This window comes from Lutjanus erythropterus, chromosome 21 (genome assembly GCF_056507025.1).
Source record: "Lutjanus erythropterus isolate fLutEry1 chromosome 21, fLutEry1.hap2, whole genome shotgun sequence".
In the NCBI taxonomy this organism is placed as follows: Eukaryota; Metazoa; Chordata; class Actinopteri; order Lutjaniformes; family Lutjanidae; genus Lutjanus; species Lutjanus erythropterus.
In genome coordinates this window covers 23,551,518-23,612,465 of record NC_139337.1, presented here as the reverse complement: position 1 = coordinate 23,612,465, position 60,948 = coordinate 23,551,518, and the positions used below count along the sequence as shown (strand labels likewise).

The 60,948-nt window shown below is 40.8% G+C and overlaps 1 protein-coding gene across 1 annotated transcript; it reads left to right on the top strand.

Annotated features, from left to right (window-relative positions):
• The first annotated feature begins 2,130 nt into the window (after nucleotides 1-2,130).
• cyribb (CYFIP related Rac1 interactor Bb) lies at nucleotides 2,131-42,374 on the top strand. Its single transcript, XM_084747072.1, has 12 exons — nucleotides 2,131-2,285; nucleotides 13,817-13,904; nucleotides 25,136-25,218; nucleotides 26,381-26,502; nucleotides 29,381-29,486; nucleotides 34,145-34,284; nucleotides 35,731-35,808; nucleotides 39,742-39,858; nucleotides 39,946-40,025; nucleotides 40,111-40,237; nucleotides 40,317-40,387; nucleotides 41,548-42,374. Exons 3-12 carry the CDS (start codon nucleotides 25,146-25,148, stop codon nucleotides 41,609-41,611), a joined length of 978 nt encoding a protein of 325 aa, XP_084603198.1. The 5' UTR covers nucleotides 2,131-2,285; nucleotides 13,817-13,904; nucleotides 25,136-25,145; the 3' UTR covers nucleotides 41,612-42,374.
• Nucleotides 42,375-60,948: the final 18,574 nt, after the last annotated feature.

Sequence of the window (60,948 nt, the reverse complement as noted above, 5' to 3'; positions counted from 1 at the left end):
AAATAGTAAAATGAGGAGCTAAATAAAGATAAGCCCTGTCATCGCTGACAGAGAAAACTTTATTTTTTAACTTTCTAAATTTAGAAAGCTTGCTTGTGGTTTAGTTAATGTTTACATGAGTTAAACAATGCTCTTGTTAAGTCTAATGATAAGATGCATATGAAGCTGGGTTACTTATTAATTTATGTGCCCATGCACTGCATGAAATTTTAATTGTGACATGACCATGAATTGATCTTAAGCCTTTTCTGATGTAAAGAAAAATTAGTTTATAAAAAATATTGCTTTTAGCATTGAAAGTTCACTTTGTATAAGGGCCACTACCCTTAAATAAATACACCATTTATCTTTTTACAACATCAGAAACTACAAAGGTATTAGATAAACTTTAAGTCCAACTTTAAGTGAACAGTTGTGGGTCAGTTCAAAGAGACATGGCTGCAAACTGCGCCAAAACATGCAAACTGTTTCCTTGTTTCATAGAATAGGTTTCTTGTGGCCTGGTGGCTCGGTTGGTGGAGTATGTGCCTCACATGCTGAGGCTGTGGGTTTGACTCCTGCTTGCTGCCCTTTGCTGTGTGTTATTCCCCCGCTCTGCCGCCCCCTTTCCTGCCCTCGCTTCAGCTGTTCTATCAAAATAAAAGCATAACACCCCACAAACATTAGAAGAATGCAGTTCTTTTGCCACGTTTTTAAAACTTTTGTTCTTATCATACGTGCAATAAGCCCATCGTCACCAGAAAAATGTGCAAATTTATCCAAGAGCAAACAACCTGAATAATGACTTGCATAACAAACTCTGCTGCTGTAGCAAAAGTATGTATGTTTTTGAGCCCTGCTAGTTTGCTTTGAAAACTCATGTATCAAAGTGCTGACTGCAAGGAATCATTCTCTGAACTGGCATTCAATCTAGTATAACCAGTGTTTGTGTTTCTGCTAGACTAGTGCCAGTAATACCCTGACATAATCAATTAAAGTGATCAGGCTAAAGTACCATATTCATTAAGATTTTTCCAAAGTCATGTACATTCAGTGGTGGAATCCAACTAAGTCAATTTACTCAAGTACTGTACTTAAGTACAAGTGTAAGGCACTTGTACTTTTAGTACTTTTTACTTCACTACATTTATTTGACAGTTTTCATTACTAGGTATTTACATTTAATTTTTTGCACACAAAACATGCTAAAATACAAGTCCAAGTCACAAGTCCAATGTAAATTATTAACACAATTAATTGTTCTTAAATGTCTTGTTTTGTCCCCAACTCAAAAATTGTCAGTTTACTGTCAGAGAGGAATTAAGAAACCAGACCTCATTTTTTTAAATAAAAAAATGACTCAATTAATTGATTATAAAATTAGATGCAGATTAATTTACTAGATTAATAGTTGCATCTCTAAGTGTTTTATGTTTGTGGTTTGTGCGCAATTCACTGATTGATTTAAAGACAAAAAATGGTGAAGTTTCCTCACAGTGAAACATTTTTTCTCTAGAGGCCATGATAATGAATATTCCTTTGTGTATCCAGATTACATAATCCCATTACATGTAATTAGTTACTCCCCAAGCCTGGATGCAAGACCGTGCATAGGATTTATTTTACAATAATGACCTGTACATTATGCCTCACCACAAGTACTTTTTACTTTTAGTCCAAGTGCACTTTCCCAATTATACTTACATACTTTTACTTGCATTTTCAATGCAGGAAATTTTACTTGCAACGGAGTGTTTTTACAGTGGCACAAGGACCTTTACCTGAGTAAAATACATTTCCTCCACCACTGTGTAAACTGAGTAGTTAAAAGTGACTCTGGGGTCAAAGTAGAGGGTCAAACAGCACATTAGCGCCACCTAGAGGTGCTTGTTTGGGGTTTCTACTAACTCCTTCCTCGAAGACACTTCGGTATAATTTTCAGAACTGTACAAATGATCTACCTAACGGTTATAAATCCTAATTAAAGCCGCGGTGAGACATATTAATAGTCCAGGTCAGCGGTAGTAATCCGGTGGAAGTGACCGTTGAAACTCGCCAGCGGGTCTGTGCTAACCGGGCGGGGTCTATGCTCAGTCGCACGAGGAAGGTGTGCAACTCCCCTTTCCGCGCTCAGAGGAGGGTCAAACCGAGCTCCCCCTCTCCGTTTGACGGTCACAATGACGCTCAATAACTAACCCGGAAACAGCAACAGCAGCAAATCGCTTTTCTTCTCCTTTCAGCCCGGACCGCTGGCTTCTAGCGTGGTATCCAGACGTCGACTCCCGTGTTTCTCAACGAGCATCAAGGTAAAAGACAGAAAATCGCTACTTTATCTCGCCTTTTAATGTCCTCTCAACTAACCGCCTCAACCGTCCACCGGTTGCCATTCAGTCTGGCTTGTTTTAAGTGTTTAATTTTGTTCCATTGTGGCAAAAAAAAATAAAAAATAAATAATGATGAATCATAAACGTGTCCGGCGACATCAAACCCACGTATCGTGAAGTTAGTGAAAATTTTTAATAGTGTGAAATACGTGTTTGTGCTTTGAGGTTAACACACTCGATGCACCGTTAACTTCCCCTTTTCAGAGGAACAACGGTAGGTTCCTCAAGGTAGACGTTAGGCTACACTGCGAGCTACATTTTTCCTTTATTTGGCCACAGGCAGTGAATGTTGCACGCTTGACCCATATATCACTACAGCCAGGTTTATCAGCCGTGTTTGGCCTCATCTACACCACAGGGAGAGCCAGGTAATCTACACAGTTAGAAACTAACTGACCGTGTGGCTTTTTGGATTAAGACTGCTCGCTTACAGGCAGTAAATGATGCATCATTAAAGCTGCATTAAAGGAAATGCACACACTGACAGCTGGGACATGGTGAGAGCTGGTTTGTCTTTGACTAATTTCATTCTGCAGAAGGCGTGATAGAAGATTTTGTCACTTGTTTCCACACTGAAGTTACCATAATGTAAAAACACAGAAATAAAAAGCTTACATTAGCAAAAGTATAGAGGAACTATCAGCAGAATATATCACTGTTATATTGATTATGTTTATTGATGCACAAAGATCCAAGTAGCAACATGTTGTTGCACATCCTGTCTGAGGTCATTTTAAATTTTGATATAGTTACTGGGTAGCTTCAGAAACTGTATAATAATGCATCAGGGTTTATATGCTTGTTATAGTGGTAAAACAAAATGTAGTGGCACAAAAATTGCAATATTTCCCTCTGAAATGTAGCATAAAGTTGCATGATTTGGAGTTACTCAAGACCATTTACTTCAGAATTCTTTTTAGCACAGCACTTGAGGAAATGTACTTAGTTACGTTTCACCACAGGTTGACTGACAAACTTGTCACTTTTATTTCTTTTGAAAAAAAACCTCAACGGGTGGAGTTGCTTTTCTTAAGGTGTTCTCTTTGCACCAGTTGTCTGCACAGCTCAAGCGTAGCGTGGAAGATAATGTGCTCTCCTTTCCGCCCAGTCTCTGAGTCGGTCCTGAAAGTGGAAGTGAAACGTCCAGAAATCCGGATTTGATGGCAAGTGCAACTCTATTGTGGTTGTGATGCAACGTCTGTTAAATTTGTCTCAAAGGTCCCACGGTCTTTGCGTGTGCAAAGTGTGCCAGTGTTTATTTAAATGATTCCTTGAGAGGAGAACGTTCAGGTGTAATTCAAGTTCAGAAGTGTACACCCAGACTTTCACCTTCTTTTAGTGATATGCTGCACTTTTTTGTGTCAGTAAACAATTTACTACAAGCAAGTGCAAAAAGGTCTCAGTCCTTCATGACAAACCCAGTTCTGCTGTGCAAAATAACATGCCTCCAGGTTATTTGACTTATCCTCTTTTGCAATTTTTCTTCCTCATATCTGCCTTTCTCATTTTCAGAAACAGAAGTATCACCTTTCTCTCTATGTTCAGTCACTTTCTTCAATAGATGGACACAACTTTCTGTTCTCACAGCTCCAGTCAGTGTAGATGTGTACATATTAGCTGGAAAAGACATGACAAATACCTGACTACTTGTGCCACAGTTGTATGACTGTGAGACATGGTGCAACTTGTTGTGCCATGTCTCATACTCTCGCTGCAGTGGTGTGGACAGATGGGATAGAAGATGAGTGACTTTTGAAGCAGTTCAGAACTTCTAGTTTAGAGCTTATTCTTTCTTATATTGATTTGTGCTGCATGTAGAAGTTGCAGCAACAGTTACAAAGATTGCAGAAGTGAGGGGAACGAATACTTGCGACAAGAAAGTGAAATCTGTTGTTGAGCATAACCAGTGGGAAAATTATCTCACAACAACCTTGGCTTGTGAAACAAGCATGAAATGAGAATATGGCTCATTTGGCACAATGTATTACCTTATAAATCCCAGCCAGATGCAGGCAGAGGCATGCAGGTGCATGTAGGCATGGCCTTGCTTACAAATTTAACATTTATTGGATGCTGTGCAGCAGCATTGTCATACAAAGCAAACACTGGAAGCTACCCAGAGCAAGTTTTATAATAATAAACTTTATTTATACAATGATTAAGTTACAAAGTGTGTTACATGATTGAACCAGGATTAAAACATTTAAGGAGTGAGGCAAATGATGTTACGCAATTAAACTAGTACATAGATAAAATGGAATAAAATCCTCCAGCAATCAAGATGAATACTATTAATAAAACAGATAATTTGCATGTTATTTAGTCATAATCTCTCTGTGTCCTTGTCATAAAGTCATACAGCTTTAGTTTTTTCTCTGAGAGGATATTGTTGACATTAGACAGGACTTTTGTCAGTGCTGTGCATCAGTTTTTACATTATGGGTGCTCAAATAACAACAGAGACAGAGATGCGTGGGATATGATCAAAATGGTCTCAGTTTTGCTAATATATCACAGATAAATTCAGCCAAATTTTCAATTAAACTATCTCTCATGTTGACCCACTGGGACATTTAGTAGGAGCCACTGAACCTGTTAACCCTTTGAGGAAGCCCATGTGGGAAGATTTTCCACATACCTTCTCAAGCAAATGTATTTTCTAGTTGGGACAACTGCAGACAGTTTAGCTGCGGTGATAACACGGGGGTAGAGTGAGTGTAATGGTAGTTAATTTTAATTATTAATCATTGTTCCAGGAGTCCTCCCGCTCCCAAGGACCGTCTCGGCAGAGCTGCTCAGATGTTTTCATGTCACAGACTTGCAAACAGGCCTTCATTTATCATTTCAGCGGAAAGATTTGGGTTATTTTTCTGAGACTAAATGAGAGTAAAACAATTTTTGGACATTATCTCAGACAGTTTCTTGTGAATCAATCGCTGACTTCACTGGAATGCCACAAAGTCGGCAAGGGGTCCAGACGACACCTCTTGGCGACCCACTCCCCTTCAACACGCCCAGTGTCACTGAGCTGCTGGCCTCAGGTTGGGTTACAGCAGTTATTCTTGGTATGAGGTTCATGCAGGAAGTCGATCCACTCACACATAAACGTCCCATCTTCTTGAGCCATTGTTGTAACATGTTCAGTTAATGTATCATTGTGTGGTTTTACTGTATTGTTGTGACACTTAAGGCAGCCAACATGTGTTTATTTACTATACAGTGAGTGCCACTAAGACTTTAATACTCTACTAGAAACATATTGACTAGAGTGAGAATGGATGAGTGACCCAGTTATATTCCTCAAGCTTTGACTATGTTTTTATTGCTTTTATCTAGTGTTCCTGTCAGTTGTTTTTGTGGTTTTTGTGATCTGTGCTGGGTGGACACAATAACATGAGCGCTTGTGAAATGTAATGCAATGCAATCCACAGAAGTTTCCGAAAATAACAGCGACCAACACCTCTCTGACACGGCCCCCACCAAAACTATATTTAAAAGATTTACACATCCTTTCACAGGGCTGTTTGCACCATTTTGTCAGTGTTTACATTATTGTGTCCACCCCCTACATGCTGCGTGTTCAGTCAGGTGCTGCTGCTGTCTTAGTTTTCATGCAGAATGGAGCTGTATTGATTCCTGTCTCTGGCATAATGTTGTTTGGTCAGTTATTTGGATTAACTTCCTCTAAGTGATTTGGCCTGTTCAGCATTCTGCTTTAACACCATCATCATGAGACGACTTAATCTGGCAGAGTTGGTGACTTCAGCATCATTCGGCGTCCACATCACTTTCTCTTGTTGTTTAAAAATCTGGTTTTATAAGCACTTGACTTACAGCTACACTGCTTTGTTTAGTGTGGTGGGAATTGTGCCATTTGAGAGCCACTACTGAGTACACATAAATCTCCTCCTTCCATCACTACTGCATGTCTGCTCTTGTCCAGAAGCAGATCATAGTTGAAATGATGACACACTTGAGTCACTCAGTAGGAAAGACTGACTGTCTTTGCCCCCTTCTGAGTAGCATTCCCTGTTTCTGCACACAGCTGAATTATTAGAGAGCTGATCTCACCATGTCTTGCTTTAATTACCTACAGTTTGCTTGAAAGGTTTTACATGTTTAAAAGCACAGTATGTTGTTTCTGTTGCTAGGGGTCTCTTACTCAAACAAAATAAACAAACAAACAAACAAACAAACAAAAAGACATAGTTTGATGTTGTAAAATATATTTTTTTACATTAAATTATGGAAAGTAGTATTGATAACTGTGTCACTATCAATAAGCCTGTCTGTGTCTGATACTTTTAATTTCAAAAATCTAAATCAAAGCCAGAATCAGTGGTGTTTTTTTCCCTTTCCACTCCTTGTGATGTCCAGCGTGTCCAAAGAAAACACAAAACTTAGAAGACAGCACAACGTAGCTTACAGGCCACTGAATCGTACTTGATACCTGTAAACCGTCCTTTTAAAGAAGAAAGTGAAAATGTAAATGAAAGTTACCAGAACAGGAAACCAGTGAATGGTTGAGCTTTACAAATCAGGACTCAGTAGTCTAAAAATGGCACAACTGTCGATGCAAAAAATGTTTAACTTGAAGTTGAATTCTAATCCAGACCTTTTAAAATATGAAGTCAAATCATATTGTAGAGAATCATGACACCTCTACATAAGCAGTATTGATAAAGTCCTAACAACACCTGCCTGACTACAGGTGGCAAAGGGGATATGACACCATTGACAGGTGACCAAATGAGATGCACCATCTGCACCACCACCTTTATTATTAAATATAATAAAGGTAATAAAATGTGCATATTTCTCTGGGTTTGAGCAATGTTGAAAACATTTTGGATAATGTAAGTACACAGCTCACCAAAATATATAACATAGATCTAGTTCTTTTTACATTTTTAATGTGGAAATGTTACATATTATACCTTTCATGGCTGCCTGTGTTTATTGAGTCTGGATATGAAGAGGCATCGAGTGCTTTTGCATCGTTCCTGCTGTTAGGTCCACAAACAGATTTCTATCAGAGTTTGTTGATTATCACACACCGACTGTTTTGCTGTTAACTGAGCAGAGAAATATGTTCTGGAGCTGTGGAGGTCCTAGCTGTGGTGGTTTGTGTGTGTAGCCTTTGGCGGCAGCGAGTAATGTACTTTTGATGTGCGCCTCTGATGTGTCTGAGTCAGTATGTGTGCCACTTTCTGATGTGCAGCTCTGGCTGTGCTGCTAGACTCGAGCATTCCTCTCAACTTTCTCACATCCGTCCTGTGATGTTGGCTTATCTGAAGCCCTGAGCGTGCACATAATGAGAAGAGAGAGCAATCTCATATCTGTTTTTCTCTCCTGAAGGCAGGCCAATCCGAGGGCCTCCAACAGGATGCTTTCATTTGTTGCTCTCTGTGTGCAGCAGCAGTGTCTTTAGAGTAATGCGGCAAAAAAGGCAAAGTGGACTTTGCATTGAATCTCTCAACATAATGCTATAAATAACATGGCCCACTCAAAAGGAAAAAAAGCTGTCACTGTGTGTGCCCCTGCCCCCACACCTTTCACACATGCACAGAAAAGAAAACCCCTCCAGGCTCAGTTTTGAGAAAATCTACAGTAGAGATGGCAGAGATTGCTGCAGGATTTTCTCCTCCAACAGCCACTGAAATACTTTGATTGCCCTGCTGTATTACAAAAAAAATTCTCATCATATCAAACCATAAAAAGAAAAAAAATCTTTTCTTCTCTGGTGGTGGTGACAGTGATTTTATTACCGAATGTTAAAGCAGGCAGGCATGAGATCCTCATGTGGCCGCCTACATGTCAGTGGACACACAGAGCAGGGGAGTTGCCACAGATGGCAGATCAGCATGCTAGAAATTCAGTTTTTGCATGAAACCATTGCCGTGCTGCCCCCGCACCAATCCTTCATGCTCACATAGTGTTAAAACTGTTAAACAAAGCTGTCCTACTTTTTATCCAAACTGCCTGCCTGAGCATTAATTAAACGTCCACAGATTTTGAAAAAACTGCTCACATGATCCCATCCTGATAAGTCACATAGGCCCTTTTTTTTTTACCTAGTTCCTTATATTGTGATATTTATTTTGATGATGCTTTTTGTTTTGTCATGGTAACATTGCTCTTTTGGTCAAAGCTTTAGAAATCTGTAGCAAAGGAGGAGATATACACTTTTACATTGTTTGACTGACATTGCAGTTGCAATATTAGAGGTAATGATGAATTTTTACATCATTATTCTTATCTGTACCAAATGAAGGTGTTTTTTTTTTTTTGTCTGTTGAATCTGATGTGTTGGACAGGACATCTCTGCCTCATGACATTCATTTAAAAATTTTTTTTTTACACATTTTGCCTTTAACAAATATTGCACCTCCTGTAATCTGAAAATTGCAAAAAGCCATATTGCAAGATTGATAACATTTCAATCAATTGTGCAGCCCTGTTGTGTCTATACTGTATAATAGACGTGTAAGAAAATATCAGTATTTTCTTATACAACATTATAGTTTATGATACTGTATCGATTCTCAGAAACACTGTATTGTGATGAAAATGGCTGGTAGATTTGTTAGACGCAAAATAATAATTTACTATAGAGTGGCTAGTGAATATCTATCTGTCAGTGGCTGGTAGAAATAGTTAATTTCCCACCCTGTTCGTGATACATGCAAAGATTTATGGCAGGCATTAATTTTGTGTTGGGTTTAAAACCCTGATCATCTCTAGTGGTGACATCATTTGGTCAAAACTGTCCAGGACTTTGGTTTATGATGAAATAATTACATTTCTTTCAGCCACAGCTGTTCTCTGTGTTCAATTCTGATAAGAACACATTAGCATGCTAATGTTACAATAAGAAGGTGAACATATCAAACATATCTCCCTCACCTGCTTCTTACAGGATGTAAAAGGATAAAGATGGCTGTAATACTTGAGTCAAACTTGTGTGCTGCAGGGTTTGCTTGCATGATTGATTGTAATTGCTCGCCACCGTTTCTGAATCTAGCTGAGATGAATGAGCTCTCAACAAGACATTTGTTTTGACATTTCAATTTGAGGATTTCCAGTTCATGTAACCGATCTGTGGAGGTTTTCTTAATGAAATGAGGCTCGGCTCGACTCTGTGGGCTTCAGTAAATTCAGCAGCAGTCGATATCCCTCCTCAGCCCTCGTCGCTCACTCACCAGTAGGAAATGGGGAATGCAAGTTGTCATGGTAACTTAAGCATTAATCAAAGTTTTATTCAGTGATGTTGAAATTTTTTTTGTCAGTTGGTAGATTTACCAGACATACAGTAAGCTTCTCTACTGTATAGTCTACACTGAGAACAACACAGGATATTTTTTAAACACTTTTGTCTTTTCATCTATTAGTTTTGTCTTCAGTAGTTTTCGAGAAACATAAATGATACTTAATTATATCAAGACACAAGCATGTATTAATAATAACACATTTTAAAAAACAAGCAAGACAAAATAAATATAAAGGCATCAATATTGCAACAAGCAGAAATATACAATATTTATGAAACAAGTTGTACTATTACAAATAAAGATACAATAAAAAAATCAGTATATAGAAATCGTTATAAAAAATAAAAATGTTTCTACTGCAACAAGTAATCAGCAACATCCAACTTCATTGCACCATACAGTCAACATAAACAAAACTGAATAATTAACCAATGGAAAATGGAAAAACAAACTAGTCTTTTTGGCTAGTTGAGGAAACTGGCAGCACACGTGGCAGTACATTTCATCCTTAGATGTGTTCTAACCACCTAAATGCCTGTTTTCATTCACTCCCTCCCTCATTACTGTTATGTTTTTTTAATGGGCTGCTTTTTGTGTTACATCAGCAGTTTGAGGAGGCTTAGTAAACCCATACGTCAGTAGCCCACGCATATCAGTAGCTAGCCACAGACGAGTCCTGTTTATGTTGAATGTTGAACTAAAAGGCATAAAGGAATTGGATGTTTGTGTAACTGCACAGAGATAAAACTTGGTAGCCACAGGGGGCCACCCACATGAAATTTGGTGGCCACGGAGTAACTTTTTGTGGCCATGGAACCCTGTGTATTTAATTTAACTCTCAGGTGTGTCTATGATTTTGTCCACCCCATTTATGCCAAAGAAGATGGACCAAATAAGCTGACAATTGAGCATATATTATGTATGTGCGTGACAAATGGACATGCTCCACATATAGATCCTATTGATTACCTCAGTGGCCTGCAGTCTGCAGTCAGACTCAGTACATGTTTTGCTGTCTGTGGCACACGCCGTTTACAGCAGGCCCACACATGTTGTTAGTCCACATGTATTGACTCCTTCATGTGGTGGAGGAAATTAAAACCAAAGAAAAATTTCCTTGGTACGTTGCAAACGTTGATTGCTGCTACAAACTGAAGATGTGAAAGCACAGCCCTCTTAATAAGATAATTGTAGAAAATGTTGCAGCCTCATAAAACAGTTCTTGTACACAAAACATTTAAATCCATTTCTGGTATGTAGCTACTGTACACTTCACTGGAAGTGACAAATCAAAACAAGGAAATATTTGTTTGAAACAGCAGGAAGTGAGAGTTCGGTTGAGAGAGAAGTACATGGAGTTTGTTTTATTGCCTCTTATCCAGAGGGAATGAAGCAATATCAGACCAGCGACGTTGGTAAATATGAGCAGGCTGCTGTGTAGTTTACTCAAGTTTTTTTTTTATGTGACTTTAAGGGTATTGAATTTCTCAAAACTTAACTTACTGCCATTACTCATCTCATCCCATGACTCCATCCTTATTTGAATGACTTCTTTCAAGTTTTTGTTAGGACAGACAGCTCCTCACGTGACGAGTGGATGCCTCCGAGCTAATTAAAACACAAAACACTGATCCCCCACAGTGGCACTTACTGGGCTGGAGTTCCCCCCCCCCCCCCCTCAGTTAAATTGTTTGCTTGAAGGGATGAGTAAATCACTACATGCACAGAATGATCTCATCATGTGGGTCTTTTCCCACAGAGCACTGAGGTGAATGACGGTATCCCTATATACAGCATGAGCCACAGATCTGACCAGCACAATAATGGCTTGAATAGCACAGACTGATGTTTGTCATTGACCACAGGCTTGTTAATAAGAAATATTTATAGGAGATTCTGGAAAGCTATAAAGATGTAGGGCTCAGGTAGCCTCAGATTTACTATCTCAGTTACAAAACTAGCCACGTTGTGTCTAGAAGGGAACTCGAGATCTGCACAAGTGTGAGTGATCATTTTAACTCAAATCATGAGCTTTCCCCAACCCTAACCAAGTTGTATCTGTCCCTAAACTTACCGTAGTTAAAATCTAACTACAGCATTGTCAAATATTATAAAACGTAATTAGTTCATATAAGGTGTACAGTGAAGAAAAGATTCCCCTCTAGACGCTACCCAGTGGTAGTGGGTCAGTTAGTTATAGGGCCAACTATCAAGAACTAATCACAAATAAGAATTTATTCCAAACTTCCTGCACAAATTGCACGCACACGGGTTTCAAATTCAACTCTATACTGCAAGCACCTACTGTATATCGATTTGGCTATATGTGCACCTGTAAACAAGCGAGGTGAATGCATGCATGTCTTCCATCTCTAAATTGTGTCTAACATTACTCCCAGTTAACCCACTCAGCTGTTACTAAGACTAGACTAGCAAGTAATGGCACAAATTGTGTGAGTCTTTTAACTGTGTTACAAAACATTTTACAAGGATGGGATGCTCTATCATTATAGTAAAGCAGCCTAAGTAAACCCCCAAAATAAAAAAGAAAAACGGGACATGTTTGTTATTTTAATGCTCATGAATAATCTTGGTTGACTTTGTGGAGATATTTTCATACAGAAACACACCATAGTTTGTTCTGCTTCCTCAAATGCTAATGCACTGCTCCACATACTTTAGGCCTGATTGTAACCCCTGTAACCTCATGTGCTCATTCAAGGGATAATTTAGCCTTATGTCGTGGCCCCCAGCTGTAGGCATGATGCATAGCTGACTCCCGTGATGCCCTGCCACAGATGTCACCCAGAATGTCCCCTGTGACATGTCAGCTCTACTGGATTAGATCTCGCGGTCAGTTAGCATGAAGGAAAGCCTCGGTTGAATGAGAAGAGAGACATCTACACCGCTGGTTTTCAGGTTCACAAGAATGTTCCTTTTTTCAGCATCTAGTCGACCTCTTGCTTTTATTTTCGTACTTTGCCCTTTTCACAGTGTCTTATTCGATCACCTATCGCTCCCACAGCTCTAGCACTCTTGCGGGTTTGAAGTTTCAGGGTTTGAAGTCTGATCACATTCATGCATGACCAACACGGCCACTATTGCCGTGCATTTGTATGCAGGCTGGCGAATAGAGGAGTGCCTTGGTCCTAATGGTCTCACAGTCTACTGAGCTTGTGCTGCACAACTTGTGAAACGAGCTTGTGGCTTTCAGAAACTGTGTCAAAGCCTTAAACTGAGGAGACTCGTTTTACTTCATCCAGAAACTAGATGTGTGTTTGTGGATAAATGTATGTTTTTCTTTTTGTAGATTAAATGTTTGGATGACAAACTGATCACTTTTGATTTGCCTTTTCAAGCTCTTAAGACTTCACTGAATGAATAGATGTAAATGTGGGCTAGACTGAGTTAATTGTGTTGTAGAGCTCTTACAGGAGGTGGCAGGGAGCCTTGAGGTGAATCAGAGGAAGTGTTGCACAATAGGAAGTGGTGTGTTTTTCATGTGTGTCTATTTGTTCCAGGTTTTATAAGGACTCTGCAATTACCTCATATTTCACAAGGAACATGGAACATGAGAACAACCCTTTTATTGCATTATTAACATGTTATCTACTCATAATGTTCTCTATTTGAGTCATTTCTAGGTAATCACCTCATTTAAAAAGGAACTTCACAGTAAGATTAAATGAATGCTATTACAGAGAGTCTTTTGTAAAGAGGTGTGACCAGTATATCTGACAATTCTTAAAATAGGAAATGGTAGTTTTCAGTGATTTTTCTTTTTAATAGAATTTGTGTGTTTTTTGTGTTTTGGGGCTTTTATGGCTTTAATTTAATAGGACAGCTGAAGTGAGGACAGGAAAGGGGGGAGAGTACGGGGTTGATGTGTGGCAAAGGGCTGCAGGTGGGAGTTGAACTCCTCCTGAGGACTCAGCCTCGGTACATGGGGTGCATGCACCACCAGCGGAGCTACCAGGGTGCCCCAGAATTTGTGTGTTTTTAAGAAATGTTTAATTTTATTTAAAGAAGGCTTCATTTTGCATTATGATACTGCAGGTTGTTTCATGCTGTCAGTGTTTGCATTAGACCCTGAAGTCATCTCTTTGTCACACTACAGATTTTTAAATTTTTTCTTGAGTTATGTTTGATATTTTGTGGCTGACCTGTTGACCTGTGTTTCAGAGGCTGACCTCTGCTGGAGGACTGTAACCCGGGGCCACCTGCCAGGCCGGGCCTCCCTGCTCCTGACAGTCACACAGCTCCACTGCTGGTGAGTCCTCGTACCAGGTCACACGTGTATGAGTGGAGAAAGCTTTTTTTTTTTTCAAGGACTGGTTTGGGACTGGGTTATTTTCTCAGTTAATTGCTGCCAATCAGTTAATTGATAAGAGAATGTGTTAATGCTGCACCAGACTGTGGCAACATCTGCAGCGATATTACATAGTTATATTATTATTTGTATTTTCTTTTGTAAAAGGATGGCTACTTATTGCTGCATTGTTTTGCAACTGTACAAACATAATTCAAACATTGATTGCATTGAAAAAGTGTGAACCTATCCTATTAAACTGCCTGTGTGCGACATATTCATCAATGCAAAGTTTGACCGTTTGGCTATTTTCATACTGTAAACTTTTGTTCTCTGCTTCAGATTACCATCTGCATATCTGCTGATATTTATTTACATGTCTATTTATACCTGTTCAAGGACGTACCGCATGTCTGATCCTAATTTGAATTGGCCCAAAAGCTTGAAAAGCAGGTTGTTGAGAACGATGGAGAAAAACGCTCTGCATCAAAGCTTGTTTGTGCGCCCGTGTTTCTCCCATTGTCTCGGAGCAGTTAAGGTCATAGATGTTGCACACTGAATGACTAGGAATAGATAGAGGCATTAAATGGCAGTTGAGTCAGTTACCTTGCTTTCTTTCCACTAGTGATAATTTCCATGCTAATGTGGGCCCAGTCATAGGTAGGAGGAAAACTCTGGCAGCTGTTGTTGTCTCATTTACTTTGTTTTACAAATTGCGGTTGAGAGGTGCACACGTTGCTTCACTTGTGCTCTAATTTTGCTCCAGTTGGTCCAGAACTCCGAAAGAAGAGATTTTTCAGGGGCAAAAATGCAACTAGTACACTGTCTGCTTCAGTTTGAATGTAACATGACATTTCTCTCTGTGGACATTTTTGCCCCAGCCGGCGCAGAATCAAACGTTGCCAAAGTGTCCCTCCTGTGTCTCATTAAAACTCCCACACTCTGATTTTAACAAAGAAAAAATAATGAAGGGAGCTGGTCTATTCAGTTAAGGGCACTGTAAAAATTCTATTAGCTTCATCAAGGGCAGAGCAATAGAGGTGAAAGATTTATCTCAATAAAACGTTGAATTTCATTTCCGTCTAATGACCTGTTTAATGACCTATTTTTAATAAAGAGCAGTAGAAAAAAGTTCATTAAAACATACAAAATGTAAGTTCTGCCTCAAAGGGTGGCTCTCACATTAAAATATAATAAAAGATGTAGTTTGTTGGCATTGTGAAGGAGTGTGGGATCATGGGAGTTGTTGTAGCTGATGAAAATCTGACATGACTCAGGCAGAAATCATATTCATGGATGAGGTAACATTAAGGTTTTATTCATATTAGATTTTTTTATTCACAGTTTCTTCACTGTCTGTATATGTGTACTCACTGTCTCACTCCACGTTGTTTCTGTTGTGTCACATGTCGATGGTGGAACAATGCAACTGTCAAATGATTGGCTGTTTGCATGTCACCTGTTGCACACTCTGTTATCAAGGGATATGATTGGCTGCTTATGCGCCGTGGTGTATTACATCACACTTGATGCATTTAAATAGAGCAGCATCAATTAATTGAGTCCTATTAAATTAATCAGCAACTGCTTTGATAATCAAATAATTGGTTTGAGTAATTTAATAAGAAAAAAAATCTCAGATTCCAGTTTCTTAAATGCAATTTTTTTTCCGTGTTCACTCGTCAATGACAGTAAACAGAATATCTTTTGTGTTGTGGACAAAACAATATAAGGAAATTGTGTTTTGCTTTGGGAACCATTGATTAACATTATTTACCACTTGATGGCATTTTAACAACTAATGGATGGATTGAGGAAATGATTACAGATAGAACAGATTAGTCAGCAATGAAAATAAGCATTAGTTGCAGCCCTGCATTGAAAAGAAACTATTGAACATTTTATTGGTCAGTGTTCTTTTTGATGTTGATAAAGTGTCTTTTGCTGATACATAATGACTGTTACTTCAACCTTTATTAATAGTTTGTCTCTTCTAAAAATCATACTACACACTTTATCCTCCAGCTTTGAGTTGAGGGGTGGAACAAGAAGCACTTGAACCTTGATAAACTCCTCATGATTAAAAATTCACTTTTAGAAATGTAGTAGTTTGGGGGCACCGATACAGTAGACATGTCATTATGTAAGGCCGCCTGTGGTGCACCTATGCCTATTATAGCCTTAATGTGCCGTGCTGTGGGTGTATGTGTAATGCTGGCTCAGGAAATGAAGTGCATTGTGGGCCATAAAAAGGAGTTGAGTAATGTAGGTGCTCCCAGCTTCCTGTTTTCCCCCCACCCCACTGAAGGCCAGGGTGTTTATGTAACTGCAGGCCACAGTGTCACTGCCCAGCAGCTCTGACATGTGACTCTTCATGTTTGAGTACATTTCACATGTTTTTTGTTTTCTTTAATAGGTAGTTACTTTGTGGTTTAAAGTGCAGATGACCTACATGTTCCTCATTTCAGAGCAGTGTCTAGTTCTGGTGCTTACATTTCCCTTCGCCACAAAAGGAACCTTTTTTTTCTCTCTCTCTCTCTCTCTCTGTCTTCACCTCACCCTGTCACACCTCGCCATCATTTCTCTTCCTGCTTGCATGTTTGCCCATCCCTGTTGTATTTTCCTCCATGTCTCCGTGGAGATTGTTACCATGACACACGGCTATCGCTCGATTGGCTGAGCTGCAGTGCTGGAATGCTGCACCGTTTTGACAGCTAAGCCTCAGGTGGTTCATATATAGGATCACTAAGTCAGTGTATCCCCACGAGAGACCAACCATGTGTATGTGTGTGTGTGTATAGGCTAATGACAAGCTGCTGTGGTGCCCTACTAAGACTTGAATCCATTCACTAAAATAGCCTGAATGGTAAGCTATTTTAGTTAGCATGCAGTACACAAGCCTGTGGCGGTACAGGGGAGCAGGAGACGTGTTGCATTATAAATGGAGAATGGAGCTGAGTTAATGCAGCAGGCCGAGTTTTGTGTGAATATACACAGGATGGATTAGCCTCGCTAAGCCAGGGGGAGGTGTGGTGAAGTAGCCTGAGGTGAAGCTTTTCTTGGCTCTCCTGTTGCTATGATCATAATTGGGTCAATACTGCCCCCAGCTGGTGATGAATAGCAGTGTCATACCTGTGTAGATGATGGATTGTGCACAGAAAATGTAGATTTTGTAAGATTTATAGCTCTAGAATTAGAGATTTCTCAACTCATGGCTTGCTAGGGCTGCAACTAATAGTTATTTTCATTACTGATTAATCTGTCTGACTTTTTCTCGATTAATTGAGCATTTTTTCATCCTTAAAATGTTAGAAAACAGTGAAAAATGTTGATATCTGTTTCCCAAACCACAAGGTGATGTTTTCAACTGTCTTGTTTTGTCTGCAACCCAAAGATATTTAGTTTACTGTCATGGACGTCTAAAGAAATGGAAATAATTACAAATATAATATTTGAGAAACTGAAATTAGAGATATTGGGCATATTTTCCTAAAAAATGACTCAGATTTACTAATTGATTATCAGAGTAGCTGGCAATTAATTTAATAGTTTACAACTAGTCAATTAATAACTAATCATCACAGCTTTAGCTTAGCTTTGTCTGTTTTTTGTTTAGAATAACAGCAAATGTGACAATAAATATGCAACAAAAGGATGTATGTTTGGCCTCTTTAATCTTAATATACCTAAGAAAAAGTGTGATAAAATAAGTGTTTTATTCTCAGGGAATTGTCAGTTGCTCCACACTTGACTCAGCATATGGTAGACACTCCGGCCCGTCTCGACCCCACCCGCTCGAGCAGGTCATTTGAGATGATACGTCTGAGTGGGTGTAATATGTAGAGTGGCTTGTTATGTCAGCTAAAAGCTCCCGGCTTCTCCTCAGTTATCTATTATTTATGCCACTGGAGGGCTGACACTGTGTAACTTCCTGCCCAGGTTCCCTCGAGGAGCAGGTCCGCCCGGCTGCTGCTCATTCCTTTGCAGACGTACGTTCATGTCAAAAAGCCTTAACGTCGGGCAGATTAGCATGAAACATGGCATTTTAACGTTCAGTCTGCAGAAATGTCATTTGAATGTTCTGTTTTACCACCCTGAAATTGCTGCATGTGAACACTGGGTGGTGCTCTTACATCAGACACGAGTGCTGCTTTTCATCCCAGGAAAATGACATCTTGCCTTGAGTTAAAAATGTATGTTCTTTGCTACTATTTCCTGCAAAAAAGTGATTTAAATTCTCAATAACTACGCCTCTTGTCATTTGTATTTACCAGTTTCATGCATAAGCATTCTTGAAGCTGGTATTTGAAAGGAAAAAGGTTTGGGAGTGGTCTTCCCCACCGCTTACTCCTTGCATGCATAACTGTTTCCATCCTCCAGATGGCACTGCTCTCTTACTGAGTGAAAACGCTGCCTGGTACTCTTCAATCTGACACTCATCATCCTTCCAAAACCTCCTCTGTGCCCCACCCAAAATCCTGCTAGAGTATTACTTTGCTGTGCAGGAAAAAAAACAATTCAAGGTGATGCTAAAATATATTTCTTCAATTTAAGTTGGGGATTAATTTAATGTTAACCTCAAAAACCAAATATGTGAGGCGCTGTGGCCCTGAATGCTCAGGAGAGTCGACCAAGTGAGATTTAAGGACACAGTGACGCTGGTGAGTCACAGTCAGTCAGAAGGTCAGTCGAGTAATGATGGTTCGGGGCGGTTTTAGCAGAAGATCTGTGTTTGAATGGGTTTTTAGGAGGCAGCTGCCCTGAAGGAGGTGCTGCTTTGACTGACGACAGTGAGTCAATATGAACCCCCACCACACCCCCTCCTTAATGATTTCCTAACACATCCTAGGAAGGAGTCAGAGGACTCTCAAGGGCAGGGTGGGGAGGGCTGAGGATGGAGCAGAGATTCAGAGTTCATACAAACACCATGGGTTGGTTTTAGGTCTCTTTAGTAAAGCTGCAGCGATTAATTGATTAGTTGTCAACTATTAAATTAATCACCAACTATGTTGATAATTGATTAATAGTTGGTCCAAATTCTCAGATTTCAGCTTCTAAACTGTAAATATTTTCTGTGTTCTTTAGTCCTTTAAGTGAATAAATAAGACATTTTAGGATGTCACCTTGGGCTTTGATCAACACCCCCCCCATTTTCTGCCATTTTATGGACCAAAAAACTAAGCAAGAAAATGATCCGACAGTTTAACCAATAGTGAAAATAACTGTTAGTTGCAGCCCTACTCTGTCACAAAATATTCCCAGCCTTTTGTAGGATGTGGAGAAGCACCTTCTTTGCTCATATAGACCCCTGTTGTGTTATTGTGGAAGACTTTTCACAGTTAAATGTATTGATCTGACATCAACATGAGTCGCAAGCTGTCAGCAGCATCTCTGTGTGTGTGTTGATGGTATAAATTGTTGTATTGGTGCGACTGAAGAGTGGCGGCGAGAGGCTCTTCATAGAGCTCGATTTCAATGGAGCCAGCGTTTTAGCTGACTCTTGTGTATGTGCCTGTTGCCATGGTTTCCAACTTTCATCAGGTGCTGTCCAAAGAGAGAGGGGGCTTAGCCAAGGATGAGGCGCTCCCACTTTCATCTTATCTCTGATCCGTTCCTCTGGACAAACGTCCGGCTTCACGTTTGTTTCCATTCATGCTGATCAGGTTCATCTCGGCTGCGGTGATTTTTGAAGTTGTTTTTTTAGAGAGGTAGGGGGTATTTTTAGCCGCGTGTGGTTGCAGGAGCGAGATGAGACAGCTGATACTGGATGTCACCACAAGTATCGCCATCAGTCGTAATGATTCAATCTTCCTGTGAGGTTTGTTTTGATTTGCCAGAAACTGGGTGAGGGGGGCATTATCTGATGTTTACGCGGGTGCAACAATACAGAGGCGTGGCTACGAGGTAATCGAGTTCACCCCCATAAACAAACAAATGGCACCCCCCTCCCCCCTTTTTTCCCTCTTCATTGCCATGTTCCCCCTAAGCCATTTTTAGTCAGCTGGGTAGGATTGGCAGGAGATGGACTGGGGTGAGGAGAAGTCGAGTAGGGGGGAGGTTGGAGGAGGAGGAGGAGGAGTGGGGGTGCGCGCATGCCAGCCCCATTTGGGAAGTGCTCCCCCATTTTCTGCCTGTCGAATCGGGCCAGTGTCAGCGAGCTCCGGCGGGTCCAGGTCTGGTCGAGTGGGCTAATGCGATGTGGCGTGTCACCCGGGGAATCTAGGTCAAGTTTAAAGCTGCCTGGCTCTGCCCGCCTCTGCTGCAGTGTGACGCTTCACAATCCCTCCCCTTCCACACACGCAATAACACTCAGCACTCAACCTCACCTACATTATTATTATTTTTTATTTAAGTGTCTTATAAAGATACAAATTAGATGTATTTTCTTTTGTAGACCCACATAATCTCAGACATAAACAGACATACACTCTGCTGCCTCCCCCCATCCCTCCCCTCCACACCCCAGGCAAGCTCTCAGCCTCTCCACGGCAGAGCCCACGTGACGCTCCGCGCCGTGTCTGCGCCCCGGCCAGGGAGGGGGGAGGGCGTTGTTTTTCTTCCATAGTAAAGCAGCAGGGCACGTGGATCCTCATGCTGCAGCCCGAGTAGTGGAATGTCAGCACTATCCCTCCCTTACATTAGCCAGCCATCAGCCCCCGAGCTGTTTTTGCAGGACGCTGCCGCAGTGCTCGGCTTCAGCTGTGCCCTGCTTCTCGCTCGGTGTGCTTATTAAAGGGGTGGCACAGAGGGCTGGGAGAAGACGGTAAAAGGCAGTGCCATCCAGAGGTCAGGCTGCTGCATGGGCGTGGCACTGTTTTGGCATCTTTTCCCAAAATAAGCTTCAACCTCTCTGCACCATCTGCAAATATGTGGGATGCTGATTTTTTTCAAGAATACATCCAACATCTTGAGAACATTTTAATTATAGCAAAGTGACAAAATGTATTATCATATTTTAGCTGCAATTACAATGTGATAATTAATTCACATTCATCAGTATATGACTTGATTTTCCTCTTTTTTTAATTTAAAAATTGCTCATAATAACAGGAATTTGCTGAGCTGCACAAAAAAATCAAATCACATTAAATCACTAAGTGCTCAGCAGTGGAATTAAATATTTCTCCATCGTCTCCAGTTGACTTCCCTCCCCGACTAATCCGCTGTTTTTGGCGCATTACCTCATCTGTATTAATATATTCATGTGCTTTCAAGTCCTACTACTACTGTACTCGCTCCTCACCCAGAGCTTGCCTCTGATTGGCTGCTGCAATGTTTTCAATGGCACCAAATTTTTTTTGACTCCATGGATACAGTGAGCTGTTGGGTAGATCGGCTCAGCCAATGGGAGAGCTGCGCGGGCTCCTGCTTGTCAGATTCTGCCCCTGGCCTTAGAAGCAGCCCTCCCTCCCTCGCTGTGAGCACGCGATGGCTCAGTAGGGGGGTTCAAAACAACAACAAGGCTGTCGTCGGGCTCTCTGTGGTGCCCAGGACATGCCAGCACTCCTGGGTACTACTACAGCCACCAAGAGAGGGAGGGGGGGCAGCTTCAATTCCTCAGTCTCTCCCTCCCTCTCTGATACAGTATCTGTGCGCTCTCAGCCAGCACTTCATCCTCTCACTTCTCTCTTACTACGCTATCATTAAGCAGCCAGTTACTCTCAGTAACACAATTTATCTTTAAAGGGATGGTTGTTGTCATAAGAAGCCCATATAAGCTGCAAAGTTAAATTTATGTTTATGTAATCTATAAATAATTCTCAGGCTGAAATTTCAGTTGAAGAGAAAGGATGTGAAATGCACAAATTTAATCTGTTCCTTTTCTGGTCCACTTGAAGATTCTCTGTTGGACTTTGAAATGCAGCCACGCAAATCCCCGTCCTTAAAATGACCTCATTTCAAGTAGCACATGGGAGCAGCGCTGGGCCTGCGAGGCTGCCAGCGCCCACATCGAAGCGCTGCGAGCCCTGGCAGCTCTGCCAGCCCTGCCCAGCCCGGCTGGTTGGCCTGCCTCGATCCGCGTGCGGCTGAAAGGTGGCAGTAGAGGACCAGAGGAGGCCCGGCCCGGCGTTGACAGTGGGCAGTGCCCACATCATCCAGCAGGGCGAGGTCGGTGACAGCTCTCATCCCTTCTGAGGCTGGATCAGGTGCTGCTTTCCGACAGCCAGTGAGATGCTGGCGCTGGCACAGTCAGACATTCAGGTCACATTAGAGGAGGGTAATAAGACGAGGCTGGACAAGGCAGGTGGGTCTTTGCAGGTGGTCAGTGGGTCGACAGAGTGACTAACAGTTGTTAAAGAGGGATTTTGAAATAAGTAAAAGTAAAAAATACATTTAATCCAGAGTTAAAAAGAAATGGTCCTGGTTGCATAAATACATTTGAATAGATTAATTGATTGTTAATTAAAAACAAAAGTAAAATACTGAACAAGTATTTAATTGAAACCATTTATTAATAGACCACATTAAAATCAAGGTAGAGCTGCAACCAGCATTTATTTTCATTTTTGATTAACCTGCTGATTCACTTTTCAGTTCATCAGTTAGTCCTTCATCCCCACTTTGAGAGGATTTTGTCTTAAGGGATCCTCTTTTGAGTATTTTTTTATTTTTAGGTTTAAAGATAATTAAGTCTTCATAGTCAAACTAGGATCACTAGAAATCACAATCAATCAAAAACCCTATGTCTTCCCTTGTTATTCCAGCCTCCAAAAAATGTGATCAGAGTCAGAATATCCTGTTCCTCCCTCTGCTGGGGACCCCCTACAACCCACTTTGACCCATGTGGGTCCCTGGACCCCAGTTTGAAAACGCTGATTTAGTGTCTAAAATGTCCAAGGTAACATTTTTTTGTTTTGGATATATTCACTGACTGATTATTTGAAGTGGGGAGGCATGAGGTATTTATCTATAGTCAGTGTATTACCTTTTTTAAGTAGTTGAGATATGTACTTTTGTTGACCCTGTCCACAGCAGTAGATTGCTCTCGGCTCTCGGGGCCGTGCTGACAGCCATCTACTGTTAAAACACTGACTATTGATAAGAACCTCATACAATCACACAATAAAAATCCAAACTATCTCTTTAAAATCTATTAATAGACGTGTCGATCAAGTACCTGGTTAAAAGGAAGAACATTTTATAAAATCTCCTTGCGCTCAAACTCAGCAGTCATGTAAAAACTGGCCATTCATCACTAATACTTTCTGTTAGAGTAAGGACATGACCCACTGCAGGCTTTTCAAGATGCAAGAATACATGTCTACCCCCCTCCAGCCACCCCACCTCACCCCGTGCTGCATCTCATGCATTTTAAAACCACTACATCTCCACTCTTCCTCCGCTCGTGACTGCTGAGTGTGTCGTTTGCTCTGTCGCAGCACCTCCCTGTCTCCCAGCATTACCTGTGTTGGCATGATTTACCCTGTCACCACCACCGGCCCTTCACTCAGTCACTTTGGCTCTTCAGCCGTCACTCATCTCAGCTGACATCTGCCTGCCCAGGTTCAACTTCATCATTGTTTTTCCTCGACACTTTTCCGCCCTCTCGGAGTGCATCCTGTATGACTCCACTCTGTCACCGAGGGTTAAATCAGTCTCCGCTGACGGAGCCTGCCACCGTTTCTCTCCGTAAACTGTCACAGATCTCTGACTTGTCATATGTGTGTTGACCTTTGCTTCTGAGAAAGATTGGCTCTGTGCTTTCTAGGAGTGAGAGGATCACCAGAGTAGAGGGCAAGGCTGTCACCTCTCATTGGACAAGTCACAGCTGAGCTGTACGTTCAGTATAGATACACGGTATATGTATATGTGTGGTATGCATACCTCAGCAGGGAAGCCACAGTATGGCTGCCAAAGCTTGGACATCCTTTTCATCCTCCTCTTTAACCTGGAAGTCACCTGAGGTCTCATTTACAGCAAGTACAAAGTATAGTGATAACTATCCACTATCAGCTCAGATGATGCCGAACAGTCATGAAAAGTAAAAGTTTTGAAACGTGTGAAAGTTTGACAGGAAGGAGCCCCCTGTATTATTACAGGAGCTGTGTAGTGTGTAGCGGTCGTTTGTAGGTTGGTTTGTCATTTCTGAGTAAAAGTACGCAGAACTCACTTTGCAGTGCACAGTGTTGTGAAAGTACAAAAGTGTGAAAATTCAGGGGTCAAGAGTCTGCTTTTGTTTCGATGTTGGATCACTGCTTCCTCTCACACAGTCATCTGTGTTGTACTGCTGAAATGCAGTCAACAGAGAATTAACAGTTCTGAAAATCAAAGATTTGCACTTATCAGGCTCAACACTGGCTGGTTGCAAGCAATTTTGTGAAGATTTGTTGTTTTTCTCTCTGCCTTTATATAATGTTAAATTATATGCATTTTGGTTTAAACTGTCAGACAAAACAGTTGCCACTTTGCTCTACTCTGTTTGGATATTTTCTGACAAAAAAAAATGTATTAGCAATAATTATTACTAACTACTAAACATACCACAAAATGAATCAGGAATATTTTCATGCATTACAATATGACGATACAGATATTACAAAACATAACGCTGTGCTTTTGCAGTAAATCTAAGTTTCTGTTACTGTACCACATGTGCATTACTCTTGCATGTTAAATATTGATGTGATGTTTTAGTTCCTATGACCCGCACACTGCATTGCACGTCCTGAAGACATTGTAATGTCTATTTCACATACAAACAACAAAGTTGATAAACATGTTTTCTTGTGTTTCTGCATTCTTTTATAAAACTTTAATTGGATATGTCCCATTATGTACAGCTAACAGCTACTTACTTTCTGTGTAGATGTGAACATAGATTAAATGTGATTTCCCTCTGGAGCTCTGTGAGATGGACTACTTTGCATACTGCCTATAAATGTTTGTGTTTGCTGGGAAGAAACTTAACAAAGCAGAAAATCTCAAACTGAGTTTTTTATTTTTGGGGACTTTTGGTTTTGACATCTGGTTTGTTAAGAGCCTGGGCACAGGAAACACACATGGAGTTGCGGGTGGGGGGGTTGTGGGGGGTCAGGGTCCGAGGGGAGCTATATGAGCAGTAGGCACATCTGGGGCACCGCCAAGTTCATACAGGCACCAGAGCAGTGAAGCAGAGCATGGATACAGCTTTGTATCACCACCTGCATTCTCATCATTTATTGTTTTTTTTTTTCTTCTTCTCTTCTCAACAGGTATCGTAACATGGGGAACCTACTGAAAGTTTTGACGTGCACAGATTTGGAACAAGAGCCCAATTTTTTCCTCGATTTTGAAAGTGAGTCTCTCTTTTTTTTTAAAGTAATTGCTCCCTCTCCTGATATCGATCACATGAATATCTTACCATAACATTATCAACTCTGAAACTCTTAAGTCTTTTCATGCCCCCCCCACCACTTATCTTTTACACTATGTGCTTCCCAGCGGCAAAAAAAAAAGAACCAAATCTACCACCAGAGCTTCTGCACTTTTCCATCAACCTGCCTGTTCCATGCTGGAAATGTGTGCAGAATATCAATCAGGGCAGAGTTGCAGCAGAGCCCCCCTCCTCAAATCTAAAGCACTGAAGTTCAGCTGCTGTGTAGCCTAAGGCCCCTCAGCACAGCTTGATCCTGTACTGTTGTATCCTCACACTTGGCAAACCCAGAGACTCAGTCATACCTTTAGAGAAAACAATGTCTCATACAGCTCACACTGTTTCTAGGTGGATTTTATATCAAAAAAGCATCAGAATTATAGTTAATGAATCCCTTTTATGCAAGATTGCTCAATTTTGGGAAGTTTTCTCTAAATTTATCACATTCTCAGCATTTTATTTGCATTTTCAGAACAGTGTCACACCCTGAAGTCAGACCTCAGGGATGCAAATATATAAATTATGATTTTTAAATGGGAATAAATTGCAATGCTAAATTAAAAACACTGCACAAACAAAAAAGCTGAACTGTAGCTGCTGATACAAGCTGTGCTGGATGTATTTCTTCTGCAGCAGAGCAGGAGTTTACAGTCATCACACTTGGCAAGGTGTTGTTGCTTCAGGTGGTGGAAAAGGTTCACAGTGTTGCCACTTCTTTCTAACCCAAAGAAAAAAAAACAACAACTCTGAAACTGAACCGTTTCTACACCCAGAGTTGTTACAGAGCTGCAACCCTTCTTCGTTTGTCTTATCTTGCTCCATTTTCCTCCTCTCAGCCAGGAAAGTGGGTGGTGTCAAAACTAAACTGGAAGCGGTGGAAAGATGAGATTATTTCACTGAGCTTTCATTTACATAATTGAAAGTTGCTTATTAAACTTTCTATCATATCAGAGGATTTGAGTTCCTTCCTAGAACTGTCTTTTACTTCATGTTGAGCCCACTGTTTGTGAATATGGATTAAATACCAATCAGATTTGCCCTGCTCTGACCTTGTTGTTGTTGTTGTTGTTGTTGTCCTCTGCAGATGCCCAGCCCACAGATGCAGAGCGGGAGGTGTGGGATCAGGTGGACGTGGTGCTGAAGGACGCTAAGGGGATCCTGGATGAGCTGCAGGCGTACAAGGGAGCAGGGCAGGAGATCAGAGAGGTACATCTGATAGAACTATCAACATCAGAGTTAGGACAGACATAGAAGAGATGCTGCATTAGTTCACAGAGGGAGTTTAAGTGCTTTAGTAAGAGTTCATGAGCTCACGAGGTGTGTAGGTTTTACACATTGACTCAAAATAAAAGTGGATGACGTGTCTCCACTTCCTCCCACTGTACAAAAGCGAAGATAAAATATCCCAGATACAAGCGGATCTTGCACTGTTGACGTCATTTGGAGCCACAGTAGTGAACAGAATTGGAGCTGCAGCCGACTCAGTCGTGAGCATGAGCCCAGCTTTTACCCACGACACGAACCCCACTTTTTATAGCCTCAAATACCTAATTTAAAACCAAACTGATCAGAAAATGAACACTTGAACAAACATCAGTGTGACAAGAACTAAATTGATAGAAACTATCTTTGGGGAAAATTTGATTTGACTTGTACTTTGATGTTTTAGTTTGGCTCATCTGCTAATATGGAGGGGGCGACCAATATTTTGTCTTCACTTCGCTCTCATGCCGACCATTTTCATATACTGTCAATGGTCGTTCCAAGCAGCGTCCCGTAGCTGCTCTAAAATCGCTGTAAACCACAACCTCATGTGGCTTTTTGCTTTAATAAAACAGTTATTACATATAGTAACCTTTCATAAAATAAACACACAGCAACATAAAAATGCAATAATTTATTGATAACAATTAAACAGTCTTCTGCCAAGCAATGTAGTTCTTCAGTGACATTTAGCAGAATGGTTGCCAAGCAACACACAGATGCAGTTGAGTGCATTTTTAAAGAGTAGGGTGATTATTAACGTTTTTCAGCATTTTGCCATTAATTGTGCGATTGTGTTAGAGCAGTGGCTTCCAAGTTTTTTTTTTCTGGCATGATAGATGGGTATAATATCCTACAAATAAAAGTTACATTGTTAACTTACCATAGAGCAGAGGTTGTCAAACTTTTGCATCTTAAGACCCACTGCTGATTGTTAAAAACATTCTTCCCAAATAAATGGGGAAAAATGTAACATGACAAAAAAAAAATCATGAATCCAAGGTATTCAGCCTTATATTTCTTCACCACATGCTTTGGAGCTTTTATTGGGGCAGGGTGGTCTCCCACGTTAATTTTTCACTTCAAAAACTGACACTAGCTTATTAACAGTGGCAAAACACCATGATGATGGCACCTGATGATGTGTCATGATTGGCCTGGTGATGCTCAAACATAACAGGTCACTGGAATTATACATTTAAATATAAAAATAAATAGCTTTGTAAGTTATCCCCCCCAAAATTGAATTTTAATCAAGCAATTTGGCAGTACCACTACCTCCACAGCCTACTTGATGGCTCTCTGAGGCCCACCAGTGAGCCGCAGCCCACTGAAGAATGGCTGCCATGCATTGGAGTAGTTTGGATGGAAATTAAAATTCTGTCGCCAGTGATAACTTCTAACACCAGGATCGGCTGATCAGTGGATGATTGATGTAGCTGCTGAAACCGTAGGATTCACCTTTCCACACAGTGGCATAAAACTGCTGGAAAGCCTGTTCAAGCTTCACTGTGGTGATTGTCTGTAAAATCAATAGCCACATCTTTTATGGCACGCCAGGTCTGAAGACAGTGAATACACCACAGTCTGATCATCTGTCCTGGCTTAGGTTCTTGATTTTTCCAGCTCTTCTGTCACAGAAATTCCAGCGTGTCTCCTTTCTTTTTTATCTTCCTCCTCCATCTATGTGTAGCCCATCCAGTAGAATCAAAACTCACCACAGAACACCAATTTGAAACGGTTTGTTTGGTGCCGTAATTCCGATGTAATGTGGTCACAGGTTTGTGTTTATGACTAGCTGAACTGTGTTCAGGGCTGTTGTAAAATACTCCATAAACAAAGACCTGAACTGTCTGTTTTATTATCAGTAATTTGCATGGTGAATTGTTTTACTGTTTTACAAACTTGGCTGTATCGCCCTCTAAAAAGAGACTTTGCGTCTGTGGATTTTTCTTGTTTACAAAAGCAGTAAAAAAAAAAAAACGCTGTTATAAGAGACCATCACTTCTGACCTGTTGCCTCGGTCTGTTTATAAACCCGGGCCTTTAAATGAAGCCTGACACACATTTCATTTCCGACTGTTGAAGTATTGGCTTCACATTTTTGGTTTCACACAGACAAACAGTGAACAACAGTGGTTTTGTGAACAACAGGGTGCAGTCAAACTGTCAAATGCCTTCTGTAGCCTCAAAAGGCAGCAGTTTATTAAACTTTAATGGCAACCTCAGGAGCTCAGAGTGGAAATTTGTTTCCATCTTCTTTCTCTGAAAGAGAAGGACCTTTTTCTTTTCCTATCACATTGTTGTACTCACAATGGACAAAAAATGATGCAGCAGAACCAAAGATATTGCCTTTTTGACTGTTTATTAAAACTGGCGCCAGCATTACCCACAATGCATCTTAACTGCAGAAAGGGCACTTGGAGATTCAGCTGTGTTATGCTTGTAGCAGTTAATGTAACTCTCAGCCACCTGGCCTCAAACAGAGATGAGCAGATTGTAAAGGTAATGTCACTTCTTTCTAAATCCATATCCACAGATTTATTTTGTTTTTTTCATTTTCAGACTTCAGCCCCAATTGGCCCTCACTCAAACTACATCACTTGAGGAAATTTATAAGAGGCCACAAATGTCTTTGAACAACTTTTTTCACAGCTTTAAGACCTGTAACCAGACTTTGATGTGTAAAATCAGTGGAGTTCTCCTAGATAAGTGTCACTACACGCAGTTATTTGTGCCTATTAAACTGCAAAGTTCTACGAAATCTTTCACCTATGATTATCTATCTATGATTTAGATAATTTTGGTGTTTCTATTTCCAGGCAATCCAGAATCCAAATGATGAGGCGTTACAGGAGCAGGCGTGGGCGGCTGTGGTTCCCTTGGTGGGGAAATTGAAGAAGTTCTATGAGTTCTCCCAGAGATTAGGTACGTGTCTGTCTGTGCTGTGTCTGCAGGAACCTTCTTCTCATTCCTATTCTCACACTGAGATTCACACACGCCCAGGCGTCCTGTGAGAATTTGTTCAAATGCGACATTATTATTATGTGTGACTCTTTTCACTGAAAATTCCCAATGTGCAATAATTTGAGCTGACAATAATTTTTATAATTTTAAGCGCAACCAAGATGCCAGACATGATACCATGAAGGACGAGTGTAGACATTATTTATGTAAAAGGTCTTTTAAAGTGACGCCACAGAGACATAACCTCCATACGTGACCTTAATTGTTTGCATGTGCATCTGCAATATTGACTGCTGAGCTGCGAAAGTCAACAGACATGCAACACGCACACATAACATGCACCCCAGCCTTATATAAACACGCTTTAACCCCCCGTCAGCCGTGCATTTCTCAACATGCTGCTTGCGCTGCACTGTGCACTGACCTCTGTGTGGGATGGGGCTGTAGGTTGTTTAATTAGCATGGATACAGGGGGGAAGGGGCGCATAGGCTTACTGCTCCCTGATCTTCTTATGACCCCGAGGCTGAGGGGGGGTGGAGCACTGGAGCCCGCCATGCCTCGACGACCTCAACCCAGTAATCCCAGTGGCGGTGGACAAGGTAGTCAATGGGAGCAGTGGGCGGCGGCAGCGGCGTAGTGATGGCTGTTATGTAACGAAGTAGGCCACCTCCCAGCCTCGGCTGCTGCTCCATTTCACTGCCTTGACTTCAGGCTTCAGGGGGCATGATGGCCTCCGCAGCCTGCTGTCCTGCCTGATCTGCACAAAGCTGAAAGTCCTCTACTACAAGCAGGTGGAGCACGAGTACTAAGAGTGTACGATATTATGCAAGTTTAGATGAAAGCTGAAAAGCTTGGTGAATTAATTAACTTTGCTTATGACATGAAGGGATGGATTTCTTCTGTTCAGACTATGAGTTCTTACATTGACACCCAAATCTGTATATTCGTTTTTAGAATCCTTTGTGATATCTTAATATTAACAATTTTATCAACAAAAACTGACAGTTGACGTTTTGCTTGGTGGGTGACTTTATTAATCAGTTATGCATTTTATGTAAGGGACAAACCAGTACTTCTTGCATTAATACTCAAATGTTTGACCTAAATTTAAAATAGAAAAATATATATTTTCGATTTAAAAAGTACCTAAAACCCAAGGTGTAATCTTCATGTTGCCTATTTTGTTCCATCAACAATCCAACTGACCTATTTGAACTATTTGTTTTTATAGCAGTATGAAACAGAGAATAGCTACAAAATTGTCATATTTGAGAAGCTTGGAACTAGACATTTTGAAACCAGTTTTGAAATTTATCAGTCATGTAAATAAATTCAAAATGTCTGATAGGCCTACATACTTAGGATCCATGGTGGGGTCTTCATGAAGCTTGTTTTATCTGACCAATAGTCATAAAACAAACAAACAGTACTCTCTTAATAGCAAATTATAAACTGTGAATAGCATCAAAATTCTCACATTTGAGAAGCTGAAACCAACAAATGTTTGACATTTTTGGTTGATAAATGACTTAAACTGATCAGTTATGTAACTTATGTAAGTTATGTAAGGGACAAACCAGCATCAACACCCACATTTGACATAAATATCACACTGCGGAGGGAACAATACACATTTTCTCGCGACAGACCTGCTTGGAATCCTTTTTGATAGTCAATATTATTGATATTTTTACTGTTACTGATCTGATTTAGAGCCACTCTGGTCCATTAGACACGGTCGGGTCTACAGCAGACTGAAGTCCCGCCATCCTCTGACCCTCCCCTCTCTGCGAGTAAAGCGCCTACGTGCCCGCATTCTGCTTGCCTGCTCTGCCGTGACCTGATGAGATCAGACATCCCTCCCCACGCCCCGCCCTTGCCCCGACTTCCCGACATACTAGACTGGCTCATTTCTGAAGGCCTGAGAGCAGCTCCATCTTTAACTTCTGTTTTGACTGGGACCTAGAAGGCAGGGAGAGGAAAAAAAACTGCACCACTAAGGCCATTTTTAATCAGCCGCTTCGCTGCAAACGCTGGCCCAAGCAGATGGGAGTCATTACTGAATGGCAAACGTGCTCAATTTACTGCACTGCACTGCCAGCGCTCCGTCCGTCCCCTCCCGATTATCTTAAGTAGACTGCTGTCTGAATCTGCCCCTTTCTGGGTTATGTTGACATGCTCATCGTCATATGTAATCATGAGGAATTGTAAAGTACATTTAGAGTAAATCTGTCTAAAGTGCTCATTTGGTGCGACGCAGCCTTGTTGCATCAGATGCGGCGCTCGTCTGGGTTATGTCATTATTGAAGCTTCTCTTCGGTGTCTAGACTGAATTCTAAACACCGTCTGCATCTATAAATAAAAACTCCCTCCGGGCTTTAAAGGTTTTCTATCTTTTTCTTTTTTTAAACTGTGTGTTTGAACAAGACATGTTGGTTTAATACTGCTACTTGCACGGAAGTTGTTCACTACATTTCACTTAATCTTTTCCTCATTTCCCTGCCGGTGCTCCTCGTACATGCTTAATTATCGGTCTGTGGGTATGCTATGTCAAGCCATGGCACAGGCTTTGTATTTACTTACTGTCAAAACAATGAGTGTAATCCTGCTTGAATGAAATCCCGTTCCCCTGCCCCCCCCATTTCATGCCAATGAGATAATTAGTCCCATGTCTCATCTGCATCTGAGCAGGAAAGCCTTTCGCCCCCCCCAAACTCTCCTTCTGCCCCTCAACCCCCCTCCCCCCAACTCAGACTGGCACTGGGCCCTGGGCAGTTTGGGCACCACCGCTGCCCCATTATCTGTCTCTGTCCTAATCAGGATGCCTCAGCTGGCTGACACAGGACACTGTTCACATATCTGACTGTGGTTATTATCCACTTTAAGAGCCGCTCTTTGGCCTCAAACACCGTACATGACAGAGGGAGATCCTTCCTCTGTGGCTCCTCTGGAGTTTTTCCTGATCTGAATCGAGCGTCTGAGTGTAGAGGGTGTCGCTCGCTAGAGGCTAATGTGTGATTTTGGACTAGCTGACTTCATAACTGTTAATGGAACAGCAGTTTTAGTCTTTAGGATGATTCTGTTCTGGCTTGTAAATTTAAAATTAACTGGTGTGAGGGACCTTCACTACAATATTATAATTATATAACAATAATAACAGATGCATTTAATACCTTGCGTAGGTGCAGACGAGGGATGTTAATGAGTAATCATTAATCAATTAATAGTCATTAACAATTAATTAACAATTGTGTTTCTTTTGACATGGTTTTGTCTGCCACAGCCTTTTAGTAAGTAAGGAAACTTAAACCTGGAAAAAAAGTGATAAACAAGAAAAAAAGGAGAAGGAAAAATGTAACATGTATCTCATTATTGATGATTAATCAGTTGTTAGCGTTTTCAACTATTGGTCAAGATAAATTCAAAAAACTCTTAGTCCAGACCTTTAAATCCTCCCTCTCCACTGAGTTGAAGATGGAAACAGAGTGTAATGAGTTGACAGTTTTGTCTGATTCAGGCAATTTTATACCTAATTATTATGCATTTGCAGCTAATAATCATTTTCATTATTGATTAGTCCATAAAATGACAACTTAATTTAATTTTTTAATTTTTGGCAATTTAATTTACATGAATAAACTGAGCTAAGCTCCAACCCATATTTTAGAGGCCGGAACTAAACAAAGTTTAATATTATTGCTTGATAAATGATGCTGTTATTTCAATTTATTTATTTACAAGCAATTCTGGAGAAAAATGGTTGAGACTTCTTTGGCTTCAACAGTTCATGTAATGTAGTGTTGTTGATTAGTTTAATACAGCTGAAACAATCAGTCGAGTCAAGTTTTATTTATATAGCCCAAAATCACAAGTCACAGTTTGCCTCAAGAGGCTTTACAATCTGTCCTCAGACCCTCGATTCAGATTCCTCTCTCCGGGCAGACAGACATGCAATAGATGTTGTGTGTGCAGAACAGACCGAGAAATCACAATATAAACTAATATGACAATTTCATTTTTTTCATTGCCAAATTTTGATGACAGAATTTTATTTATTTTTTATTTAGTTAATCTTTTCAGACTGTGAGTCTTTGCATAATAAATTAAATATATTTTGTTTGAAGATGTCACTTTGGGCTCTTTTTTTCATTGTTTTTAATATTTCATAGCCTAAAGAACTGACTATTTGAGACAATAACTTATCATATATCAATCAATGATGAAAACTGTTATTAGTTGGAGGACTCTAATTTTATCAGTTGATTTATTGACGAACTCCTCTGCATGCTACATCTGAATATTCATCACTTCTCTATGATATATACAGTATTTCTTCTTTCTTATGACCTTTGCATCTTCACATGTAGTAGCTGATACTTCATGTCATTTCTAAATGTGAAACATTATTCAGAAACACCCACTGACAACGTGAAAACCACACACGCACACGCACACACATCTTCCAGCATCTCAAGGTTGAGGTTCATGGTCCTTAAAGAATAAATAGAAGTTCAGACCACATATGTATACGGTATATATTGTATTTTCCACTGAAAGGCTGATGTTTTCATGCCAGCACTGCACCTCTAACACAGATATCTCTGAATTTCCTTCACAGAGGCGGCGCTGCACAGTCTCCTGGGAGCTCTGACCAGCGAGACTTCCGACGACACCACTCAGCACCTGGAGCGGGAGCAGGCGCTGGCCAAGCAGTTCGCCGAGATCCTGCACTTCACACTGCGCTTTGATGAGCTTAAAGTACGACCATCTATTCCTCCGACACCTCCCTAGTGTCTATTTCTGCTTTTAAACCCCAAACTCACCTTTTTCTGATGTTGATTTAAACTCTTCACTTTCCTCCACTGATACTAACCAGACTTCTTCGTTGCCCTACAAACTGCTGATGCCCCTGAATTGATTTTTAGCTCTGTGCAATTTTAGACTGCAGCCAGTGAGCACATGATTAGCATTTAATTAGAATCCTGATACTGCTCTGCTGTTTATAATACAGTGGATGTCAGTGGAATGGCTAATGAGGGTTACTGACGAGGGAAAAAAGGTCTGCAAATTGTTGTCGTCCTGAGCCGATTTCAGCATAATGTGGCAGCTTTTGTAAACGAGGGAGGGAGGGAAACTTCCAAGAACTTATCTGGCTTGAATTCAGACACAAAATTGCTTATGTGCAACCCAGACAACACCAGGAACCAGGCGTGGGTGTCGGTCGAATGCCCTTTGTCAAAAAACATAATTGTGCAAGCGCTCATCTGGTTAGACAGGGGGTGAACTGGTTCCCCTGCACCCTCGCTCCTCAGATACAAAAACTTAAAAAAGCACCCGACACCCCCAGGCGACTTGCTGCGACGTCCCAATTAGTGCCCACTACCCGGGCTGGCAGGATAAAAACATGAAGGTAGGGGGTGCAAGGTGGCATGCCAGGCCTATTCATCAATCTTTCACACCCATGCACGGGCTTCTGACCTAGTTAAAGTGTCTGTGTGGCATGCAGCCCCTCCCTGGCGAAGCAGCCTGTCTCTCCTGGTGCATACAGTGGACACAGACTGAGTACCAGTCTATTGTAGCAGGATTAGCATCCTGCCAGTGCAGCTTTGACTGTGACAGGCTCATACAGGAATGAGGATAATTAGCCACATGATGAGCTCTCACTGGTGGTGACGTTTGAAAGAAGCTCTCTGGTTGGCCGGCTTCTGTTTGAGGGGTCAGTTTGGCTTCACGGTGAAACCAGATGATTCATATTTTGTAGGAAGTTTACTGACTCCTATCAGACAGTAAGCCTACATTTGTCCTCTCCTTAATGAGACCCTTTATACGTTTTTGTCAGCTTTATAATTGTTGACCCTCTTGTCACAAACTATCCTGACGCATGGCCCAATTGTAAGTGGGAAAATAGCCAAATTTCTCCTGACAGCACGAGTGGGGATGTGGATGTGAAGGGGGATGAGTGTCAGAGGATTCAAATCCAGTTCAGCAACTAAAATTGTAATTGTATCTGTGTTCTTTTTATGTCATTTCCCCCCAAAGCTACATTTCTGCCTAGTTGGCTAAAGCGTTCTGTCATGACGATGGCGTGTTTGATGCAGAGCTGAATGTCCTGCTGCAGGCTGTGCCACCTACAGACATGCACACAAATTCTCTCCCTCTCTCTGTCTGTGTATTAAGATGCATTTCTGCTCTTTTTTTTTGCAGATGACAAATCCCGCCATTCAGAATGACTTCAGCTACTATAGAAGAACCCTGAGCCGAATGCGGATCAACAACGTTCCGGTGAGCACATTGTGTCCCTCTCCTCTCTGGGTGATGAAGATGCTCCAATTACAGAAGCCCCAACTTTGTTAAGGCGCCTATAATTAATGTTTTTATATTAACAGTTGGTCACATCACTACTTTTATATGAAAGAAGTTGCTCGTAATGAGACAGAATTATCGCCCGACTCTGCTCAGTGGAGCGTTTTAGCATCTTTCAGCTCATTGTTTTGGTTTTACAGCCTCACAGGATTTAGCAGCTAAAGGATCGTTTTTCTCAGGAGTTGGTGGAGACCAAAAACGCAGCTAAAAGAGAATTAATATCGGATCAGGTGGCCAGAAAGTCCAAAGTTTGTTTTTGCTGGTTTGTTTCCATGCTAGCTTGTTTCAGCTGCCTACTTTGAAAACACTAGTGAGAGTGGGGAGCTGCAGATCCGGCCAATAATTCTCTGTAGGTTTATATTTTGACAATATTTTCTCTCAGCTTGAGAAGCAGTGGAGGGAAGGAGAATACATCCATCCATTCTCACAGAAAGATAGCTTCAGGTAGCTCACTTGGTAGAGCTTGCACCCCATGTCCCTTGGTTGTGTCCTGACTATCTTCAGCTGTCTTGTCCAATAAAGGCAAAAGCCAAAACATAATAAAAAATAAAATTAAAATAAAGACAGCTCTTGTGTTACTTGTTAGCTAACCGTTAATTGCCATTAGCTTGGTTAGTCATGACTCAGCCCTGGGATGCTGCGAGCCAGACCCGGTCAGAAAACCACCTCTGTACTGTAGCCTGTTCTCTGTCATCAAACTGGTCTCTGTCGGCCAGTATTGCAGCCATTTCTTTCAACATAAGTTGCAGTTGAAAGTGATCATAACACCATGAATCATTTTATTATTTTACGTCTTTCTGTGGTTAATTAATGTGCAGCATGAAGCAATGCAATAAACATGAAGCATACATTTAGTTGTGTACCACAGGGGTAACATTTATGTCAGCTATCAATAGATTGAGCGGAGATGACTGATGACTTTATTTTAATTCAAAAATGTTCTTTTTAATGTTCGAGCAGTCTGTAATGTAGTATTCATTTGAATGTTTCCGTGGCACTGACCCTGATCAAATTAAAAACTGTGCGTCATCATGATTCATCAGACTTCAGACATGATGTTGATTAAATCCATCAGATCTCATTATAATCCTGCACAGCTCAGACTGCATCAGTGGGAAGGCAGATTGGTGAATGAAGTCTGCTGACTGTCGGAGCCACGGGAGTCAGGACGTGTGCGGCGGGAGGCGTCTCGCAACACGAAGTCAGAGCCCCGCGGGGAGTTTGAAGCACAAGTTGTAGAGCAGCTGTGCGTGGCAGCAGAAACTGATCCTAAATCAGTAGCATGGCCCAAAGTCTCGAGAGAAGAAATGCCTGATTCCAGGTCAATGTGAAGTGTGTGCAGTAGATAAAGGGAGGTTTTAGCCTGGTGCATAAGAGAGTGAAAGAGTTACACCAGAGGTTTGTTAATTTGCTTGTTGCAGCTTCTCAAATGTGAGGTGGGGCAGCCAGCGATCTATACTGAGGACGCTAAGCAAATAATAACAGTATGATGAAAGACACACACTAAGAGTGGCCTGTGGAAAATAAACACCACTGCCACCAACATCTGGGGTTAATAAAAAAAACTGTTGTACCTTTATAGGAGTAGCCCATAGCGCTGGGGAGTAGAGTTGGACAGAGACTGGCCATGTTAGTGTGTGTGTGAGTGTGTGTGTGAGTGTGAGTGTGTGTGTGTTAGACGCTGTTTGCTAACACAGAGGTTTTCTGTTTTTGTGTTGTCCATCCGACAGTTTCTTCAAACTTCACACAAATGTCTGCTTATACTCAACAATGAACTGATTAGAATTTGATGATCAAGGCATACAACTGCAAGCTGGTAGTTATAGTTTTTTTCCCTCTAACTCCATGTTAAACAAACTCTCATTTCTGTTAGTACATTTTTCTTTTAAATTCTATTAAATAGAAATCCAACATTTATAATCATTGTAGATTTAACTTTTATTCCCTTAACTTTTATTCATCTGCATGCCACCTTCACCTCTACTTTCATCTGTGCACATCTTCAAATTCACACCACATATCATATATAAATCTTTATTCAGCAGGCTTCAAGGACGTCTTAAAGATACTTTTTGTACAGGAAACTGTGAGATTTCAGTGTTCCCGCATGTGCTGAACGAGCTGAAATTGCTCTTAGTTTTGACCATCTGACAGGAGGTTTTATCCTCCAAACCAGAATATGCCATTAGGCAAATGGGCCCAGACAAGTTGTCGTTAGAACCTGTCAGCGCTGAAAGACGCTCCGGCTGCCGTCCTCCCTCGTAGGTCTGTCTCACACAGACGCAGCAGCAGCAGCAGCGGCGGCAATTTAGTCACCACCCAGACAACTGAATCATTCAGACATCTGAGATGAAACACATCTGTCCCCGCGGTAAAAAAAAAACGTCTTTGAGCTCATATGCCATCATTTGTTAAAACATGAACTGGTTTGAAATTTTGGGACGATTATTCATATTCTGTCAGTGTCTTCATAAAAAAAGATAAATAAATAAAAGCAGGAAAAGTTCTTATTGTTTAAATATGCAGACAAATTTAGAACAGGCTGTTCAAGAGACACCTTGTTCTTTGTTACCCACCAGGTGTTTTCAGTGTCTCGGAGAGTCTGAAACTATAAAGCAGCAGGATGAGTTAGTCAGCTGGGAAACCAGGAGGAGCAGCAGGGCTCGGTGATGTGGTTTATATCACTGTTCTTCAGTTATGACTTTATTTCATAAAATGGCTTTTATGTGCTCTATCATTTTCTATTGGAGCTGTATGACAGTGACGAGCGTGATGCCAAACAAATTTCCAGATAACATTTTTATGTTTCACGTATCCTTAGGAGGATTCAAATAATATTGTCTCATTATATATTTTAAAAAGAGAATTCATCACAGTAAAGGGCAGTCCATACATCCAGCTCAGCTGTTTAGAGCAGTAAAGATATGTCACTCATCTGTCTCATCTGTCTGCAAACAAATCGATCCACACAGACTCTGAAAGCCACATGTTGTGCAACAGTATATGTGGCTTTACTCTCAGGCTGTTTTTTATTTTTTTATTTCTTTTATTTGCCAGCTGTGCCAGTTAGATATAGACTCCTTCAACAAGACAGTATGGTGATGTAGGGAACTCTCACACCTACCTTGTTTGGTCCAGACCTTCGGAATTTCCAGTTTGATCTGAACAAACCAAAACCTCCTCCTGACCGTGGTCCAGACCAAACGGCCGCACCTTGGTCTGACCAAATGAGGTGGTCTCGGTCCAGATCAAATCCAACCATGGTTTCTGCTTGTGTGAAAACATTTTTGGTTGGCTCGGACTTTAAAACCAACATTTTGGCAGGATATCGTCAGAACTGGAAAAAGGAAAAACAATGCAGCAAAACAAAATGAGCGACAGTAACACATGGGGAGGGAAGGAGACCAGATGTTTAATTTGAAGGTTGTGAACATGTGAACAATATCTGTGAAGATTGGTCAAGGCCAGTTTCACAATGGGCTTATAGAGCTACTTTGGGCATGGAAAATGACTAAACGAACCAATAAATAAAACAAATGCCGGTTCCTTCCAGTGTGCTTCTCACAGAACCTTCTTGAAATATGTTTAGTCCCCTTGCTGGTGACAGCTGTGGCTGGAGGCATTATGTTTTTGGTTTATTCTCGTTTTTGTGAAAGCGTTATCTCAAGAATGTCTGATAGGAATTTCGAAACACACAAACTTGGCGCAAATGTCCACCAGGATTAAAGGTCAAAGGTCACGACGACCTCACTAAACAGCTGTTTGGCCATAACACAAATATCTAATATGGTCAATCATAATGAAAGAGAGTGAATTTTACAATAACATGTCATTATTTTTAATGATTTTCAGGCGGAGGGTGAGAATGAAGTCAACAATGAACTGGCCAATCGGATATCTCTGTTCTACGCTGATGCCACGCCCATGCTGAAAACATTAAGTGACGGCACAACGAAGTTTGTATCAGAGGTGAGACTGACAGGAGAAGCCAGCGAACACTTTGAACAGATGTGTGAAACGTCCTCTCATTCCTTTTCTCTGCCCGTCTTTTTACAGAACAAGAACCTGCCCATCGAGAACACGACGGACTGCTTAAGCACAATGGCGACTGTGTGCAAAGTCATGTTGGAAACACCGTGAGTAACTTCCTGCGCTGTTAGAGCTGCTTCACTTCCTGCACTTAACGTTCAGGCGTTTAACCCTCGCTTGGTGTCCTGTTAGGGAGTACCGCAGCCGATTCACCAGTGAGGAGACGGTGTCTTTCTGCCTGCGGGTGATGGTCGGGGTCATCATCCTCTACGACTACGTCCATCCTGTAGGAGCTTTTGCAAAGTCGTCCAAAATCGACGTGAGTGCAGCCAGGATCTCTTCATTATTGCACTTCACAGCATTTTATGTTAAGCTAACAGCCTGTTTCTTGTCCGCAGATGAAAGGCTGCATCAAAGTCCTCAAAGATCAGCCTCCAAACAGTGTAGAAGGCCTTCTCAACGCTCTCAGGTAAGCTCATGTTGAAATAAAATTGTGTTTTCCCCCTACAGCCCAGCATGTAATGTGATTATAGCGACAGTCTGGCAGCAAGCACACTCTTCAACCCCCCAGTTGAGGCTTTCATTGAAAACGAGACTGCTGCTCCCGCTGCGAGTTGGATGATGTCTGTGTGTTCATGAGCAGCAGACGGACCTCTTGGTTTATGTCGCTTCCCGTCAGCGCAGTGACTCACCCTCTGCTCGGTCCGGCGGGGGATTCGGTCAGCTGCGAGCCCTCTGCGCTACATTCGGGTTGGGTGTCGAAGCCTCTCCAGACGGGCCGATTACATCTGACACCTCGTCCTCCTTACAATCTCGGAAGTTTTTACCCAGATCGCCTAACGCTCACAGCTGCTCAGGCTGACGGGGCCGTTTCTGTGGTGACCTCGCATCTGTATCACTCTCTCTGTGCCGTGGCCCGAGGCAGGCCGGCGCTACGCGGTCGTATGAGGTCACTCGCATGCAGAAATCGCCAGATTTTCTTTCAGTGGTCACAAATCCGATCTGACAGATAGATGTACACAGTGGTGGAGTACAATTATTCAAGTCCCGTACTCGCTAAATAGTTTAACTGTATAGTTTGAAACCATTTTCAGATTTGGCTTTTACATAAAAAGCATAAGATTAGTGGCACCCTGGTAGCTCAGCTGGTAGAGTGGACGGAGTCCCCTGCAGCGGCTGTGGGTTCAGCCTGTGGCCCTTCAGCCAAACTTCAGCTGTCCTATCAAATAAAGGCATAAAAAGCCCCAAAGATAATTTAAAAAGAAGCAGAAGATCATGAAATACATAGTTATAACATGTTTGGCTCATACAAAAAAGTTGGGGTCTGGTGTTTATGAGTTGTTAGCAGTTACATGAAAGGCGAATTTCCCATCAGATGATTGTATTTCATGGCAGGTGTTAGGAGTAACTATACAGAAATCTCTCACTGGTCTCCGAACAGTATTGGATTGAGAGGTTATAATCAGTTAAAAAGGATTTTGAACACTGAACTTTTACTTGTGATGGAGTTTTACCTTGTTGTATTGGTACTTTTACTTGAGTAAAGTATCTGAGGACTTCTTCCACCTCTGGATATACAGGAAGATGTGCTGCAGTCACTGATGTGTTTGTTTTCCCTCTCACCTGCAGGTACACAACCAAGCATCTGAATGATGAATCAACCAACAAGACTATCAAGAGCATGCTGCAGTAGGACTGAGATGCTGCTGCTGCTGCTGTAACTGCTTGCTGCCTCACACCCTGCTGGGGGGAGACACCACTCTCCTGACTGATGTCGGTGCACAGAATGTTTTTCTTTTCTTCTTTTTTTTTTTTTTTTTGGCTTTTTTTTTTATCTTATAATGGAAAAAAAAGAGCTACCGCTCCGCCCTCTTTTATAATGCAAAATGCTACTGCCATTATGAACGTCTTTTTCTGTGCCAAAAAGATGTTGCTGAGATGTAATGTTTTCGATAAAAGGCCATGAGACAGTGGCAGCTAATGAAAGCATTGTGGATCCTCTGGTGTTTTTAAATATGTCTTGTTTTTCCCTGTATAAGGGACGGGAGTGCTTTGACTTGAAAATTTAAAAGAGAGAGATATATAGAGAAGTATATATTATTTTTGTTTGATTCGTTATTTAATATTACATCCTCTGCATGATGAAAATGATGTCTTTTCCTTCTATTTAAAAAACTAATGGTTCAGTTTAATTTGTCTGCTCTATTGTGCATTATTAAATGTTTTGTTATTGAAATGGTACTTGTCGAAATGAGATTTAAGAGTACTGTTTTTTATATTTTTTATAGGTTTTAATTTGTGCATATGTCCTTTTTTTCATAGTTGTGTTGTATTTTTCATTTGAAAACTTTAAACTGTGATGTGTGCAAAATCAAATTAAAATTGGGAGTCTGTACTGTAAATGGACAGTATGTTCTGGCTGGAGACATTAAAAGGAGAACTCTTGTTTTCTACAACCTCCCTTGTCAGATGTGATCTCTTTTATCGACGCCTGTGGCTGAGGGGAAGTTTTGCTGCAAAGGTTTGGTTCTTGTCTCATGTGAAAAGCAGTAAGATACGTTCTCATGCCCCCACCACCACAGTGAGGCTGCAAGGAACTATCTATTTAGATCTCAGAGTTTGATGAAATAGACACAATGACTCAGTTAATTTTTCTGAAATGAGTTTAACCAGTAAGAACAGATCAACAATATGGTTGTTAATTTTTGTTGTTGTTAATATGGAGTTACTGGCAGCAGCTGGTTAGCCGTTAGGTGTTCGCATTCTGAATCACTTTGCTGATACAAATTGTTTCCTTCATTTTGTTTTCTAAGCGATTGCTTCTCCTGACTGGTCAGTGCTGATAAATCCACAGACTCATGGACAAATGATACTGCTGTCAGTGTCTATGTAACTTTACAGAAACAGCTGGCAGAGCAAAGTTTGCACAAGTGTGGACTCACTTTACTAAATCTAATGAAAAGGCAGGTCTTCAGAAAGGTCTTTAGATTTTGCACTAGATTATTGTGAATCTTTGCATTCTGTTTTTATTTGTTTTACACAACTTCACAACTTTTTTTTGGAATTGGGGTTGTACATAAACAGCTGACAGAGAAAAATGTCTCCTAAAAACGTCCCATTGCACCGAAAGTATAGTTACTTATTTTTTGTAATCACAATTACAATGTCAGACAGATTTAGAGTAAAAAGTACAAATATTCCCTCTAAAATTTATCTCAGTATTATATTTTACAGTACTTGAAGAAATGTAAGCTGCTTAGTTATTTTCTGCCTCTGTTTATTACAAAATTTTTTAGAGTTTTTAGACTCTGTTGTCATAATTTTCAGGCGTGATGAATCTGAACACCTCAGAGTGAAGGCTGATGCGGTTTCTCCCAGAGAAAGGGTTCATTCATCTGGATATCAGAGCTGCCGTCTCAGCTGATGATGCAGGATGACTGAGAGCTTCCGCGTCGAGGGTCACGGCGGGAGATCAGAACAAGGTTACTTCTGCCTGCTGAGAAGTCGTCACGGTGACGAACAGGCAGCTTTTCTGTGAGTGTTGCCCGCTCCAAACTACAACCAACACCTGAACTGCATTCATTCATTCGCCTAAAGAAACTGCTACAGAAGCTGTGGGGCAGCACTTTCCCATTTTTACCACCCTCTCCCTGAAGGACTTTAAACCCACCCAAGATTAAACCACTTTATTTCCTCCAGTCTGCCTCCTCCTCCTCCTCCTCCTCCTCCTCCTCCTCTCCCTCCTGCTTCCTTCCTTTCCCATGTCTGTTAGTGCAGTGATGCTGCAGAGGACACACCCATGCATCCACACTCTGCTGCCTCTCCTCTTTGACCCTGACAAGTTCTCTGCTGCTGATAGTGCTGCAGTGCCCACCCAACAGTAGCCCCCTTCTCACTCCGAAGCACCACTGCAAAAAAAAAAAAAGGGGGTAGAAAAAGAAAAAGGTCAGTGGGCTGAAAATGAACTGAAAGGATATTTCTGTCGCAGGGTGAAAGGAGAAAACCTTTAACGTAGAAAGAAGGAATAATGGATTTTTGTCATGAAAGGGAGATGACCACTTGTCACTGACATCAAACCATTATGTTTCTTAATGAACCATTAACTACAGCACGCTGTGCTCACAAAAGCCAAAAGCACATTCACTGAATATGTGACAATGTTAAATGCATAAATGGATATTTTTTTCATCATAACTGAGAGAAAAACTTTTTATTTTCAACTCATCTTTCACGAGACTGGAGTTAATCTACTACGTCTTAAAGGTGACTCATTACTGCTTAATGGGATAGTTCAGGAAATACACGGAGCGCCAGACAATAAAGTTAAGACCACTCTCACTTCTGTATGGAAAATACACAGCCAGCAGCTAGTTAGCGTAGCTTAGCATAAAGACTGGAAACAAAGAGAAACAGCTAGTCCAAATCTGCGTAAAACTGGAAATACTAGCACCACTAAAACTCACTAATTAACACTCTCGTTGTTTTGTCTGTACAAAAACTGAAGCTGTACGACAAGTTATGTGCCGGACTACTTCTTGTCCCTCCTGGAGTCTTTCTTGGTTGCCTGGCAACTTGTCCCTGCTTTGAAATAGTTTTAATACTCCAAACTGGTGTTTTTTCGTACATGCTGCAGATAAATTGTTATAATAATAAAGTTTCTTGTTGTAAACTGCAAAGTTTATATGACCATACTAATGTGAAAATATCCTGTTATAATGTGGAAAAAAAATCTTATTCTAACAGTAACTTTTTCACATTATAACAACTGAAATACAACAGTCAGCAACCTTTTGATCTCAAAAGAGATTTTTGGTTCAAAAAAATTTGCAGCCATTTGGAGCCATTTATTTTCTTGTGAGACTTTTCTGTTATTTGATTTGGCATCTATAGCTCATCGAACTTAAAACTAGCAACTGACAAAATTTAGAGGAAAAAATTAGATGTAGGCTATAACACACAATTTAACTGACAAAAAAAAAAAAAAATACGACTTTTTTTTATAATATAGTAATATAGATTTAAAAAGTTAAAAATAGTTATTACAATACAAACACAACACTTTCTGAGGACTCCCAATCGTGTACACTCAATAAACATCTGCATCAATCCCTCTTAATACATGTTATGTTGACAAATTTGACTAAAAAGACATTTTCTGCATATTTTTAAAATTTTATTTTTGCCATCATTGTAATTTTTGCCGAAGTCTAGTCTTAATTTTTATTTAAGTTAACTAAAATGTTTTTTTTTTTTTTCACACCTAGTGTTTTTAGTTTTAACTGATATGAACTTAGACATAAATGTAGTCTTTGTAGTATTTAATTTTCATGACTGTGATGTTACATGTAGGTTATTCATGTTTCTGTGTGTATTCCTGATGTGAAGACTCATGGCTGTGAGTCATTTTTTGAATGTGGTTTGTTCTTTATGTGACTTGCTGGATGCGATAGTACCACGCTCCTCCTTTATGTTGCTTGTATCCACGCTTTAACAATCAATGGCAACTTGTGTCACAAGCTCAATTACAAAATCCAAAGGACTAACACCGTTCTTTACATTATTCATTTGGTGTTATCTGCAGTAAGGATGCATGGTGCGTGGTGTTATTCTACTTTAAATTGAAGAAGCTGAGGTGCTATTATTATTTTTTTGCTTTTTATATATTTTTTGTAAATAGAGAGCAGGAGGTGAAGAATCTAATTCAATGCAGAGAGGTGAAAAATATTTTTAATATGCATGATTTGTGCACAAAAATGCACTAAGAGACAAGATCGCCAAGCGTGAAATAATTTGGAGTAGCTGCCATGCCCCTTTGTGATTCTGTTCACTTGTTGCACCTTTTAAATTTTAATTTTAATATGCTTTAACTTTTTCCTGACTATTTAGGAAGCTGATTCTTCCATGGTTATGGTGTGGACGGCATATGAATCATGTCATTTTCAAACTCATTAAATCATTCAGTGACCCTTGTTGCTCTTTATGGAAGAATGTGGGTTTGTAATGTCGCTCTATTCAGGTTTTTCCCTGAATTTGATGCCCATTTGCCATTATTTTCCTAACAAATTCAGATTAAAAAGAGCTGCTTAGTTGTCATGGAGATAGTTTAGTTTGCAAGGAAGGCTGAAAGATTGTTAAAACCTTCAGAAGAAGAAAGTTGGACTGGAGATTTATTTATTTATTTATTTTAATTCAAAATGCTGTTTTCAAGGTCAGGGATGAACCTTCGATATCAAATGTGTAATTATGTTCTCAAATGTGTGAGAACATTCACTGCTGGAGCCAAATTTATTCTTCTACTCTTCTAATGAAGGAGGTGAGTTGCAGACAGAGGATGCAGCTGCTGTTTTGCCTTTCAGTTCCCTGGTCCCTGCTCGTCAAACGTGATTTAAATAATCCAGTAATCAGTCTTAAATTATCTTACTGATTCTCATCCAACTAGTTCGCTCCTATCTGTTCCACAAGCCACACATCTGTGTAATTTTTCATTAAATTATTTGTTGATCCTGGATGAAGTTGTCTTCACAAACTCTGCGCTCTTATTTTGAAATAAAGGCAAAATGAGTGGAGAGTTGAAATCATGATCAGCTTTGATTTGACTGACTGAGGGCTGATCGTGTGATTGCAGGTACATGAGGCGGCTGTGGAAGAAGTTTGCCTTCGGGGCTTTTTGCCAGAAAGGTTATAGGGGAAGGATTCAGGATTTTCTGATGTAAAGCCCAGAAGGCAAACTTCTCCCACACGCGCATGAGGTAGATGTGTTGGACAGCCTCCCACCATGCACTGGGGCATAGATTCATGTATAATTTCCAGTTTTATTTGTGTTTCCACAATGTTATGTGGATCATTTTGTTCTATGTTTTGCTCCAAACTGTTCCCACTATTTGTGCGCTTTGAGAAGCGTTGAACATTAGATATTAGCAAAAAAATATAGTCAGACTGTGACGGTGGCTGCGTGATTGGCGGGTTTCACCCCAGTGAACATGCAAACCACTTTTATGTGATAATAATAAACTTGCACTGAACATGAAACCTTAAAAAAAACTCTTAAAAGCGTGTTCTCTGGTTAATCATTCACGTTTTATTATTCAAATGACATCTTTTTAGTTGAGTTTATGTGTTTTTGCTCACAGTATCTCAGGCTAAAATCTGTGCTTTTTTAGTATCCAAACGTATTTTGCTGTGTGTTTTATCGGGTCTACAGAACAGTAAGTAAAGGTAATTCCTTTTTCTTTTTCTGCTTTCGTTTCCACTCATTTTCGTTTACGCTGTCGTCTCTGGTGCAGAAATCACTGATGATAAATTTCATATTAATTTCATATTAATAGTGTAAATCAAACTGATGACGTGTTCCCTGACCCGAGCCCTGTTGTGGTCCATTTCTCTCTCATTTTCCTGCTCGAGGACACGTTTGCAGCACAGATTCTGGAGAGATCTTATGTGAGGTCTCCCGTGCACAGCATCCATAGAAAAACAAGGCCATGCCGGACGATCTCTCGTGTGCTGATGTCCACGAATAAAAAAGAAGTGTCAGAACTTTGTGTTGCTCAAGCAAACGGTCCTCTGTTACCTCCTCACACGGGCCCCTAACAGAGGAACATCGAGCCGTATGGCGTCAGAGGAAGTGAATTATGATGCTGGTCACACCTCGCAGAAAACCTCTCATGACCCTGAGCGCTCGGGACAGTTGTCACTACGTGGTCACAGCTCGCCCAGAGAGAAGCTGGTGTGGAATATATTTTTTGATGATGACAGAAAGTGCAACTGTAAAGAGTGAAAGGATATGAAGGGGTGAGGGGGGTGTGTTACCTTAAGAGAATGACTTGAAACATTTGTCTTTTTGGAGGACAGATCTTCCTCCTGTTATATAACAAGGTCTTTTTCTCACGTTGTTTGACAGTTTGACATTTGGACTCGACGCCACAGTGAACTGGCACAACTGTCAGTTATTTCTGAGTAAAGAGTTTCTTCTTTTATTCCAGTGAAAACCCCCAGCAGCCTGAGAACTGTGCTCTGTCCATAAACCACAAGGCCCTAACACATTGCTCATCTGTCTCTTGGGTGAGAACAAGTTCACTTTTCCGAGAAAGACAACGGCTATCCTCTGAGACCACCCCACCACCCTCTCACCCACCCCTTCACACACTGTCACAGATGCAGAGCCCCCCCAGAATCCCACTTCCTCCTGCACGTTGCTTTAATCGGGGGAGTCTTAGTTAATCAGTCGTGTCAAAACATTAACGGCTCATTGAGGATCACGTTTCATGCCAGCAAAACTAAACCCAGAGTGCTGTAATCTCTGTCCGTTGGGCAGATAGCAGGACTCTTTGCTTGGGCAAAGCGGCATCGGAGCTTTATCAGGAACTAAGAGTCAGTGAAAGTATTGCTACACACCAGTGAGAAGGCACAAGCCAAGTTCCTCTAAAACACTGTCAAAGAAAGTGGACGTTTTACACCAAGAAACATGTCCTTTTTGTTTTAGTGAACTTCTGCCCACAAACATCCTTTAACACATTGACAAACTGTCCTTCTGCACTGAGACTCAGACGCATGAGGAGGACAGTCTGTACAGAGTGATCTGTCATAATCCTGCAACCATCACACGCCACACACAGGAACATTCGCTTTTCTGATTATTAAAATAAAACTTTTGTTTTGTTTCAACACTTTACTTCGTGCAAACGACTGCTGAGAGTGTAAATATTCAGATAAAAGGTAGTTTCATGGAAATATTTTAGAGCTGAAACAATTCTGGAGTCGTTTTCAAGCAAAATTACAAATATTACTTAGTTCTTCTCTATATTTTATGATAAAAGCAAACCAAATATTGTTTTGGTTTTGTATCATGAGTAGTACAAAACAAGCAACCTGAATCAAGGCATCAAGATAATTTATTATCATTACACAGGGTTGCATTAAAAAGTTATACTCTCAAATAAAACATATATAAACATGATTAAATTTTAAATAGAAAAGGATAAAATATAAAACTATTCAAAATGAAACAACATGTTCAGTTATTTATTTACAGATGTACATATTATACATTTGCACATTGCATTATCCTCCTTTCAACTTGCACATTCCACATCAAACCTTTTGAACTCCCACACAAAACTGCACTTTTTTTCTGTGTGTTATTGTTTATTCTCTAATTTTCTATTCATGCTGTTTTAACTGACACTACTTGCCTTAATCTTAATTCATAGTTTTAGCACTATTTGTTGTTATGAACCAGCACGCCACAGCGAAATTCCTTGTAAGTGAAAACCTAATTGGCAATAAAACCGTTTCTGATTCAGATTCATGTTTGCACCCAGTAAGATAATTCTGTTGTGTATTTTCTGAATTTTGCGTCTGGCTGAATGTTAACAGCTGCAAAAGAGATGGTGATGGTTATATGGTCGACATCTTCACATAAAAAGTTCAGTATCTGGGAAACATTATTCATCAACTTTGGCCTGCTTCGTTTTCTTGACCGGACTTCAGCCAGGAGCAGCCTTCAGTCCAAGCTGGAGCACAGCTCTCATCCCCGCTCACCTCCACTCCTCCTGGGGTGATCACACAACCCGAGCTTGGTCCGGATGATCCTGCTGATGCCGTGTGCATTTCTGATCGCCTCAAGGTCCGCTGCTCTTTAATCCAAACCCCCACGCTTCCTGATACGTGATATAAATATGTGGTAATTATTTTTTTTTTAACATTTTATGGACAATTAATCAAGAGTTAAATTAGAGTTAATTAATTCTTATAAGAAGAAGATATTAATTCTTATAAGAGGGAGAATTACTTTATTAATCCCCTTGGGGAGTTGTTGTGGAGAGAAATCAGAGTGATGAAGCTGCTGCACAGTGAGGCGCTTTGAGCAGTTAGACGTTTGCTGCACCTCACCAGCTACACTCCAGTCCACAATCTGTACTGACCCAGCCTCCTCTGGGTCCCATGCCAAGTCCAGACTAAGCTAATGCCACGTCCTCTTGACATCGAGAGCGACAGTCTTATCTAAAGGTCGATTTGTAGCTTTCAAATCGTATCAAACATACGTAAGCAAATAAAGATGCTAACTACATTTACCATTATAACACGTCTGCTAGTTGTCAATTTTGGTGCACAACATACTCCATCTGAACCTGACTGAGGTTCAAACATGTATAGCTGAAGCTCTTTTTTTCTAATGCTAATGCTATGCTAAAACTTCTCAGTTAGGGAGAAAGAGTAGGGCCTAGATGTGCTTCCAGACCACTTTTTAAAACTTTTTTTTTTAATGAGGGAGAATCATGTTAAATGAAATATTAATTGTAGAATATTTAAAGTGTGTCTGGAGGGGAATTTTAAATTTCCATTTTTCTGAGCACTTCAAGCACTTTTTAGTTGAGATTCATAAAAAGTTGAGACTCAAAAAGTTGAGTTCTCAAAATTGGAAATCCATCCAAGGCCACAAGTCAGTTTATCAGCTGGTTGGTTAGTCCTGAGTGAAATATCTCAAAAACTACTGAATGAATTGACGTGAACTTTGGTACAGACATTCATGGTCCTCAGAGGATGAATCCTAAGGACTTTGTTGATCCTCTGACCTGTCCTCTAGCATCACCCACAGGTCCACATTCTCACTTTTCCAGTGAAATGTCTACTGGATGGATTGGCACAAAAAAAGGTACAGTGATTCACGTCTACATCAGAATTAATTATTATCACTTTGGTGACCGTCTCACTCTAACCACCATCATCAAGTCAAAAAAATAAGTTTTGCATTAGCCTCAGCTGTTCTTTGTTTTAATGATCAAATTTAAGCTTGTTAACACGCTAAATTAAGAGGAACGTGGAAACATTTCACCTAAATTTAAATGTGTTTGATTCATCACCAGTTCGACCAGGAGGATGGTGACAGTTACATCTTCAGCGGCTGTCATGTCCTTGGTGACAGTATAAATAACGTTCAACACGCTGACCGTCGCTGACCTCCCTCTCTGCAGGTCACCGCACCAGCCATTCACACTTCACACTGCAAACAGCAGCCTGTCAGGACGCTGCGGCACGCCACACAGATCCAGATGACAACAACTTTCGCTCGTCTAAAGTCAGCTGAACACACACGATCCATACAAGCTTTTTTTTTTTTTCAACCACATCTGTCTTCATCAGTGGATGTTATGGCTTAAATTATGGCTCATTAAAAAGTGGTGCTGAATTATCATCTAATCATTTACATATTTGACAGATTTTCCTGATGTATTACCAGCTGATAAAACATTGTTAATATCTATAGTTTTATAAATAGTTAATTAATTATGCATTTATTAGAAATATATCAGTGGTATCAACTGGGTCTTTTTGGATGTTTATTACAATCTATAATGAATTAATTTATTAACAATTAATGAAGACATTAGTTACAAACTTTACAAAGTGAAGCTGAAATATAATTTATCTATTCGTTAGTTTTGAGAGATTTTCCTGATGAACAGCTGAAGTATTATTCATAATTATAAATAGTACATATCAACGTTAAATTAATAACAGAATGGTAACAATCATGCTTTTTTACATTTTGAGATTATTTCCCGATTTATTACCAATCATAAAATATCAATATATGATTTTCCATCCATTAATAGAGACTGTTACTCACAGATTTGTAAGTTATGGTTTATTAAGACGTAAAACTGAAATATCGTCTGACTATTTATAAATTTCTCCAGATGTTTTTCCACTTCTGGCTGAGTTCTGATTGAAACCTAAGAATAACCTCGGAGCTTTGGTTCAGATTAATGCCTGGCTTGGACATCAGGATTTTTTTTTGTCTGTGTATACAAAACTGTCATGGCCACATTCACTTCCACTTGCAGTTTTGATACACCCCGCCTATTGCAATTTCCTCCGACAGAGGTCCTGAAGGGAGTCGACCGTTTTCTGTCTTTGTGTAGGACCATAAATCATGGCTCTGAGTCCTGATGACTGTGCAACTGTGGTCACCGTCTCCACCGTCGAGGTTTGTCTCCAGCCATCCTGTCACTGAGTAATATCCGACTGAACGGCAGCTCGACATTCAAAGGAGAGAGGAGAGGCCTCCCGGCTGTGTGTGAAATCTGCTGGTGTGGTCTCAACAAGTGATTGTGTTTCAGTGGTCGTCCTGTTCATGTGAAATGGTGAAATAGTTCCGGTTCTTTATTCTCAGTAACAGGAACTCTTGGGTACCACAGTGTGGAAATATTTGAGACCCTTGTAACACCTATGAATCTGCAGCCAGCAGCTGATTAGCTCACACCACCACCTTTAAAGCTCACAAATTAACACATTATATCTCATAACCAAACTGTAAAAGTGAAAGTTGAGGTTTTATGGCGGTTAAGTGAGGGACTATTTCTTTGCCAACAACTTGATCTGTTATTTGGCAAATTAAACACGAGATATAATGTATAATATCTCAGCAGTATATCTATAATGAGATATAATAGAATAGTGACCTTTAGACGTGCTGGTAGACTTTTTTTGTCTTTGCTTTGAAGGCCTGGCTAGACAATGATGTCTGGAACTTACGCCAACATCGCCGCCACGCTGGACACGATAAGACTTGCCTATTAACAAATGCATGTTAACGTGGAGGCTGCATTTTTTCCTGCATAAAAAGTATTATTAAATTTATTTCTAAACTGATTTTAGTGAGTTCTTTTTATACTTTTTAAAAGACATGTAGATCAGTTGAGAAATTAAAATGTTATTTTATCCAGAAAAAAAATGGCAGCTCCCCTGTTTGTTTGATTTTTTTACAAGCCCTGTCTTGTCCTGTCCAATATGGCGGCGACGCTGACGTAATGCAGCAACGGACCTGAAGCGCCATTTCCCCTTTTTCCAGTATATATGTGAAGCTAATGTTGCATGCATGTGGTGTCGGTGTAATCAGAAAAAATAGTTTTTGACTGGGAAAATTCATGTGAATTCCCTCTTAGGTTGGAACAACAACTCAGAAAGATGGTGAACATTTTGGTGCCTGACTTGCTAGTTGTCAACACCATATGGACAGAAACATGGAGGACATGTTTTGTTGATGGAAAGAAACATTTTATTAAATCACTGAGCCCGTTGCATATCTATTTTTGCTCACATGTAATTTTTACTACGGCATTAGATTGTAACTATTAGTCCATGTAGAGTGACCTCGATTACTTAAAAAAGTTAGTAGTGACAAATTGACGTCAGGTAAAGCAATATTTGGCGGGATTTGGTGGTTCGTCTGTCATGTCTGACATCAGATCAAGTCACCAAACCGAAGCCAAAGCCGACCAAAAGAAGAGTGAAAACATCTTTTCCATCATTAAAAGCCTTTATTGCCGTTCTTCACTCTTCTTGCAAAGAACAAATACTCTCCACTTTTGATATAATTGATGCTATCACAGCATCTACGCTAACATGTTCGGGAGCCGCCATTGTTTGTTCGAGACGAGTCGTTTCACTGGAAGCTTCTCGCTGTTGCCGCACATAAATCCACACCTGCATCTGCCAGTGGTCCCTCTGAGGATGCTGATTGGCTCGCAGCACCTCCTGTGCAGACACAAATGTGTAACGTGGAGCCTGGCAAGATGGATTCTAGAGTGATCAGGTGATCTTGTGAATCCAGCTGCCTCCAAAGGTCTCCCAGCTTTGGAGACGGGACCACCTGAGTAGCACATGAATGCAGCTTAAGTTAGTCTCCTGGCTCCAGTTTCATATTCATAGACACAAAGGATCAAAGGTTGGTATCAATCTTCTCATCTGTCTCTTGGCAAGACAGTGTATAGGCGTATTTCCCAAAATCTAAAACTTTTCCTTAAAGATCGCACATGGGACGTGTTCTGCACTTCTAATATATTCTGCATTTAAAATAATAATTTCTTGTAATGTGTGTAATCATTCCTTGTTTGTTTTCTGACAGTCACATGAATTCGGAAATGTTTTGGTGCTGAAGTGACATGAAAATAAATGTTTGAGGATCACAAGAAAACAGTTTTGACAGCTTGTCGCATCAAGATCACAGAATAATTATTTATGTTGTTTTCTAGAGTTTTGTGATCGTGACAGGAAAAGAAAAAATCTTTACCGTGTCTCCTCTGTAGTCAGGTGTTCTGTGTAGAGCTTTTTATGCAGTACAGATAACCTGTCCATCACAGTGTGTTTATGACTAATAGAGGAAAACCAGATTAGCTGTTTTGTATGCAGTGAATTCACAGTGTGTGTCTTTAAAGGGATAGTTCAGATTATTTGAAGTGCAGTTGTATGAGGTACTTATCCATAGTCAGTGTGTTACCTACAGCAGATCCAGTTAGGAGAAGCAGCAGGAGTACCAGAGTGGGAAACTGAAAAAATGCACTGCTGTGGACACGGTCAGCAGCAAAACCTATCATCTAAAATCAATCAATATCAGTTCAAAAGACCAGTGTGTTGGATTTAGTGGCATCTAATACTTTGCCTCACCCTTGCCTTCCAAGCATGCAGAGGTGTCAAACTAAATCTCAGGCTGCATCAGCAGTATGGTTGTGAATGTAAGACAATAAATATATACTGTTTATTGTCAATTATTGGTTTGAGGATTAACTTACAGCGGTCTACCACTGGCTCGATAGGTTAGTTAGTTTGTTATTGTGTCATTTTGGTGAAAATGAATTAACCTTTGAAAACACAGAAGCAACAAAATAACCCAAACTAGTTAAAAGATCAGATAAGACACTTCATGCTCTGTAAGGTAAAATAGCTGTTTTTGACAATGGAGTTTGGTTGGTTTGGAGAGAGCGATATGTGGCTCATATAATGGTGGTTTGCTGTCAGAAAAGGCTGTCTGACAGCATTATAAAGTGTTGATTGATGCAGATTTTTTTTAGGTGGCTAAAAAAATGTTTTGCTGCTGACCCTGTCCACAGCAGTACATTGTTAGCTTCCCTGCTGGTGCTCCTGCTGCTTCTCCAGAATGTACTGAATCTACTGTAGGAAATACAATGATTATTGATAAATACTTCATACAACCCCACTTCAAATAATCTGATCTATCCCTTTAATGTCTTCACAGTTCTCTCAATTGAATTCTGTATGACTATTATACCCCAGAATAGTAGTAGAAGCAATTTAGATTGACTGATTTGATAATGCTACTGATTATATCTTAAAATCCTTGAATCACTTGAATCAGTTTAAAGAGCAGTGTTTTTGGCTCCACTGTGTTTCCCTCCAAAGGCTGATGGAGTGTATTTATATTGAATTAAAAACCAGCCAGCGTGTGTGTGTGTGTGTGTGTGAGTTGGGAGACGGGAGGGGTGTGTCAGCCGGTGCAGAGCTGCTGCTACTGCTGCTGCTGCTGCTGACTTTAGCCGGAGCCGATAAGCACCAGCTGCTACTGAGCGTTCACATTACTGTAATCAAGCCCTGTTGGCACCGGCTACACTGTTCCTCTCCACCTCCAGCCCCTCATGCCATGCTCCAGGATTATCTTACATTACTAGAAAGGGTGCTGGAGAAGATGTGCGGCTTAAATAAGACTTTTAGGTGAGCAGATTTTTTGCACGTGGGAGCTATTAATCACCAGTGCACTTGTTTCCAGTGACTGGCTGCAAGAGTCTGAATTTTGAGCAGGAAAATAAACACGACCCATAGCACTCACTCGACCAGCACCGAGCAAGATGATATGATATTTATGATATGATTTTAGGGCTGAATATGACTTGCCAAGATGCATTTTCTTTGCAGTGCACAGCCTTCTCCAGCAGCACTCTCATCACTGACCTATTACTCTGCAGGGCGTGTCACATGAGAAATGAGCAAAACTATTGTCTTCCCTGCAAGATTTTTATCTAACACACAGGAATTAGTCTTTTTACTTCTTTTAAAATGAGATTTACAATCATGACTCTTCACATTCTCACACTTTCTGCAGCTGTTAGTCAAAATTGCACCCAGAATAAAAAGAATCAAGGTAGCACATCTGTGCCTTTTCATTTCTCCTTCACATTATCTCCTTTTGATACAACAACAATGTATTTGGCAGAAAAACTTCCCAATGTCAAGATCATTTTGACTTATTTACACCCGCACACACAAATGCATGCGAGCGCACACACTTGATGTGTTCATGAGCCTGCAGGTGGTGCAGTAGCATCAGCTTTGGCTCGCAGCTCTGTCTGTCGGCCTCTCCCTGACTGGAAGAAGAGCTGCTGACTGGAACACATTTCCTCCGCTCTACTCTGCAGAGGGAAAACACTTATTCAGCTCTTATGGGAGAACCCCGTCTCTGGGGTTAGTGGGGCCGAGGATATCGCCGCGGCTGCTTACAGACTCCCACATCCCATCCTCATCACTCTCTGACACATCAGAGTAGCAGTTTATAGATCTTGTATTGATTTGCTGTTAAATGTGGCTAAATGTATTAATCAGCTGCACATAATCAGAGATGACTTTTGATGATGCTGATTTTTTTGCTCACGTTTTAATTAAAGGGATAGTTCACATGAGCATGAACATATGAAGTGTATGAGGTACTTATCCATAGTCAGTGTATTATGAACAGTAGATGTGGGTTGGCACGCCCTCAGTTTGGAGAAGCAGAGATGGACACCAGCATGGAAGCTAAGCAATGTTCTGCTTTGGACATAGCAAAAAGTAAAAAAATCAATATCAGTTTAAGAGTATGAAATATTTAGTATCTTTTCACTTCTTTTTTTGCCATCAGACAAACTTTTCCAGTTGGAAACAACTGTGATACAAGGCAAATATCACTCTCTCCAAACCAACCAAACTCCACAGATAAAAACAGTGATTTTATCTCACAGAACACAGGAGTTGCTGGTCTATGGCTGGTCAGCTGGTTAGTTTGGATTCACAGAAATAACACAATAAAACAAACAAACTAACCGATCAAGGCAGCCGTGGACCAGCAACTCCTGATTTTTGATTTTTCAAGTAGAGTTCTAGATGAAACCCTTGGAAAATAAAAGGCCTCTCAGTAGGACTGCCTAGGCGGGTCTAGATGAAAAGGTAAAAGGCAGATAAAACGGTTCTCTGAAGTACCTCCACGGTTCTAGATAAAACCCCTGGAAAATAAAAAGGTTCTCATAGAACCCCCTGGGTTGATTTTGGTTGGAACCATCTGAAGAACTCTTTCACAGATTGTACAGCCATTGATGTTGGGTTCTAAGTAAAAGTCCCTGAAAGGGAGAACCTTGTGGTGGAACATTTATAAAAGCTTCCACCAGTAACCAAAAAGTGTTCTCCTACTGGGACAAAGACAAAGAACTGGTTCTAGTCAGCACCTTTATTTCTAAGAGTGTACAGTGGATAACACACTGACTGTAGATAAGTGCCTTATAGAACCCCACTTCGAATAACTCGAACTATTCCTTTAACTGTATGTTGTCACAGTATTAGCGGCAGGTTTATCGTCATCTTCTTCTTCTCTTCTAATGTGTCAGAACCATAAATTTGTCTTTCACGGTGACGGTTGCGGCCTGGCAGGGAGCTCGTTGTCAGTGTGCACGCGCGGCCTCAGGCTGATGATAACTGACGGAGCCCAGCTGCTGGGTGGACGACCTTCTCTGGTCTTTACAGCCTGGCAACACCCTTACACCTTCACATGCCCCTGCAGAGCGTATCACCCCCTGCCTTTCCTCCTCCTTTTCCTCTTTTACACCACCACCACCCACCCCTCACCCTCCCCTGCTACTCCGTATGAATAATGCAGGGGGCCTCCTCGATCGTCGCTACCAACATGCCACAGCATGTTTTATTCACACTAAAGTCAGACAGATCTCCCCTCCGCCGCTGCCCAGATCCGTGAGCCGCCCGCCGCCAGCCTCAAAGACATCAGCATCAGCTCAATGTGTCTGCTCACTCAGTCTCCTTGACCTGCACGTCCCTGCAGAGGAGAGAGCGACCTCACTTTTTAATGGAGCTGCAGGTAAATATTTGAATTTAATTCTGCACAGACTGTCACATCCTGCTGAAAATAAATGCTCCTCATCACTCACTTGTCCTTTTTCCATTCCATTTAGCTGCTGTCCTCTTCTTGTTTGTGGTTTTTCAAGGTGGCATTATTTCTACACTATTAACACAGTGAAATAATAAAAAAACGACCTTTTCCAACTTCTTATCCCATGTTACTTTTAGAATGTGTGAAATATTTGTCAAAAAACATTTTTATGTATGAAAATCCCTCTTATTTTATTAAATGAAAATATTTTTGATGGCACATTCTGCACTTCCTAAAGGGTTTTGAAGGTCGACTGCATTCTTTTCTGGGTTTTTCAAATGGAAACGCCCACCCAGCCATTAGGACACAGCAGTGACGAAGGTTAGATTGCTGATGGCCTCCCCTCCCCTCAGCCTGAGGGGGTTCATATGTAGCAGCGTCATCATGCAGAAACTTACGCCAAGACGCATTGGAAAACAGTCTTAGAAGGGCTTTGGAAAATAGCAAACAAACATGACCAAAACTGGTAATCTCGGTGACAGACTCAGGTTGTCAAGGGGCAGAGGAGGAAAAAATAAAAAGGGCATCCTACAGTAGCGGGCACTTTATCCCATTTTATCTGCTGGAAATGCACAATAAATGGCACTGCATCATGTTTTCTCCACTGGACCTGCACCCACACAGAGGTTATCCGTCCAACACTGGAGAAGCTACAGAATGATATAAGAATCTCAAAAAGAAAGACAGAAAATAATGGACCAGCCCTTCAAAGATGAACTGGTGCCACTTTCTTATAGGAGAAACTATATAAAACATTTGTACCTATTAATGGTTAGTAAATCATTTACTCATGTTATATAGCTCCATTATTATTTGGGTTGTCAGGTTGTGAATAATCACCTCTGATCCCTTGGAAAAAGGTTGTAGATGATGGATCACAAATCAATTTATTTGTCCATTTTATACAACTTATAACCACAGGGATCACTGGCTTGTGGCGGCCAAAAATTCATAGCAATGCCTCTTTTTGATCCTTTGATATCGGCTCTTCCTATCATTGTGAAGCAGAATCCACCAAGAGCTGAGACAGGTTAGTTTTACCCCACTGATAATGTGTTGCTGCAAAAGTAATCCTACAGTATTACCAAGAAAGAATAAACAGCATGATAAATTTGGGTGTGGACAGTAAAAGAGCAACATTTGCCCCTCCCTCATTACCACCACCGAGGTGCCCTTGAGTGAGGCTCTTAACCCCAAACTGCTCCAGTGGAGCTGCTCCGCGGCGGGCGGATCAGACTGGTTCTGTACTCGGCAGCTCAGGTGTGAATGAGTGTAACTGTGAAAGTGATCAGGGTGTTCCTGCAAAAGAGAGCATTACTCAAAGTGAAACTCGCCTGAATTTAAAAAAAAAGAAAGCAAAGAGGGATTTTGCACAATCTAACAGGCAAAAAATTGTTGCTATATAATAGCCATTACTGGATGATTAACTGAAGCCATTAGATACAAGTAAAGCCTTTGTAAAGTCACAATTTTGTGTTTTTGTCTCAGTACTTTTTGACGCACAAAACCTATTACCTCATCCTGTGTTTCGAGATATAATAGCTTATCTGGACGAGGTGATTGTGTTGTGCAAGGGTATCGTTGTGGGCAGTTCAAGTTGGATTTGTGGTACAGCAGCCCACAGCAGATCATCAAATTAATCAATCTTGAAGTATTTCCTTATTGCTAAAACTGACTGCAAACATTTAAGGTCATCCACTGCAGGCATAATACACAGAAAGTGACAACATCTGTGGTGTGATGAGGTTGATAACCTTACAAAGGGAAGTGTTCTTGGTTAAAAAAATGTTTTTTTTTTCTTGCAAATTTGTGTCTTTATAGGGTCAGAGAATGTTCTTTTTTCCGCCCTGTACATTAATTCTGGTAAATTTGTCCCTCTAATTTGAGAAAATCCCATTTTTTTGTATTACACCACTTCCTCGCCTCCATATTTTTTTACCTACAATGACCCTAACAGCTAGTCCCTCCAGTTTTGAATTTCTGACTCTTCTTTTGCTTCCTGTTCAAACAGCTGAGGAGGAGAAGGTACTTTCGAAGTGATCATCAGATCCCTGCTTATGAACCCTGTTTCACTTTAATACGTTGCATTACAGACACAAAAGTTGCTCTAAAAGTGTGTTTTTTCGGTGTGTTTTTATGTCACAGCAGTGTTTACCTGTAAAAATGTTTACCTGGACTGTCCTAAAGGTGAGACGCTCCCCAAACCAACTGTTTTGTGTATCATTTGAACATGCATGCACCCATGAGTAACCACCAGTGTTCCTGTTTTGAAAACAACACGCTTCCCTTACTCTAACAGACGGTGTTGCCACATCAGAGTTTTTCACCCTTATCTGACAGCCTGATCACCTCCGCTCATTATCTTATGGCATGGTCCGGGAGGCGGCAGTGGTCACGCGTTACCGACCCTCCATGGCCACATCATGCGGGACTGACAGGACTTTGATGAACCATTTGTTAGCCTACGGGACTCATGTCTCCTCACCTTTCTGAAGTACTTGATTTATTATTCATTTGTGTTCCCGGCAGGCCTGAACAGTCATTAGCAGGAAGATCCCACATTTAATTCCTCGGTTTTCTGTGCAGGTTTTATTCCACGTCGTGGCGATGAACTGGAGTGTTTTCACCAAATACAACTTTGTTAACCTCCTGCAACCTCTGAAACAGGTTAAACAGCAAGGACTCAGACGGACGGTACACAGACGACATGTCTGGTTCTGCTTTCAGCAACAATAATATCTTGCATCATCTCGTCTCTCCTTAGTATGCATCTCGATCCCTCACCTCTGAGTGGTGAAACGTCCAGCGTCCAGATGGTCCGCCATGGCAGCCTCTTCATCCTTGGAAGCATCGTTAAGTGCTAAAATTGGCTGTTACCAAGCACAAACACTGTTGCATTATTCCTCTTAGCAAAGAACACAGACACTTTTATTATGCCAAATCATGTTAAAATTAAATCTCATTATGTTATTTTTAATTTCCAGTTTTGTTTTACTGGTAAAAGTTAGCAATGTTAATGGAATATTTTCACACATTTCCAAATCTGA

What these genes read in the sequence shown, in the direction of transcription:
- cyribb (XM_084747072.1), top strand. Translation starts at nt 25,146, where the DNA reads ATGGGGAACCTACTGAAAGTTTTGACGTGCACAGATTTGGAACAAGAG. An exon ending in TGCGCTTTGATGAGCTTAAA is followed by an intron (nt 34,285 to 35,730) that starts GTACGACCATCT and finishes TTTTTTTTGCAG; the next exon opens with ATGACAAATCCCGCCATTCA. An exon ending in CAACGAAGTTTGTATCAGAG is followed by an intron (nt 39,859 to 39,945) that starts GTGAGACTGACA and finishes GTCTTTTTACAG; the next exon opens with AACAAGAACCTGCCCATCGA.